This window comes from Colias philodice, chromosome 13 (assembly GCF_061535455.1).
Source record: "Colias philodice isolate Cphi_HAF_F1 chromosome 13, ilColPhil1 Martin Lab GWU primary, whole genome shotgun sequence".
Taxonomy (NCBI): domain Eukaryota; kingdom Metazoa; phylum Arthropoda; class Insecta; order Lepidoptera; family Pieridae; genus Colias; species Colias philodice.
Genome location: NC_143098.1, coordinates 4,063,490 through 4,123,192, shown reverse-complemented (window position 1 = coordinate 4,123,192; position 59,703 = coordinate 4,063,490). Strand labels below are relative to the sequence as shown.

Genomic DNA, 59,703 nt, shown 5'->3' with positions numbered 1-59,703 from the left:
ATTTTTTTAAGATAATTATTAATATTTATGTATATGTATAGAGCCTTTGAATTGGCTCAAGTCAAATTATTATTGTAAATCTATACTAATATTATAAAGCTGAAGGGTTTGTTTGTTTGTTTTAACGCGCTAATCTCGGGAACTACTGGTCCGATTTGAAAAATTCTTTCGGTCTTAGATAGCTCATTTATCGAGGAAGGCTATAATATATCACCACGCTACGACCTACAGGAGTGGAGCCAATGGAGTGAAACCGCGCGGAGCTGCTAGTAGGGAAATATAACTGCATCAAACAACACAATCGACAATGTATCACGGTGCATTTACATCAAATGTATATGAGCTAGATAGAGCAACAGCATTATTTCGTGATCGTTTGTGTAAACGAAAACTCGTATTCAGTGTTGTTGAGTATTGGAACATTGCATAGAATCTTTTAGAATGCACTTAGAACAACGAAAGAATGCTCTATGCCTGTTTACGTTAAAATAATTTAACATAGTGGGGTTAGAATGTGCATTCGCTTGTTTGATGTAAATGCACCATCATAAAATGTTTTACACACAGGTTACTACATTATTTCTGAATTTCAACACATGCCAAAAGATCCTTGTAGCACAATATATTTGCCTTTTTTTAATAACTCAAAATACTACTATGACTGTTGTCTGTGGTAAGCTTGGTATACATATTGTAAATTTATAGGGAGAGTTACAAGGTTACAAGAGAAAATGAAAAAAAAATAAGGAGAAATGAAAATGTCAAAGGAAATATGGATAAATTAAAAAACCATTTGTAAAAAAAAGTATTTATTAGATAGAGAGCTTTCCAATAATTATTTATTCAATGACTAGCATTATTAGCTATTATTTGATCTTGGTAATGATTATATTTTTTAATATGTATGTACATAGTTAGGTATATGATAAATTTATGATTTATCAATAAATTTTAATTACTTTTATTGATTTTCTTCATTATACAATATTAATCTAGTTTGCTTTATAAAATAATGAAAATTATTCAAAATAATCAAGTAGATAACATCTACAAAAACAATATAATATTATCAACTTTAGTCTTGCATATTACATAATTTATAGTTCTCATGAAATTATTTTAGAATTGTTACTATTTTTAAACAGTTATTTCAAACACGTGCATATTATACAGAAATGCAGCCGCATTTCTGTTTCTTCAGGTTTTAAGTGATTTTATAGATCAATTGAAGAGATTAATATTCTCGCCATGTCACTTTATTGTTTTTTTTTTGTTTTGTGTTATTCTACAGAGTACATATGACGTGAGTATGTGAGTAAAAAATGACATTACTACATATTTTGTATTATTTTATAATAACAAAATATACAGGTTATGCAACTGATCCATATATTATCTCCACACTAGTATGTCTTATCACCTATGGGAAATCTGTGTAATAAATTAATAAGGTCACAATTTTAACGCATTTTCTACTTGAGCAACATACGAGGGTAGATGCGGGGACAGCTGTCTCGTACGAGAGGATGAGAAAGTATCCAACTTTGGATTAAAAACAAAAATTCAAAATATTAAGGCGATTGCCGTTGGGAGACTTTATGACAGAGACGGTTCTCTACCCATAAATGAGTATGCAATGAGCAATCTCCACACTGCACGGACGAGTAATTTTTTTTCAAGAAGTAAGGTTTACACCCTGCGCGGCTAAGTCGTGTTTACACACTGCGCAGTGCGGTGGGGTTGACACACTGCACGTTGCCGGGCGGGTCGGTGCGCGGGCACAGAATACATAATAGCTAAACGTTACAGAACGGACACTCTCCACCTCCCGCCAAAATTAAACACTTACCTCACCCCGTACGATCAGTCTATTAGATGGCCCGCATTTTTCCGTAAGGACGATACGCAACGAAGATCGACAACATTAATCAAATTGATTTAAAGTAATTTTATTATTTTGGATTTGTGATTATCGTTTTTCGTAGAAAATGGTTAGATATTGTGCTGTTTACGAGATGTATTTCATCAGAAAAACGCGAATTTCTTTACGCCAGTCACAATTAATGTGCGAACCCTAAAGCGTTAACACACACATTTGCAGGCTCTACAGTGTGACTGTCAAAACGATAATTTAGTGTGGAGTGTCCGGGGTGTGGCGTGCGCTCAGCGGCGCGGCCACACGACGCCCTCGATCCAGTCGAGGTAGCTGGCCACGCGCGTGTACACGCCGGGCACGGTGGACGCGCAGCCGCGCCCGAACGACGTCACGCCGACCAGCCGGTACTGCCCGTCCGGGCTCGTCAGCGCTTGCAGCGGCCCGCCCGAGTCACCCTAGTGTCAGGTCAAATAAAAAATTGGTTGTTTGTAAAGTAGGTTTACGATCGAGATGTTTACGTGATAACGTCTTATTGGTGGCAGCGCTCGAGATGAGACGGGAGATCGGTCCGTCTCTCTGTTATACCTGCGATCGCGCTCGTGAGGTTTTGGTGTGACACAAGTTTCTGAACATGTCACCCGACTAAAACGATTTTAAAAACGTTATCACGTTAAAAATGTGTGCGTGTACTAGTGTACACACGTAAGTGAAACTTCTTTATGACCTTATTTTTCAAAAAATAATTTACTAAGTTACTACATATAGGGTCAACCGGGGCAAATGCAACTATGGGGCTATGGCAACTAGTTATCATAACTAATTTATTAGAGTTGTTGTAATAAATCGCCACCTATGATTCAATAACTCAACGACTAATAAATCTTACAAGTAATAGATGGTGTCCCTACGATGAAAACTATTTGATTGATAGGCCATTATGTCAAACCGCTATTTTGAAGTTGGTGTGCGTAAAAACAGGTGTCGAGTTTTGCAGACAAAAAAATTGTTTAGGAGTGATTTTTTGCAGGTGTTTTTGATTGGACACGATTATCACAAGCCGTTAAGCTTATTTCATTTATATTTTTAGTGCGTTAGTTGACTCTATTTTGTGTTATTGATGCAGTTACATTTGCCTCATGAAAATTTCACTGTGGGGTTATTGCAACTGTGAGGTTAGTTACAATAGCCCCTTATATTTTTGTATGAAACTAAAAACACTAGTGATGTGACAGTGTCGATATTTTTATTATGTATCCTTCTTGGTAGTCAAAATATACTTTCTTTATGATTAATTAAAGAAGAACCATCGATTATTTCTTCGATATTATACCCAGAGACGGGTTCATAAGTAAAATTCAAATTAGATAAAAAAGCGTGGTTAAAGAATATAAGTAACTAAAAACGATAGGTAGGATAGTGATTGTTCAAGTAATTTTTAGTAAACGGTTGATTAACTAATAAACGTATTTTGTTTGGTTTACGTTTTTAACAATATTTAACACAAAGAATATTATTTGTTCTGACCAAAAACTAAAATTGACTTAGTAGGTAGTACACTGTAATTTTTTTTTGTTGCGATTTAAAGTGGTAAATCAAAGTAGGTACATGAGTTTTTCCTCTAAATAATGCGGCGCCATCTACGATCGCAACGTTATTGTATAGATAACGTTATTGTATATATACATATATATAGAATAATAAAAATATATCGATGAATAAGTTTTTTGCATTCCCCACACTAATTCTCTAACAAATAGTTGCATTTGCCCCACAATCAGAAAAATAAGATTTTTCCTGAAAACTCGTCCTTGCTACACGGTAATCCAGTTCAAAATCCTATGAATAACATGAAATCTCATAAATATATTCTATATTCGTTGTTTTATATGAAATAGAAGAAGAGCTATGGCAGTTAGTTGCATTTACCCCCGACTAGGGGTTAATGTAACTTTTTCTACCAATTTTAGGAAATATTCTCACTACCAGTTATTTATAAGACTACTGTATTGCTTGATTGGTTGAAAATAATCTTGAATAAATACAAAAATCACTAAATGGGTCAAATAAATGACCAAATATAAAAGGAGATAACTGCAACCGATCAAACTTGAAACTTGTTATTTTTTAGTTGCATTTGCCCCGGTTGACCCTATGCAACTTTACAGAAATACGTCGAATCACCCGTGGTAGGGATATGAAAAAGATGGCGCGTAACGAAAAAATGTTACACTACATTTTTTTCCAACTCCGATAAAGAAGTTTCACTTCAAAAATCTTTTTGTATAAAAAATAAAGCTCGGTTGCGCACATTAACATCTTAATACTATTATAAAGGCGAAAGTTTGTATGGATGTATGGATGTATGGATGTTTGTTACTCTTTCACGTAAAAACTACTGAACCGATTACCCTCTATATGTGTGCTTAATTTCATTGTAATCGGTTCAATAGTATTTGCGTGAAAGAGTAACAAACATACATACACATACATCCATCCTCACAAACTTTCGCATCACTACATAGTACAGGGTGTCTCAAAAGAAAGTTTATATTTTGTGAATGAATAAAAAAAAAGTAAGCGGTGTATTGAAAAAATGTTTATTAATTATTTTAGTGCATAATATGGGAATTTATTTATTAAAAATAATATCGTCCAAATGAAGTCCATTGCGTTCACGGCACTCATTTAATCGAACAGTAAAATTATTTATGACAGCTCGGCAGGACGACACAGTGATGGCTGCCATTTCGTGTCGGATATTTTCTTTTAAATGCACTAGAGAAATTGCGGGTTTTTGGCATACACTTTAGATTTAAGATACCCCCACAAGAAAAAGTCCATGGGAGTAAATCAGGGCTGCGTGGAGGCCAATTTATATCACCTCTCCTAGAGATCAATTTTCCCGGAAAAATTTCATGAATTCGAGGTAAAGACATATTGGATGTGTGTGATGTAGCTCCGTCTTGCTGCAACCATGTTCTCTGGTTATAGCCAGGAAAGTTTTGCAGTGCAGGCACTAAAAACTCGTCTACCATCGCTCTGAATTTACTGTAACTGCACGCCCCCTTTCGTCTTCGAAAAAGTAAGGGCCAATAATCCCTCGCTAATTTCTATTCTCGATAATTTCTTGTGGGGGTATCTTAAATCTAAAGTGTATACCAACAAACCAACTTCTCTAGAGCATTTAAAAGAAAATATCCAGCACGAAATGGCAGCCATCACTGTGTCTACCTGCCGAGCTGTCATAAATAGGCTATTTGACAGTATAAAAAATAAATTACTTTTTTGTGTAATCCATATAAATATAAGGTTTTTGAAGCGATTTAAATTAATAAATGATATAAATAATAACTTATTTATTTATAAATCGTCGAGAAAAAACATCATATTTTTTAAAATTACCACGTGACCGAAAACATCCATGATTGGCTGCATCTGCCATGACGTCACAGCGGCGTAAATAACAAGTGATTCCAACGTTTACTCACGTCGTTGCTGAATTTCGCTTTTGGTTTTGTTTCTTGTAAGTATAACTTATTTCTTGTGATTCAAGGTGTCTGTAATCAGTTTTGTTCTTTATGTGTTATTTTTGTTTGTCATGGAACCTTATTTCGAAAAAGCAGACAGTAGAAATATCTACCTTTAAGTGGACGCTATAATTATTGGCATGTTCTTTAAAAACAACCCAGATTTTTACGCTCCTGAATTGAGAAATGTGAAAACAGCTACGTAAGTTAATATTTCAATCGTCATTCATTAGGTAGGTACCTTTTTAGTTAAATGTACCTACAAACAGGAATCACAATTGCACAATAATTATGAAGTATACATTTTTTAGGTTATGCCCTTTGTTTTTCATTTCAGCCATCCAGTTTATAGGATTGACGTGTTTGTATTGATTATTTTCAATATCAATACAAACACGTCATCATCAATTTATATGTATATCATTATCTTACCTTAAGCAGGTAAGTAATGAGACGATTTATACTATGTATTGCAAATAAAATAAACTGCCTACTAGGTATTCAACACCATACCTTACATCGAAGTGGACTTCACAAAAAAAAACTGTTTTAATTGTATCACAATATCTAATAGGTATCACTTGGATTTCTGCGAGCTAACTGCAACCGCTTTCTACGCATTTTTATATCTTTTGGAGCACATATAAATAGTACGTCAGGGGTTTTAATAGTTGTATTTCTGCATCCAGGAACTTCACACCACCTATAAGAACTCATTTTCTGTTTTTTAAACAGATTAACTTAATTATACTATAATTAAAACAAAAACGAACAATAAGTACTAGGAGCAAGTTGATGTTTACGCCGCTGTGACGTCACCATGGTCGCGAGACGCCATATTCTTCAAAATTGTGTTTTGGCGGCATATTTGAATATCATGTTTTTATTTTCCATTTTCTCAATGAATAACTACAAAAAATTAAGAAACATGTGTTTTGTGTGCTCTTTAACCCATTGACCACCGTAAGCCCCGATCGGGGCGCGACACAATAGATTTTCTATTGTGTCTGTGATTCCGAGGACTGATGGATTAAACGTATCTTAATAATTTGAGACAGTTTTCAAAACCTTGTCAAATAGCCTATTTTACTGTTCGATTAAATGAGTGCCGTGGACTGCATTTGGACGATATTATTTTTAAGAAATAAATTCCCATATTATGCACTTTAATAATTAATAAACCGCTTTTCAATACACCGCTTACTTTTTTTTTATTCATCCACAAAATATAAACTTTCTTTTGAGACACCCTGTATAAAACAAAGTCGCTTTCTCTGTTCCTAAGTATGCTTAAATCTTTAAAATTACGCAACGGATTTTGATGCGGTTTTTATTATACATATATAGAAATCTTGAATCACCAAGAGGAATGTTTTAGTATATAATTTATAAGAGTTTTAGATAATAGTCCGGGATACATCGCCCATTTTTGCAAGTGATTACTATCAAGCTAATTTTTCGTGAGTAGCTTTATTTTGATGAGATGCCCAATAATTTCATGTACAAAACTCTCGATTGTGGTAGCTACCAGAGGAAACAAGGATAAAATATTTTGATTTGATGGTTCTCAAATATTAATTACTAACTGAATGTTTTTTTTTGTTCTATCTCAAGATAATTATCTAAATTATTCGAAAAAATATTTGTCCTACAAAATCTATGGTTTGATCAAAGAGTCCCCCTTTCCAATGTGTATCGATAACGAAGTCATCATAAATGATTACTAACCAGCTGATTTTTTATTTTCACTTATTTAAATACTTATATAATTCAACAGACATATTGTCCTACAAATTGCGTAATAAATATTTGAGAACCGTCAAATCAAAAATTTTTATCCTTGTTACCTCTGTAAGCTACCACAATCGAGAGTTTCGTACATGAAATTATTGGGCATCTCATCAAAATAAAGCTACTCACGAAAAATTAGCTTGATAGTAATCACTTGCAAAAATGGGCGATGTATCCCGGACTATAAAGCGCTTTAATAATGCCCGGTAATCTAGTCTATACAATATACATATAATAAATCTGTAGAAGGGTCAATTCTGTACATTGAAAATATTGAAAAAATAAATAGCAGGGGGTGTTACTGGATCGATACCAAACCCAAATATGTGATTAAAAAAATTTTTGTCTGTCTGTCTGTCTGTCTGTATGTGAAGGCATCACGTAAAAACTAACGGTTCGATTTCGATGAAACTTGGTATAATTATACCTTATTATCCTGGGCATAACATAGGATACATACTTTTTATCCCGGAAAAATACGTAGAAATAAATAAATCTTAATTTTTCCACGCGGACGGAGTCGCGGGCGGAAGCTAGTTGATAATATAACATTAGTAGGACGAGGAGTACCTGGCACGTGTCGAAGCGGCCCTGCTCGTCGCCGGCGCAGATCTGCGTGCGCGCGATGCCGTCGGGCAGCCGGCGCCACGTGCCGTACAGCGCGCTGCACTTGCTCGTCTCCACCACCGTCACGTTCGCCTTCAGCAGCAGCGCGCTGTTCGTGTCGCCTGCATGTATTCAAAAATTATAGAAAAAAAATTTAAGCTATTGCCACAGAATACATAATAGTAGCTAAACGCTACAGAACGGACACTCTCCGCCTCCCGCCAAAATTAAACTTACCTCACCCCGCACGATCAGTCTAAAAATGGTCCACATTTTTCTACAGGGACGATACGCAACGAAGATTGACAACATTAATCAAATTGACTTAAAGTAATTTTATTATTTTGGATTTGTGATTATCGTTTTTCGTAGAAAATGGTTAGATATTGTGCTGTTTACGGATGTATTTCATCAGAAAAACGCGAATTTTTTTATTATAAAAATATATTCAAAATTAGTCTAATACTTAGTAACAAATTAAATCCATACACAAACAAATACCGTTAGCAAACTATTATCCAAGTATGTTAGTACATCAAAAAAGAGAGCGTAAAGTAAGTATCCACCGAACAAAGGGTAAATTCTTCTTCAATAATTTCAATTTTATGCCTTAAAAAAAAGTTACGTTTATGTTTCCGTAATCATTATTATTAACTATTGAAATAGATAATATACAATTATTTTGAAGTAAAATTTGTGTTTGATACCATTTTATTGACATGCATGAAAAAAAAAACTTATTTTTTGCTAAACTGTATTTTCCTCTATTATAAAATATTCTTAAAAATGTATATAATTAATTCAAAATTGATATGTAACATACATTTTAGTAGACTTACCAAAGGTTGGGCGGATAGTTAAATTTAGGTTAATCAGTCTGGTCCAAGAACCTACACCACAATACAAATTTTACACCTTTAAATAATATTAGGAAAAAAGAAAAAAATAAATATTAAGCTTTTTCATGACACCTTTATAATATTAGTAAAAAAGATATAGTAAGTAGAATAAGTAGGTATCTACAAGAAATATGTACAAAAAAAAACATACGCGAAGTGCTTGTTTTTCCCCAGCCGGTGATAGTCAAAGCTACTTTGGGGTTATCCTCCTGTGTATATAAACAGACTGGATTTAAATTGGACGATAGAGATACGCGTCTATCCAACCTGAAAGAAAATAATAATTAATAGGTATTATTGCCTTGATTTAACATTATTTATATTTACAGGGTGAAATTGAGCGGTCATTTATAAGAATAAAAAAAATGTTTGATATAAAATAATTCATTATTGGATGTGGTCCTTTTTGATTTTACTAAAAAAGAAATATATATTCAAACTTGAATCCACACGACACAGCTTGTTAAAAATAACACAAGGCACGGGACATATAATTTATGAAATATCATCGACCCTGGCTCTGGCTTGATTTTAGTTAAAAAAATTGGTTGTCTGTAAAGTCGTTTTACTGACGATAGTTGAACGTGACAACGTCCGATTGTGCTTCTTTGTCGCTCGTTCCGCGCTCTCGCTTGCACTTCAAGCCTTACATGGAACGCCTCAGAGCGAGGTAACGCCGCATGAGTCATGTTTTTTCGTGCGTGCAGCCGGCTCTATCGAATTATAAGACGTTGTCACGTCAAAAATCATAATTATATATATAACATAAATTATTCACAATATTATAGCACCATTTGAAAGAGCTGCTCAAAAGGATCAAATCTTAGAATCAAATAAAAGATTACAAGGCATGTTATCTTTTACGAATAAGAACTCAACTGTAATAAAAGATTCTTCACTTCAGTGCCAATTAAATATAATAAATAAATAAAGATACAGATATTATACAACATCGATGACCTATAATCAATAATCATTATCACTTACCGAAGAAGAGCAATGTCGTTATATTTATTTTTCCTTCCATACTGCGGGTGCACTATTATATTTGATACGTTCACGTCCGTTTCTGGATTGAACGAGTTCTCTCCAATGTCCACTACGCCCAAACGAGCAATGCTGGGCTTTACGCTGCGAATTTTAATTTGATGTTATTAATCGGAGAGGAGGATAAAACTCGACAAACATGCAATTATTTTTTATTTGTAACTAGCTGCGCTCCGCGGTTTCACCCTCGTGGCTCCGCTCCTGTTGATCTTAGCGTGTTGATATATATGTCGTGGCCATATCGTAGATTTGCTCATTTCATGAAATGGCCAATTTAGTTTGGACAGATCGTTAAATCGTCAACGTTTCACGATTTGGTCATCAACATTTGGCCAGATCGACGGCCAAACGTGATGGCCATTTCACGAAATGCGACCATTTTTGTTTCTTTTTTAAAAAGCGATTCACTTCTGGCACTCGCCGGCCGCTGCCGCGGCACGCTCGCTTTGCTCGCTCGGCTCGTGTGTTGTTTATTAAAGTCTAACCTAACCTAACCTAACTGTTTTCTATTGAAAAAACCATTCGCTTCTGGTATTCGCCGGCGCTACCGCGGCACTAACTTAAATGACAATAAACAAGTTCTTAAAATATTCTGAATTTTTTAATGTTTTATGGACTCTCTAAGATATTTTATACGATCTGGCCAAATGTCGATGACCAAATCGTGAAACGTTGACGATTTAACGATCTGATCAAACTATGTTGGCCATTTCATGAAATGAGCAAATCTACGATATGGCCACGACATATATATTATATAGCCTATAAGGCCATTCATATTAAGGTCATTTTTTCTTGTGTTATTTATAAAAAAAAGTGGATTTTAAACGCGACTTATTATATTTTTTAAACCAACGTTTCGAATACTTAACAGCGAGGGTGCTCACGGGGAAGCTGACGAAACGTCGGGATAATAATATAATGGATCAATCAAGTCAAGGCACATATTCCTTTGTAAACAATATTAATTATTGTATATGCAAATGGCAGTTTTGAATAAGGAAACATTATCACAATTCATTTATGACCAATAATATATGAACATAATTTGAAATATTATTATATAAATTTATCACGTCATGCATATTATGCGAACAAAATAGATGACGTAATCAAGATCACATCAAGATGCATTCGTAAAGAACATTGAGATAATATTAATAGGAGACGACACCGCCTACATCACTTATGTTCCACTCAACATACGTCATGTGACGTATGTTGAGCGGTATTTTTTAATGGTTTTAAAGTGAAACGCATCAAACATGCCTTCGTGTGTGTTACGATATTGCACAAATAATACAAATAATACGGAAAAGTGCAAAGGAATAACTTTCATCGTTAAGTACCTAACTAAATAATAATTTTTAAAACTTAGTTAGAGCAAAAAAATGGCGCACAGATTTTGTTCGTGGTGTCTCCTCCATACGTAGTAATATTATCTCAATGGTAAAGAACGAGTTTTAAAAGGCCATCAATACACAAATTCATACATTTTTTCGGTAGCGGTCGTTTATTTTTTACGTATTTTAAGACATTAGACAACTCGAATATACACAGAAATAATTTCCTTAACCGAATTCTGGCTTTGACGTGTAATCTCCATAGAGACTAGCCAACTGTGAAAATTCAATAACTAATTATTATCATGTTGTAGCTCTAAGTAGCAAAAACATTAAAAACCATAGAGATTGTTCAGTTGAAACTTTCGTGGTGTAAACACGAGTTTCTTTTATATATATACAGAAAGATATTATTATATTTACTCGTCCAAGGTTTCGACGCAGTGAGCAGCTGTGAGAATATACTGGTCGGATATAAGGGATCCACCACACTGGAACTTCAAGCCCTCGGCCGTGTCATATCCCAAAGCTGCCTGGAATCAGAAAATTTATAATTATTATTCGCAAAATGTATGAAGAGGATGTTAATGTTAAAATTATATTTAATATAACATATCATATACAGGGTGTCCCACTATTGGTATACTAAGCGCGAAGGGACTTGTAGTTTTGCATATACTGATCACGTAAAAAATAATTTAACATCAAAATTTTAAATTACATCAAAAAATTTTTGCTACATTTTTCCTGAAAATCCATGTTTTCTTCTCTAGCTTTGCGCAGCCGGCATATACCGCTTCGCTAATGTGGGCATTTTGTCTATGAAAACATAATCTTAAACGATAGGTCACGTGCTGGTAACAAAGCTGGGCGGGTTACTTGTTATGGATGTACACATAGAGTTTTAAGATTTCATCTATTTGAAAAAAAACTGCGTCTGGAATTTTATAAGTATTTTTTACGTACTCAGCGTATTATAATTTATAACCTCCTTTGAGCTTAGTAAGTATACCAACAGTGGGACACCCTGACTTACATATTATAAACACACAAAATAAATGTTGCTTATAGATAGAGATATTGTTGAAATGTATGTTAATTGCTAGATATAAACTTATATAATACGTATTATAAGGCTCTTCTATCAATGAGGAAAAATATAAATACATATTCATATATAATTATAATACATAAATCAACTTAACTTAACCTATCAAGATCCTTCCATTGTAATAAAAACCTAGTAAAAATATATGTACATCATACAGACACGGTCACAGCCCTAAAATTTTAAGGAGGTGAGGAGGACTAGTGGAAATATAATTTACTTTCCAATAATATACTAAGTATACCTAGTACCTACTACTAAAAGTACGCATCGATTGATATGCAACAAAAATATGATGATATGAGTTGCATACAAATAGATTAATTAATCAAGTGTTTATTGTTATTGCTTATACATTTGCGACGTATACGATAAAAATATACCTATATAAAAGCAAGGAAAATCCCATTGTTTAAAAAAATCAAAAAGGGCATAAATTCGAAGACCCAATAGTTTTATATGGCAAGTAATTTTTACAATAAACATTCTTTCAAAAAAATTCTAATAAATAACAAATATAGAAACAAATGTGCCCTCACAATTTAAACGCCTTTTAAACGTGTAAAACAAATTTACCTATTGCAATCCCATGAGTATACAAATAGACAATAATACTTATATGAAACAATGTTTTCAAATCCCAATGGCTTGCTAGTAGGTATGTAAATTATTGTAAACATACTCAAATTTACTTGAGCAATAAGACTCTTGACCAATTTTTTTTTAAAACCATATAAAAAATAAATTACCTACTTAGTTAGTATCAAAATTTTTAGAATTCAAAAATTTCCTTAATACAGTTAATAGATATAAATATCGTAAGTATTTCATTGTTGTTCATTTTGTAAACATTTTAACAAAAAATTGTGTAATGTTTAATGATTTATCGTAACGTAAAGTCGCAAGGGAATTCCTACATGTCGCATGACGTTATCATAAGGGATTTATGATTTTAGTAAATTATGAGGAAAATTTTATTACCATGTGAGGGAATTCCCCATTTGATGCTGTTTCACCACCAATTATATGTAGTCCCAGTGGTGGTAAACTTGAATCAACAATCTTTTGACACTCTGGAAAAACCAAACAATGCAAGTGTATATTGACATGTTAATAAATATGTTGCATGCACGATTTATATTGTAATCATAAATTATTAATTTTTATATTATTCAATACATACCAATGTCTGAAATCCTGACATTGCCACCTAAAAAAATTAAGTTACATTAATTACTTTTGAATAGTTGGTAGCAGTATTTACTATTTAGGGCCGATTTTTCAATGCTTGGATAAAACTTATTCGTCGAATAATGTATAAAACTACCATTTTAAAAACGTATTCTAATTGCCCGTATTTTACAGTTTACTGGACATTTTAATATTATCGTGTAATACTTTATTGGACAGATAAGTTTTATCCAAGCATTGAAAAATCGGCCCTTAGTAGTGCTAGTAGTTTTTTGTTTTAGCTACCAAGTATAATTTTACAAAAAAATTCAGGCTGTTTTAATAAATAATTTGTATGTATATTTTCAAGATATTATTTGCATTTAGATTCTAGGTGAAAAGAAAATGATTCATAACTCATTGATAATGCTGACCTATTTCTGTCATGTGTAATTTATTTTTCATATTGGTAAATAAAAACATTAATAAGATAACAAATTGAACAAAGACCATGGCCTATTTTTGACAAAGCAGATGTAATGAATACTTTTTAGTGCAAACTTCACCAACTTGTATATTTTTAAGGTAGGACAATAAAGAATTCATAATAGAATAAGTAGTACATATTGAAGATAAATTATTTAAGGTTAAATTTCTAAGTACCCCAACTATTTTTGTAAAATTAATTTGTAAAACTGACATGATTAAAAAGAGCAACTATGGAGTTTCTTGCCGATTCTTCTCCGTAGATACTGCTTTCCGAATCGGTGGTAAATGTTAAAAATATGTACCTATGACGTTTCAAAAGTGCTTCTAGAAGAAGTCTAATAAATGTTTGAGTTTGAAATAAATGTTTGAGTTTTGAGTATTGATAAAACATAAAAATAATTATACATTACCAAACTTTTTTTCTGTCAATACGGTTGAAGTCTGTACAGGTTTTGGTGTTGTTTTATGAAGTAATGTGTATCTATCACTCGGACAACATACAATTTCGGTAAGACCGCTAAACCCACATCTTTGAAAATTATGGGATTCACGTTCCTGTATTGCCCTGTTAATTTAATATTCACATTATCATTAAAATGTCAAAATCAATTGTATGAAATAATTAAAAGATGTGTTTAATGCTGCAATAATTTGAATATGCAATATATGCATCACTATATTAAATATTATATAATGCGTAATAAGCTTGTTGATAAATTTTAAGATGATAATAAAATCAATATCTCACTGACCTTATAGCCTCGAAACATTCAGTAACTAGTTTGCAAACACCTACAGTTACTTCGTTATTAGGTCTACACCGGTCACCAACTAAAAAGGAAAAGTGAAAAAGAATAGTCTTTAAATTATTAGAAAGTATAAAATTCAGTAATTTATTCTTTTATCAGATAACAAACTGTCTGCCCCGGCTGTGCCAGATTCGTAATTTTATTTTATCTTAATTTTAAAGATTAAAAGTATGTCACATTCATGTCCTGGTCCTCAAGAAATTCGAAGGGAGGTATCCCTTCGAATTTAGTTCAACCTTTCTTCGTTCGTCTTATAAATTAACAGGACAATGACAATTTTAAAAACTAAAAAAATTGTGGACAAATTGTCAATTTCAAATAAGTAAATAAAAGCTTTAGACTTAACTTAAATTTAGTTACGCATTAGCAATTTATCAAAATAAAACATTTAACTTACCATCCCCAGCAACCACAACTATTAGAAACACAAATAATAAACTCAATAAGTGATGCATCTTTTAACTTTTTACTTCGCTAAACATTTGAATATCAACTTCTTAACGAATCACATAAACTCTTCGGGGTTTTCCTACAATGAAACAAAAATAGATTGGTTATCAACTTATACTACCAAAACCGGTCTCAAATTATTGAAGTCTTTACATCTTTTGTAGGTAAGCTTTTCATATAATTTAATAGGTATTATTTCTTTGACATCTAGGCTAGTAATACTTTAGAGTAGAAAAATTACACTCACTATGATTTTATATGTTACACTGTTTTATTTTAACAAATTAAATATCACAAGAATGACGACAGTCGTGTTTTAAACTTTGGAGCCAAAATCCGAATGCTGAGTGTTGACAAGCGACCACAGCACAGACCACAGGTCACTATTATAATATCTGTCATCGTCATGTCACTGCTTAAGACTGACAATGACATTTCATTTTTAAAATCTCAGACCCTTATTATCTTGCTAATGTCAATCCAGTAATAAATTATCTTCTGAAACACCCAGAAACACCCCAATGCAATGATTAAATAAGCGTACGATAGAATATTAATGTGAAGTACTGTTAAAAGAAGTCCTACCCTACAGTGGTGAACGTGTTAACTAAATTTGACAATTGACAGGTCGGCTAGATATTGTTGAAAAATGTCTGGAGTTGCCACTCTACGTGCAGGTCCACACTGCGAGCCTAGCGCGGTTGCGACGGCGGGCGCGAAATATCAAACGTATGAAACGCGCCTTTGCGTCCACATTGAAATGACTATGGCGGAAGCCTAGTGCGACGGTTATGAGCGAGCCAGCGCGCGTAGTTTTCAAACTCTCCTATCCGCGCGTTCTGGCCACACTACGGGCCTAGTCAGCAAGCGACCCAATGCGCGGACGGCGGGGGTATCAAACCAGTTCGGTCTTGTCGCTCGACTTCTTATATTATATCCTTTATTGTTTTTCGTAAAATAGCGGTAAATACTTAATTGTTGAAGTGAAACTTCTTTATTTATAAGTGCGATTCAATCTAAAACACTTATATACACCACAGTAATTTTGTAGGGTATAATCTCAATTCTTCATATAAGATTCACCCGTTATTCCTCTGTTTTATTTATTTCGTGTACAACTTCTATAATGATCTCATCTCAAAATCGGACTGTCCAGTAAAAATAGCAAATCGTCCAAAGTTTGCAACACCCGAAAAACGTCGAACCGCTACTTGAGCTCGCGTGTCGGTGTGGCCACCGCGAGCGCCCGCTCGTCGCGCCCGCCTAGGCCGCCGCCACCGCGCATTCAGTGTGGACGCACACTTAGTGTGCGTCCACACTGAACAATGTTACTTGAACTGATGAAACGAAGCATTGAAATGCTTTAATAAATTAATATTCCTTTATGTTAGCTACAGGTAAACCGGAATCTGATGGCAATTTGGGAAATCAAAATTTTGAGTGTGCAATCCTAGGGAAAATGGACTGATAGATCTTGATACTGCTTATTTTTTTATTTTGTCCTCAATATCATTAGTCACATTACATAATGAGATATCCACTTAATATTATGTAGGTACATATTTACATGTATAATATACAGTCATATTAGTTTTATTTATGTAATACATATTATTATTTACACATACCTATATTTGTATATATCATTATCATTATGCCATGTCAAAATATGGATGTAATGATAATGCAGATCAAAACTAGATTGCTTATAATTTTTTATAAAATAAAATAAAACTATGTTTATTTTCGTAAATATTAACAGATACACACATTATAAAGTTGACTTGGACAGCTTGGACTTGACGAATAGCCGTATTGGCAACTCCTGTAATAAGTTTTCATAAAATTATTGTAATCAACAAACAATACTATAGGTTCCTACTTATAATATTTTTAATTTAAAGTATCAAAACGGGTAAGTCAAATTTACCAATAAAATCTTCAAAATTGAAAATTGTAATGTTTTTGACCCTTCTTCATCGAATATTTTTCTATACACATTGTAAACAACACCTCTTGCTTGTGATCGCAGCGGCTTTTTCGACATGTTCGAAGATTTTTTAGACAAATTTCTAAAAATTATTCATCAATTGCGAAGAAGACAAATAATTTGACAACCAATTTGATAGTTGTCAAATAAAGTTGCCACATGAAAATCTTATTTTTTATATATAAATATGCCATCAGATTCTGGTAGACCTATATCAGTTATATATTTAGTAGCATAGTAATGTATTAATTATTTTCTATAATTTCGATATTCTTGTATATATTATGATAAATAAGTAAACATCCAGATACTCAACACCATATATATCTATATATGAGATTTTATCATCATAATAGATATATATCAATGCTAAACGCAATCAAGTGGTATATTCTACAACCCTTTTCATTTTATTTACCCAAGCTTTATGCCCCAGCCACACGACTCGACGAGTGGTATGGGAAGTGACGAGGGAAGTAGGCAGGGACGTAGTGTGGTCACGTTACTCGTCATGCCACTCGTCGTGCTCATCGTCCTGCTCACTGCTCCCTACTTTGTCGGCTTTTGCGCGCGAGTCAAAGGACCGGCAATACGAGTGCGAATTAGGGATGGGCGTCATGGAATCAACGGACTAGTTAAATTAACCGTCTATATGTACACTCAACGATTCGACTAGTCCATCGCTCACCAATGCACTAGTTGAATTCAACGGCTAAACAGTCTTATTGATAAGAATAAATTCTTTTCTTTGAAGTTTTTAAAAAAAAATATTTTTGGTTTACAAGACCAATGTTTTGAATTTAAACTATAAAAACAAACGATAATAAGTTTTTTAGTAATACTTTTTTAGGGAGTATAATTTTTGTAAGAAAGCATAAACATTTATTAATTGTTTTATTGAGATTAGAATTTATTTAATAATAGTTATTTATTTTACACATGGACTAGTCGAAGATTTTAACTAGTTAAACGACTAGTTGATGAACGACATTTAACGATCTAGTCTCGTTGATGAAAAATACGTCGACGACCCATCCCTAGTGAAGAGCGTCGCGATTAATCGCGCGAGTAGAGCAGTGTGTGGCCAGACGGCAATATCGAGGCGAGCGGCAGCGCGATGAGCAGGACGAGGAGCAGGACGAGTAGCAGGACGAGTAGCATAATGTGGCTGGGGTATTAGGATATTTAAATTAAACAATACTGGTAACATTATCTTTGGAGCTATCAGCGCCGCATCTACGGGACTTCTTTCGGGGCGACTATTCTAGTACCATCAATAATAAGATTCTGAAATGTTTAAATCTGTTTAATTACGTGTTTTACGTGTTTTACACTGAATATGTATATTTTGGATTTAAAAAAAAATACAATAAAAAACGCAATTATTTTTCTATGCCTGTTATAATTATTTCATTTTATCAAAACAATTATTTTATAAGGTTTTGATTTTAAATGCTACAAAAAATTGTAACATTTCTTTAAATATTATGAAAAATGCATAATTAATATTTTTTTAATGTGATTTTTTTATCTAGGTTAAATTCTATTATTTACGTAGACAGAGAATCCAATAGACACCGGCAATGCGTGTCGCAGAAAGAGATAAAAAAGAATACGTCACAATATTTAGGGTTACCATGTGAGGGAAAATTTACCCCGCAATTTGAAAGATACATATCTCTCTATCATTATTCACATAACATATGTGGATAATAATGAGATATTCACATTACTTACATGTATAAACTAATTTATACTAATATTATAAAGAGGAAATGTTTGTAATTATGTATGTATGTATGTATGGTTTTCACGCATAAACTACTGGACCGATTTCAAAAATTCTTTCACCATTAGAAAGCTGCATCTTCACTGAGCAACATAGGCTATATTGCATTTTCAAAAAAATTAGAGATCCTTTCCAAAAATGCAATAATATATCCTTAATAAAAATTCTGTCATCGCGTGCGCTGCGGAATCTATTGAAAATAGAACAAATAAATGTTCTACGGTATTATAGAATGGACCAATATCTACAAAAAAGTCCGCGATATTCCATTCAAAAGATATAATGAATTTTTAAAAGTGTCAATTTACAGAAAATAGTAGACCAATACTGTTTAATACAATGAGGAGGCGTAGTGCGGGACAGGGTGACGGTGAGGAGGGAAGGGATATTCGCAAGAACTACTTTGATTCCGATTTGAAAAATTCTTTCAGTGTTAGATAGCCCATTGATCGAGGAAGGCTATATTGTACCATAACACTTAGACCAACAGAAGTGGAGCCACGCGGGTGAAACCGCGGAGCGCAGCTAGTATATTATAAACATATTACTTTTAGATGGGTAATACATATTATGTATATACAAAATACCTATCACTACATAGTATAAAACAAAGTCGCTTTTTCTTTTCTTTTCTGTCCCTATGTATGCTTAAATCTTTAAAACTACGCAACGAATTTTGATGCGGTTTTTTGTAATAGATAGAGTGATTCAAGAGGAATTGGTTTTATTATACATATAATTATTAATTATTATTATATAATTTATTATGTTTTAGACAAAGCGGGCGAAGCCGCGGGCGGAAAGCTAGTACATATATTATATAATATGAATATATATCATTATCATAATCCCATATGAAAATGTGTATGTAATGATAATGTAGATGAAAACTCGATTGTTTATTTTTTATAAAATACGATATTATGTTTTATTTTTTATAAAATAAAATAAAAAAAATAAAAGAATGTTTATTTTCGTAAGTATTAACAGATGTACACACGTTAATTATATTGACCGACCCGCGAAGGCGCAAAATAAAACGAAATTTACTTAATAATAATTTATTGTAATTAAAAAAATTACATTTAAATTATCTCTAACTTAATTAACTACAACCCTCCGGTTCAATGTTGGAACCAAGAGTGTCCATTGTCTTCGGCGGGGCAGCGTCGCGGTGGTGGTGATTGACGTAATACTTTCTAACCTTCGGTTTTGGTTTCCAATCTGTTCATCCTGTAGCTACAATCCAAATTTGTCGTAAATTATCCGGTTCAGGAAAACTGGAACAAGCCATTGAATATTTCAGTCTTCAGATATTTAATTAAATACACACTGCAGAATATATATTATTATTTCCCATAATAGTGGGTAACAATTTGTAGAAAAGTTGGCAACACAAATTTTTTTAGGTTAAAATTTATAATTGTTATTTTTGTGGTTTTTAAACAATGTATTCAAGTCAACAGCACGTGATACACAACATATTAACACGCTGAAATATCATGAAGGCCTATAAATTGATAAAGAGTTGTATACTTACGAGTGAAAAGACAATCCAGGCATTTTCGTTCCACTATCACTTTTACACCCTTTAACGCTACACCGCACCATGGTATTATTTTATAAAGTATTAACAGTAAGTCTAAATCATTTGAAACCAAACATACCAAGAATTACGTAACTTAAAACATGTAAAAACTATATTTTTATGGAAGACGATGGCTAGCTGTCAAACTTTGTTTATCAAAGTAGGTTGCTATTCTTGAAAAAAGCGGCACGCTGGGTGAAACAAAAAATTTTATCATTCTCTCTCATTTCTTTACACAACACCGGCATAAGTTGCTCTTTTTCTTGTGTGAATGCGACATAAGATATCAATTTGTCTATTGGTTTCTCTGTCTACGATTATTTATTACAATGATTCTTGCTTGGTACTTTTGTCATATCTATGGTCATCGCAATTTCTGATTGCGATTCAGCGATTGGTCGTGGTGTACACTGTACGGAAGTGTCGCACGCTCGGTTGTTGTGATAATATTTGGAAAAAACGTGCTATCTAGTGAAATATATGAAAATAAACATTACCCATGAATTTATGAAAAACAAGTGAACATTATTAGAATATTTTTTTTAATCTTAGACGAATTCAAGACAAAAATGTAATGTTTATTCTGTTATTTATTTCTGTGTCCTCAGTGTAAGTGTATGAATGACATCTAAACAAGGACGACTTGTTAATAATATTTAATATTGGTTGTGATCACGATGGCGGCTTCAGGAGCTGCGAATACGAGGCTGAATGTCTATCCAGCAGCATCGGCTCCAATGGGCCTTGCTAGTCCAGATTTTGGAATGTCTATGTCTGTACCAAAACATAGTCACACATTAAAATTTGAGGCACGAAGTTCTATCTGTGGCGATTCTTCTTCCGAAGCTCATTCACCAGAATTACCTAGGGCTAAAGCGAGCGATAGAGAATGTCGGATTATAGCAGAGAAACATCGCCGAAGTCAATTCAATTCGGAAATTGGACAAATGATGACCCTTCTCTCTGATATAGTGCACTCTCAACGTAAAGTTGATAAGACAAGTGTTTTGAGACTTGCTGCTAATAAGTTACGAAATGAACATGTCTTTGGTAATTCAATCAAATGTTGTCACTTAGAAACATGGTCAAACGCAATTCTGAAATTTTTTGATATTATTGGCGGTTTTATGATTGCTGTCACTTGTCGCGGTCGCATCTTCAATGTTTCTCCCAATGTTCAGGAAAAATTAGGTTTCTGTCACATTGATTTGCTTGGCCAAGACATTTATAATTATGTTCACATTGAGGATAAAGAAACACTAAGAAAGCATATCTATCCCGTTGAACTGCAGACAGGTTGTGACGCTAAAATGTTTGAACAGCATCATAACTTTAGTATCAGACTAATGCGTGCTGGTACACGAGCTGATCCTCCAAAATATGAGCGTTGCCGCATTGATGGCATGCTTCGTCGATCAGATAAAGCTACATCTAACGGAGTAGAAGATGAGAAAACAATTCGCAGGCAGAGGGTGCGACACCAGAGAACATTTTCTTCCAGTGGCAACGATTTTGTTTTCATTGGTATGGTCCACCTGATCACTAACCCGTTACCACCAAGAATGCTGCCACCAACAGCATACACAGAATACTGGACAAGGCATCTAATTGACGGCAGAATTGTTCAATGTGACCAAAGCATATCGTTAGCAGCTGGCTATATGACTGAAGAAGTGACTGGGACATCTGCTTTTGTTTTTATGCACAAAGAAGATGTGCGTTGGGTAATTTGTGTGTTGCGCCAGATGTACGATCAGAGCAAGGAATTTGGTGAGTCTTATTATAGATTAATGTCCCGGTCTGGTCATTTCATTTATATGCGAACAAGAGGTTATTTAGAAATTGATAAAGATACAAAAAAGGTTCAAAGCTTTGTCTGTGTTAACAGTGTTATAGGCGAGGAATATGGCCATAAAATGATGAAAGAGATGAAACGTAAATATTCAGTTATGGTAGATGATGGCAGAAATCAAACTGACAAAGTAGTTGCTACAGATGATGCTCCTGTAGAACATCCAAAGCACTTGGAAAGAATTGTTATGCATTTGGTAGAACCAGCTGTGAGTGAAAGCTATGATGAATTAAAATTGGTAGCTCCATCAAAGGAAAATATAATTTCAGCAATTAAGAATAGTGAAAAGGTTGTGCAAGAGACTGGAGTTAGATTTGATACTAGAAAAAGGAAAAATTCTGATAGCGATGACAACAGTGAACAATTAAAAAGGCATAGTTGCCTTTCAGACTGTTAATTTTATTTTATGTGTGTTCCTTCAAAAATGGGCATCTCTGTGCAAATATAGTTTCATAAGTTAAATAATTACACATTAAATAGTACATCATCTATGTTTGAATGATGTGTGTTAAAATGAATGTATTTTGTTTTTAAAATACCATTCGGAGCCAAATTGTGTCCAACTTGTCCCTCCATAAAGTTAGTCTTTATGTTTATTAATATTTAAATTTTTTTTAATATGTTGAAGGGTAGGATGTCATAAAACCTTTTTGTTAAGCTTTTTTAAATTGAATACTATTAAACAAGTAATGTAGATTATTTTGTGCCAAACATGATACTAAGGATTTTTCATGAATTTAAAATTAAGTATGATAATATATTGTTGGGAAAAATTGAGGCACTAAATTTGTATAGATGTAATTGTATGACACATGTATAGAGGTAGTTGTTGTGACAAAATAATTCATTTAATAACATCCAAACAGCTGGTGTTAAATTAGTTTTAAATTGTTTCTTTAAACAATTCAATAATTGCCTGTTCAGTTTTATCATTTATGATACATTTGGTGATTGTAAAGGTGAGGAACATTGGCGAATTTATAATGGCAGGGTTTGAAAAGCCATTTCTATTGACAATACTTGTTTCAAAGGGAAACAAGTTGTGACAAGCAGGGTAAATAGTTGGTAAAGGTAGCAATAGTTTGAGCATGGGATTTTTAAATACTTACACATTTTGTAGAACAAAACAAATTGGGTTTTTACCAAAATAGTGACTGAGGCTACATTTCATTCAATATTTGCAACGAATAATAGCTTGATATTATCTTTATTTTTATATTTAAACTTGATTTAACTATTACTGGTGTAATTTGATGTAACATTGTGTTGCTACTAATAACTAAGTAGGTATATTATGATACTATAATCATTTCTATTAAATTGTTCTTAAAGATCGTAATGTGGCATTGTTTAAGTACCTAGACTTATCTATCCAATGGATTTCCTATAATGGAACGAGTTTCTTTACTACATAAGTCAAATATAATAATAATTGTTGATTGTCATAGTCTTAACATAGGCTAAAAGACAATATTTAAAATAACATGATAATTTTATTGGAGAACAACAACTATTTTTATCTATTTTCACATGAAATATATTCAATGATATCTTGGATAATATCAGGTAATGTTACATGAAATTAATTTTATATTATTACTTGTGTAGATTTTATTCAAATACCCTATTTTGTATATCTGTACCCAATAAAATACCTAATATGCTGATGCTTTGTAATCCATTGGATGGAGGGTCCATAATTAAAATGTAAATAATTGCTCTTGCCAGGGTGCTCAATAAATTTAAATCATTTGTATATCATTACAATCATCTATATGAATTCTATATGAATTTTAGAGAAAACGAATATGTGTACTCTTATAACTAATTTTAAGTTTACACATTTTGGTAATAATAAAAGTATCCATTTATGGATTGGTATTTAATGTTGTAAATATACAATTGTAGTATACAAATATTTGACTGAATGTTTATTCAATTATTAAATGATATCAAAAGTTTAGGATAAGACTTTTTGGTGTAATGCTTGGATATGTTTACATGTTATCTATATGTGTCCCGTGGCACCTGGTGTTCAATGTCTGTATATAGCATGTAATCATGATTGTTTAGTGGATGTTTTAAGAGAATATGTACTGTGACTGTTTTTATCATATTTAAGGGCTTAAGTTAGGAGGTTTTATGGTTGAAGTTCAGAAGAACTTGTACAGTATGATAATTAAATACATTTCTACCACTGTGCAATATGCTATCAAAAATTCAATTAGTAAGTAAATATAGTAACATAAATTTATACTTACACAAAATTGCTAGTGGATTTGAAAATTTCTTCTGTGTGATGTTGATTTTTTTTTAATGATAAAAGCTGTTCCCAGTTGCCCTTTGCCTGCATTGTCATATTTAACATCGTAATATCTATCACGTAAACTAGGTAGTTATTAGGGATTAGGCGATAATATTATATTTCATCGTCCACTTGTGGCCATTCAATTTTCAATAATGTTTATCTTGTTGCGTACATAATTGTAAGTTCCCATTATATAATATTTAACCAATATAATATGTTTATATATATTCTTGGGGCTGCCAGATTTATTATTTAATCACGAGCACGAATATACACAACGCACGTGAATACACCCTTGTTTAGGGTCATCTCTACAAATAGTTGCATATGATTTGAGTCATCAAGCAGAATGAGTTTAGGTTTTTATGCTGGCCTATATATTTTTGGTGATTTACTTAAATAATTATCTCTAGTCGTAGTTTAAAATTTATTTACCTTTTGTTAATTGTTTTAATGTGCCATGTTATGAATCAAGTTGCAAATTTGGGTACAATTTAATACTGCTTTTGGCAGCCCTATTTTAGTTAGTGTAAGGGTGTGATAAATGTTTATTTGTTGACCTTGATGATTTGTCAGAAAATATACTATTAATTATTATTGATTAATAGCTAGATATAAAGCATCTTTTCGTATTTTTACATAATTTAAACTAGTTTGTGATATGTGTGGAATAAAATTGTCTTGGAAATTAGAATCTTTTGGCCAACTAGCAACACCAAAATAATGAGGCAAGGCAACATAGAAAGCATTTTTTATATTACTTAGGTACCTACATCGTTTTCAATCTTATAGCTAAATCTTATCCATTGAAATGTTTTGTTTTACTTATTGAAGGAAATCCGCTAGCGATTTTCCGTTTTACAAAATGGACTAAAGAACAAGGGTGTTTTAGTCTACGAGAGTAAATAGATGTAATTAGTTTTTTTGCATTCCGCCAATAATCATAAACACGAAAGTGCAATCGTGTGAGATCTGTATTCTCTATTCTGTACGTAGGTAACGGTTTTCTTGTAATGATATTTTTGTATGTTAAACTCTAATTGGGCTATTAAATAGGTAATTAATTAATGTATCATATACAATATCTGTATTTGAATGCCTACAACCCACGAGAATTAATGTTTACGTCATAAGTATAAATTAGTCATTAATTTGCGACCAAAATTATATTTTACATGGATATTATTCGATGTACCTATGTAATAAAATGTTCGAAAATATTCAATTCTTTAATTTGACAGTCCCATTAACTTGTGTAGGTATTTTATTTATCATCACACCTTGAAAGTCTAGCAAGTAGGTAAAATAATACTTTGTAGGTACCTATAGGCCTTTAATTGGAAGACATCGTGTGATGATGTTGCGACCCGTCCAACAGGTTTTTTGTATCGTTATTATTGTCTAATATTTTTAATATTGATGTTTAGAAGCAACAACATTTTTTTTTTCACTTTACGAGTAATTGTTAACTTCCAGTTTTATAAAAGTGAGTAAATTGACTAGTATAAAAACTTAACCTTGATGTTGTAGAAGTAGGTAAACAAGTGACGTATGCAGGAAGTTAACTAGGCCTTTTTTTATACAAAACTAGCTTACCGCCCGCGGCCTCGCCCGCTTTGTCTAAAACCTAATAAATTATATACAAAAACCTTCCTCTTGAATCACTTTATCTATTAAGAAAAACCGCATCAAAATCCGTTGCGTAGTTTTAAAAGCATACAAAGGGACATAGGGACAGAGAAAGCGACTTTGTTTTATACTATTATATGTAGTGATTATTGGAGTGTTTGTTAAATATTTATTGAAAATGTGATTGAAAAATAAATAAAATAAAATACCGACTAAGAGCGAGTCTTACTTGCACACCTAGGGTTCCGAACAAACCTATTTTTTATTGTTATACCCACATAGGTTTAAATTTATGCTTTTAGCAATTTTTCCTTTATATATACTAATATTATAAAGTTGAAGAGTTTGTTTGTTTGTTTGAACGCGCTAATCCTGGTCCGATTTCGATAATGGGCTATCCATCACCGAAAATTCTTTCGGTGATGGAATCATGGATAGCCCATTTCTCGAGGAAGTGGGGCAACGCGGGTGAAACCGCGGAGCGCAGCTAGTCTATGATAAAGACGATGCTTTGTACCAAATTGCAATATTCTGTGTTCAAGGGACCTTGAAGAATCCTCTTGCGAATGTCGAAAATTTAAAATAACATAAAAACGGGACAATAGGCTTGAGTATTTGATATAAATTTTAGATTGCTAGCCTCAACCTAGCACCTCCACGCGTTCATGAGAAAAATTGTCCTCACAGACAGACAGACGGACGGATAACAAAGTGATCCTGATATGGTTCCGTATTTTCCTTTTGTGTTTCGGAACCCTAAAGACATGGTTTGATCACGATCCGAGGTATACATAATATATATTAGTATGATTCAAAAAGGAATGCTTACATAAAGACATAAAATTACTTAGGTACCTACTGACGAATGGTGTTTTTTTATATTTCGTATCTAATTTGCTACTTTTTTCATCAAACCGCGTTCATAACCAGTTTCAATTTGACATTGAACTCGGTTAAATTTTTAATGAAACAGCTTGTCGCTAGATGTGCGTCCGTATGTATCTTAATAAATAATAATACCACAGTATTACAATAATTGTAATACTGTGATAATACATACCTTGATACCTATAATAAGTAGAAAAATAAAACAACTATTATTTTATGAAGTTAAGTTTGAATGAGTTTATTGAGTTTGTTTTAGCCTTTTAGGGCAACGGCTTTCTTTACAGTTTTCAGTATTTATGTATGTATATGTATAGTGAATAGTGCTTTAAAATTGATAAAGGAATTAATTATTATGAATATAACTTTATTTTCCTTTAGACTTCTACAGTCTACTAGAATCGTTTGATTAGAAGTTTGAGATATGAAAGAAGAATAATTGCCGGTTTAAATTTTGTCCAGTTCTGAACATTTGAAGGCGGTTTAGTTTTTGTAAAAAAATATTTATTACATATGTAGAAAAAACCAATGATGGTATTGGTGACCTACCTGTCAGCAACAATAATTTGATATAAATTAAAAAGTTATTTTGATTCAAATTTTTATAAATGGAGAGACAGGGAAATTGTATAATGTTGGACGGGTTGCATTGATGAGACAAACAGGTACGGGGTACCTAATTGTAATTGATCAACTAAATATTCGTAAAATAACAATTTGAAAATAAAATTAAGGACACACCTAGTGTTCGCTAGTCCTAGCTGAATACCAACAAAATATACGTTAAGAGCCACCTATAAATTGTCAATTAAAAATATAAATATTATGTAGATTAAACCTGCAGCAATATAATCTATTGCGCTGTCATTGCGCGCCTACCTCAATAGGAAGCTTGATGCTGACGGCCCACGGTAATAGGAAAGAAGAATCGTAATTCGTAACATCACGATTCATGACAATGAAGCGGTGTGTCGGTGAACGACGCGTTGTGTCAGGGCCGGTGTGTCCCTGACCTCGGTCAATGGCTACGTTTGAAGGTGCCCTCTGTATATAATGCGCGCCAAATCATTGTTTGCCGATTACTTGGCATCCGATGAACCCGACTTGAAATTTTGGTAGTTCAAATTACAATATCAATGTTGTTTAAACCACCAGGAAAATATCGCCATATACCTATTGTACGTATCTTATTTATATACAAGGATTAAATGAAACACAATGTTGCATTGCAAAGTTATTATTATACCTACCTACTCGTACATTATAATTGCAATTTGCACATGGGTACGTTATAATGGGAAAGGATTGAATTACTTTTTGTAATGTATGCACCTAGGTAGGTATATTGCTCATATATATACAAACTTCTGTCTTCTTGGTAAGTATGACAGTATGCATTGATACGTCTGTGATTGATACATAGTACAATTATTGTAGTTATATGTAAGGTTATAAATGATTTATTTTTATCGAGCCAATTTTAATATTTTGTGTTTTTAATCAAACAGAATCCTTATAGTACAGTCCCCAATTGAAATAAAATGCATTTCCGTGGGACTCACCTCCGTCATACGGACTACTGATATCCACTTAATCGGCATTGTGATCGGCATGTTTTTCTGAACACAAAAAGTGCGGTACTGCGGTGCGGTAGTCACTTCCTAGGGGTATGGAGGGGGGAGCTATGACGTAGCAAAGGTGGCCGTCGGGCCGTTCTATTGTGCGGTATATCTAAGTAGATAACTACTGGACCGATTTACTTAAAAAAGGTGTCAATTGAAAGATAATTAAATAAACATTATTTGATTCCTAAGATTCATTAATGTAAAACTAGTACCAACTGAAAGTTGCTATGTGCTAAGAGCCACCTTCCAGGCATTTTAGTGGCAGAATGCAAACGTAGAAAGACCCACGCTTTCTGAACCCATATAGACTCTAGCTGAAAGGTTGAGGACAAAAAACTGTTGCCGATTACTTCATCAGTAAAGTCAGTTTATCGAAGTGATATTATCATGACAATGTAAAGCTAGTTGCAGTTCATCCCGTTGTGTATGTAGTGACATGAAACAAAAATGCTTGGAAGGGATATGCCACGTCCGATACAAATGTTTTAACCAGTCTTATTATGTAGAAGATATTGATCAAAATAATGACGATGATAATTAGATAAAAACATTTTTTATTTTTAGCCTTGTATTGAGTTTACTAAAAACCATTATAATTAATCTTAACTTAATCCAAGTAAAGTGCGCTGTCCTATGCTATTTAATTTATTATGCTGATCACATTAAAAAAAAACACTGAAAATACTATCTATGTAATACGTTTCTGCTCACATATCAGGAAATTAAAATAAATAAAATTGACGTAACTACTTTTTATTCAGAATTATATTATTTTACACAGCTTTCCGCCAGCGGCTTCGCCCGCATAGTCAAAGAAACACACGCATAGTTCCCGTTTCCATGGAATTTCCGGGATAAAACGAACCCTTTAACCTTCTTCATGTCTCAAGCTATCTCTGTTCCAAATTTGAATTATATTCATACAGTACTTTTTGAGTTTAGCCCGGACAGACATAAAGACAAACAGACAAAAATTCTAAAAACTATAATTTTGGCTTCGGTATATATTGTAGATCACACCCCAAGTATTCTTTTTAAACAAATATTCAATGTACAGTTTTAACTTTCCTACGATTTTATTAAATTTAAAGATAATTTCAAGATGATTCATACCAAAAAAGGGCTAATTTGGCGCTACCGACGCTCAATTAATAGGCTGTAGTTTCGTTGTTTACTGCTCGATTGTCATTATTGAAGGTTCATTAGAAAGGTGATAAAAGTAGCTATATGTTTTATAATAAGCTAAATTCTCATAATTCTAACGGTTACCGAGATTTTTACATTTAAAAAAATATATATTTCATAAAATGTGGATTTTTGAAAATATTTCAGTTGGTACTAGTTTTACATTAATGAATCTTAGGAATCAAATAATGTTTATTTAATTATCTTTCAATTGACACCTTTTTTAAGTAAATCGGTCCAGTAGTTATCTAGATATACCGCACAATAGAACGGCCCGACGGCCACCTTTGCTACGTCATAGCTCCCCCCTCCATACCCCTAGGAAGTGACTACCGCACTTTTTGTGTTCAGAAAAACATGCCGATTAAGTGGATATCAGCAGTCCGTATGACGGAGGTGAGTCCCACGAAAATCGTTATTTGAAGACTTTTTTACAAATGGGTCTCACACTATTATTGAAGATTGGTAATTTTGCTTTATACCTACGCACCCTGAAGTGTATTCATATTATCCCTCATTCGAAATTCTCCAATGAACTAGCACTTTAAGTACATATAATTATAGATTTGTATATATTATATAACAGATTACAGACTACAGGGCATTCTATTTCCAAATGGAACTTCTGTCAATGACCTTACACTGCTGCACTGGTGTCCTTAATTCTTGGATCAAAGCATAAACATATAGGTATTCATTACTTAACTTGTACATCACTATCACTACATAGTATAAAACAAAGTCGCTTTCTCTGTCCTTATGTCCCTTTGTATGCTTAAATCTTTAAAACTACGCAACGGATTTTTATGCGGTTTTTTTAATAGATAGAGTGATTCAAGAGGAAAGTTTTAGTATATAATTTATTAGGTTTTAGAAAAAGCGGGCGAAGCCGCGGGCGGTAAGCTAGTTTAATATAAGATAGCTAATTGGGAATTTTAGTTGTATTACCTTTACCTAATAAAGAAAAAAAATATTTTTTAATTTCTCAAGTAACTAAGTACCTAGGTATTCTTCTTGTTTAGATGTTTCTTCGATTTTCCTAGATAAGTAATTATTATTTCTAGCAAAAGGGCATGAAAACTTTTCAATATTTTTGATTTTGAATTATAGATTTGTTTGTCACTTTGATTGCAAATTTTCATTAAAACCTAAAGAAAATAGTGCGATAGAAACGATAATTGTAAATTAATTAAGTAAGTACCTACTAACTAGATATACGTATTACTTAGATACCTATTAAACCTTTATTATAATTATATTATAACCACAAAATTTTACTTGATTTCAATATTAAAAAACTTAATGTCAACTTATACTTAGAATTAAAACTGCATACTTTTAACGAAAAGAAAAAATACAAAATTGTAATCATGCCGTAGAGGAACAATGATTCCATTCTAAAAGATGGCGAGAGAACGCAAGCAGCATGCCCAATTAGCGTAAACCTGTTCTTAACATTGTTCTCAAATTGACTCAGGTAAAGGAATAGGTCACCTTAGAATTCGAAACCATTTCATAATGTTACACCGAAGGTCAATTGGACTGTACCTAATAACGTTATTGGACCACCCAAAAAAGCATCGTGTACAAAATTGTTTTAGATAGGTATAATCTGGCAGACATAAAATTAATGTAGCTCAGTGGAGGATATGAAAAATAATTTAATTCATTTTACGTAACGATATAATTTCCAATAACTTTAAATCTATAGACTTTACTTAGTGGTAATCTTACCCAGAATTCCATTCCAGAATCTTAATAAAAATCGAGAAGAAGTTTAGAAGCAATGGTTTGTAGTTGGACTCAAAATATGGCTAGGTATACCTACAAGAAAATGAAAACTTTTTGTTCAGTAATATTATTTTCTCTATATACTTAGCATATAAAATTCTCGTCATCACAATGTTAGTTACCACTTACCACGCTCCTCCGAAGTCCAACACGGCAACTCCTCATGAAATTTTGTGTGCATATTATAGGTAGGTATATCGGCACATCTGCATCGGGTACGTCTGAGAATCTGGCATCTGATAGAAGTAAGGCAAAACACCATTCGCCATGATAGCTAGTGATTTATAATATGTATATATAAAAATGCATAAAAATATAAATTTTCAGTTTCACACTACAACATCTGCCATCCAGCTGGTTTGGATGTAGGTGTGTTTATATTATCCGCATGTAAACCTCTATTGTTCATGTACTGTTAAAGTTTGAGTTTTATCAAGGCCATGATACCTATAAGTTCACGATCATTGCTTCCTATATTGCAAATGTTTGGCTCCCGACCATTCGATTTGGCTTCTAGCCAATATAAGTTCACCCAAGAACTACTATGTATAATTTGCATGCTATTATTAAAACGTCATATACTCGCATCCATTTGTTACACTATTATATACGAAGTATATATACGACACTATTATATACGAATACTTCGTATTTTAATATTTAACTATTAAAATACGAAGTACGTACTAACGTTCAGTTGATTCTAGATAATACTTAAAAATATAGAGATCTACAGTAAATTATAATGTAGACCTACGTTACGTACCTACGGTACGCGAAATTACGTATTTAGAAAATCTTCAAGCAGAAATGCGAACGATCGTGGCTTCCACAACTATAAATGTAGATTTTATTCAAAAAATTACAATAGCTATTGCATTTTAAGTACAATACAAATTTTGTACGCATTTAATAATATAAAGAGCTATCTATGGATCGGAATGCCAACCATATCCAGATCCTACTTCCTACTAATATTATAAATGCGAAAGTTTGTGAGGCTGGATGGATGGATGTCTCTCACGCAAATACACTACTGAACCAATTACAATGAAATTTGGTATGTAGATAGCTGAAGATCCAGAATAAGATATAGGCTTTTTATCCCGGAAATCCCACAGGAACGGGAACTATGCGGGTTTCGGGCGGAAATCTAGTAATATACTATTTACCACTATCAAATTCTATGTAACTCTACCTACCTGCAGGTCTTCAAATTTTGTTTTCTAAAAGTATTTACTGTGATTTTTCTGTACATAATTGATGACAAACACATGCATATTTTCATCATAACTATTGTGATATTGGTTACATAGATAGTTTTAAATATAATAATACTAAGTATGTTAGTATGTATAAATTAATATTATATAGCTAAGTGCTTTTACATTTTTACTGGTGTTATGAACCTACTAATGTGCTAATGCGCATTAGACGTTTTGTTTTCTTCATATACCTACCTAGTATTATGAATTAAGAGCCTACCTAGCTGTTATAATCGATGTTCTTTTATAAGTATAAATACTAATAATTAATGTATTCTAGGAAATTTTCTTCTCATAAATAATGCAATTGCCATAACAATTATCTATCTAGGTACCTACCTCGCGGTACGGTCGCGGAAGAATTCCAACCAATACCCGCGGCCCAAGCGGCTCGACGGAACACAGTGGGGTTTTAGTCGGTAAGAATCCGACATAACCCATGGCTCCTTCCCCGGGGGCAGTGGGTATATCTTTGGAAGATCCCCACTATAAAAAAAGGTACCTACCTATTAGATTCAGAGGGACGACATAAGATTATACCTATTGTGAAAGGTTAAGTATCAACTTCAATAATGATTAGGAAGTCTATAACATACCGACTGCAATTAAAAGAGCAAGTCATGTATCATAGCATTATTTATAAATATATATTTTTTGTGTCGTAAAAAAGAAGTTGGCTCAGTTTATGTATCTTTAAATAGATAAATAGGGCGGTATCAATAACAACATTATATTAATGTCATCAAATACGATTAAATTGTTAGTAGAGATTACAGGAACTGACTTATGTTATTGATCGAGGTAATATTCCGTACAAGTATAACCGGTGCGCATGCATGGCGGACAAAGATGGCGGCCGGTTGTGGCGCTCGATGCGATAGATGCTTGGATAGATGCATTAACAGGGTTGCCAGACTAAATATGTACTCCTGAAATTTCCCAAAAAAAAAAATGGTACGGAATATAAGTCCTAATCTTGACTTAAAAATGATAAAGTTACCTACTTGAAGTCAAGGAGAGAATGAATGATATACATATCATGCAAGTCACATGTTTTATTTCAAGTGACATAATATTATTTTGCTTCTCATAATGAATGTGCTTCAACATCTACAACGACATAATATTCGTATAACGATAAAACGCTAAAGAAATCTACCCGTACCCAAACATGAAAGATTTACCATAACTTTGGAGGTACCGTTCAGGATGGCATCCCAATGCATTAGAGGGGGACGGGGTGCGCAGAGACGGCCCATTAAATGACACCAAGGCCGTGGCAGAGGTCGACGACCGCACAATGTCACCTCTACATTGCAGCGACAACTGTTCCGCGCCCCGCCCACTTACCTCTCCCCCGCGCACACCTGCTTATCTTTCTGTTCCGTAAACTATCTAGACATTATAGTTATAAGCTGCATTTTGTTTATGTAGCATGCAATACAACATAATGATAATAAAATCTGAGCGAAGCAAAGTTCATTTCAAATGTCTTCCTATATAGTAATTAATATTTAATTAATAATTAATTAATATTTTAATCAAGACGAACCAAAATGATTAATTATTTGTTTTTCTGAGGTTTAAGTCGAAATTACAAAATGTGAAGAGAGCTCTGATAAGACCTATTAAATATCAGACTTAAATTAGATATCAGTGTCATTATACATTTTATTTTAAATACTAGATTTCCGCCCGCGGCTTCGCCCGCGTTTTCAAAGGAAAACCCGCATAGTTCCCGTTCCCGTGGGATTTCCGGGATAAAACCTATCCTATGTGTTAATCCAAGTTACCCTCTATATGTGTGCTAAATTTCATTGTAATCGGTTCAGTAGTTTTTACGTGAAAGAGTAACAAACATGCATACATCCATACATCCATACATCCATAAATCCTTACAAACTTTCGCCTTTATAATAGTATTAAGATTAAGATGAAAGTGAACGTTTTATCAAAATCGGTTCATCCATTTATTTGATATAGGGGTAAAAGTAGGAATAAATAAATGAATTTTATCTGAGGAAAATTCGTATAAGTCAGGAAAATTTTTCCAAGTCCGGAAAATTTCCATACGCCAGGAAAAATTCTATACGTCGGGAAAATTTATACAGATGAGGAAAATTCGTTTAAGTCAGGAAAATTTTTCTAAGTCCGGAAAATTTCCATACGCCAGGAAAATTTCTATACGCCAGGAAAATTTCTTTAAGTCAGGAAAATTTAAACAGATGAGGAAAATTCGTATAAGTCAGGAAAATTTTTCTAAGTCCTGAAAATTTCCATACGCCACGAAAATTTCTTTAAGTCGGGAAAATTTAAACAGATGAGGAAAATTCGTATAAGTCAGGAAAATTTTTCTAAGTCCTGAAAATTTCCATACGCCAGGAAAATTTCTATACGTCAGGAAAATTTCTATACGTCAGGAAAATTTATATAAGCCAGGAAAATTTCTATACGTCAGGAAAAATTTCTATAAGGTGGAAAAGGATAGGTTAGGTTAGGTTAGGTTAGGTTAGGTTAGGAAAATTTTTCGAAGTCCGGAAAATTTCCATACGCCAGGAATATTTCTATACGTCAGGAAAATTTATATAAGCCAGGAAAATTTCTATACGTCAGGAAAATTTTCTATAAGGTGGAAAAGGATAGGTTAGGTTAGGTGAGGAAAATTTTTCGAAGTCCGGAAAATTTCCATACGCCAGGAAAATTTCTATACGTCCGGAAAATTTATATAAGCCAGGAAAATTTCTATACGTCAGGAAAAATTTATATAAGGTGGAAAAGGATAGGTTAGGTTAGGTTAGGTTAGGTTAGGAAAATTTTTGTAAGTCCGGAAAATTCTCATACGCCAGGAAAATTTCTATACGTCCGGAAAATTTATATAAGCCAGGAAAATTTCTATACGTCAGGAAAAATTTCTATAAGGTGGAAAAGGATAGATTAGGTTAGGTTAGGAAAATTTTTCTTAGTCTGGAAAATTTTTATACGCCAGGAAAATTTCTATACGTCAGGAAAAATTTCTATAAGGTGGAAAAGGATAGGTTAGGTTAGGTTAGGTTAGGAAAATTTTTCGAAGTCCGGAAAATTTCCATACGCCAGGAAAATTTCTATACGTCAGGAAAAATTTCTATAAGGTGGAAAAGGATAGGTTAGGTTAGGTTAGGTTAGGAAAATTTTTCGAAGTCCGGAAAATTTCCATACGCCAGGAAAATTTCTATACGTCCGGAAAATTTATACATATAAGGCAGGAAAATTTCTATACGTCAGGAAAAATTTCTATAAGGTGGAAAAGGATAGGTTAGGTTAGGTTAGGTTAGGTTAGGTTAGGTTAGGAAAATTTTTCTAAGTCCGGAAAATTTACTATTTTTCGATAATATATTACCCATGTTTTATACCTTACCTAACAAAGTAAATTTTCCGGACTTAGAAAAATTTTCCTAACCTAACCTAACCTAACCTAACCTAACCTAACCTAACCTAACCTAACCTAACCTAACCTAACCTAACCTAACCTAACCTAACCTTTTCCACCTTATAGAAATTTTTCCTGACGTATAGAAATTTTCCTGGCTTATATAAATTTTCCTGACGTATAGAAATTTTCCTGGTGTATGGAAATTTTCCGGACTTAGAAAAATTTTCCTAACCTAACCTAACCTTACCTAACCTAACCTATCCTTTTCCACCTTATAGAAATTTTTCCTGACGTATAGAAATTTTCCTGGCTTTTCTAAATATTTCCGGACGTATAGAAATTTTCCTGGCGTATGGGATTTTTCCGGACTTACAAAAATTTTCCTATCCTAACCTAACCTAACCTAACCTAACCTAACCTAACCTAACCTAACCTAACCTATCCTTTTCCACCTTATAGAAATTTTTCCTGACGTATAAAAATTTTCCTGGCTTATATAAATTTTCCGGACGTATAGAAATTTTCCTGGCGTATGGAAATTTTCCGGACTTAGAAAAATTTTCCTAACCTAACCTAACCTAACCTATCCTTTTCCACCTTATAGAAAATTTTCCTGACGTATAGAAATTTTCCTGGCTTATATAAATTTTCCTGACGTATAGAAATATTCCTGGCGTATGGAAATTTTCCGGACTTCGAAAAATTTTCCTAACTTAACCTAACCTAACCTAGCCTAACCTAACCTATCCTTTTAAACCTTATAGAAAATTTTCCTGCCGTATAGAAATTTTCCTGGCTTATATAAATTTTCCTGACGTATAGAAATTTTCCTGGCGTATAGAAATTTTCCGGACTTAGAAAAATTTTCCTAACCTAACCTAACCTAACCTAACCTAACCTAACCTATCCTTTTCCACCTTATAGAAATTTTTCCTGACGTATAGAAATTTTCCTGGCTTATATAAATTTTCCTGACGTATAGAAATTTTCCTGACGTATAGAAATTTTCCTGGCGTATGGAAATTTTCCGGACTTAGAAAAATTTTCCTGACGTTTACGAATTTTCCTCATCTGTATAAATTTTCCTGACGTATAGAATTTTTCCTGGCGTATGGAAATTTTCCGGACTTGGAAAAATTTTCCTGACTTATACGAATTTTCCTCAGATAAAATTCATTTATTTATTCCTACTTTTACCCCTATATCAAATAAATGGATGAACCGATTTTGATAAAACGTTCACTTTCATCTTAATCTTAATCTTAATACTATTATAAAGGCGAAAGTTTGTAAGGATTTATGGATGTATGGATGTATGGATGTATGGATGTATGGATGTTTGTTACTCTTTCACGTAAAAACTACTGAACCGATTACAATGAAATTTAGCACACATATAGAGGGTAACTTGGATTAACACATAGGATAGGTTTTATCCCGGAAATCCCACGGGAACGGGAACTATGCGGGTTTTCCTTTGAAAACGCGGGCGAAGCCGCGGGCGGAAATCTGGTTTAATATATATGACTTAGATTCGACAACTTTAATTTTTTTCATTCCCACTTTTACCCCTATAGGTAGGTATAATAAATGGATGAACCGATTTTGATACACTTTATCTAAGAACCAGCGTCGGAAAATATGCTGCCTAACAAAAAACCGCATCTAATTCGGATTACCTGTTAGCGAGCTACGGTGGAACAAACAGATACACACACACAGACACACATAGCGGTCAAACACTTATCACTCATCTTTTTGCGTCGGGGCTTAAAAATATATGTAATACGACATAATTTAAAGGACATTTTATGTATAAAATTTACCTAAAAATAAGCATAATTTTAATTTGCCCCTCCCCCCATACTACCTCAGCTTACCCTCTCACCCCCACCCCCACCACCAGAAATAACTGTAGCGTATAACAGATAACTTACGTTTTATCGTACACTGTATAATAGTGTAACATAGAATGCCTTAGCAAATGTTCGCCGTGAATACTTAAATGGTCATAACTTTTTTATTTATAAACCGATTGACATGAAATAAACACTAAATGTTAAATGAAGATTACCAAAATATATTAGTGAAAACCGCATTTAAATCGGATAAGCCGTTTCTGAGATTAGCGTGTTCAAACATACAGACAAACAGACAAACGGACAAACAGACAAACAGACAAAAAAAATTTTTACGACAGTTTTGGGTTTGGGATCGATTTAGTAATAACCCCTGCTAAATTTTATTTACATATTTTCATTGTACAGACACCACTTTTCTAGAATTTTATTATATGTATTGATTGATGATGATTATACGAGTTGGGAAAACCAATTGGTTTTAATTTTCCGGTTTAGTGTAAAAAGCTCTTTGGCAAATATTATTTGGTATTTTTATCAACGATGATAACATACGGGATAGTGAAAACAGATTTATACAAGCTTCTTGTCCCAGCTTTGCCTGTGTTGACCCAATACAAAGAAAATGAGTAGCTGTACATCCTTTTTAACTCGGTTGATCGTAAAGGATTTTTTAATCGATTAAAGTTTTTGAGTAGGTACTAGGTATTGCTACATAATATGTATAGTGTATACAAAAATACAAATCTACCTATATTTATTACGTTATGACTCATGTAATAGTTAATTAGTGTAATTAGTAAATATTGTATCTATAGCATGAGCTATAGATGCACCATGAGGTGCTGATTTAGTAAATGAAGAACTGTATCGGTTGTAGAGATTAGAAGTTAGAACTACACAAATGTACCTAACCATTTAAAGTTTCATTTTTTATATATTTTGTCGTTTTTGTTGTGTGTTTTACATATTTTATGTATAGATATTATTAACATTAAACGATAATAAATGGAGTATTTTATTATTGATAGACAGCATTTTCATTTTTTCTTGATTGGCTTCTTCTCTAGAGAGATGACTTTTAGACTAATCACCAGACATTATTGATTATTCGAATGCAAAAAAACAATAAAAATAACGCAAGAGTTCGATTCTCTATTATAGATTCACATTAATTATAAGGAGGGATAAAGGAAACTGGAGCTCATTAGATATTTTGATTCATCATTTTCACACACTTTTTTATTAGTAAAATATACTTACACTAGTTGTGGCCGTGCCCCGCGGTTTTATCTGCATTCTGCAATGCTTGGCAGGGCATAGGCATCCTATTGGTTTTGGCGTGATATGTTTCATCTATAGCTACTAAAATCTATGCTCAATAGAATTTCATACAGCCTTCAACTAAACAAACTCTTAAATTTATTACATTCAATGATATTATCTATACATACAATTGATTACATTAGTGAATTATTAATGTATAGTTCCTTTACAATTGATTTTTTATACACTTCAAACTGAAGAAATCTTTTTAATTTATGATAAAATAACTCTATATATTATACCCAAGGGGTCTTGCTTTAGGTAACCTGTAACTGTATTATATAAATATTAATTAATATGTGGAGGTACAATTGTTACAACAAATGTTTGTTTTATAAGTAATGACTAATAGGTTGAATGTTGATAGCATAATGTTTTTATAATAGTGTTAGGTACATTGTATTATATTTTGTTTGTATTGTAATATCAGGTGGTGATCTAGTGAGCCTTTATAGGTATTTAGACAAATACGGACGTGTAATGATTGTTGCTCAACAGTAAAGGAAATTTACGCTATGCGAAGGTAAAATTTTCCAACGGGAGTTTTTATATAGTATACCTACCTAGTTAGTTTCTGTGATCTGTGTATAGGTAGTACCTAGTAGTACAGTAAAGAAAACTTTTATCACCTTGGTTTATATAATGAATAGTACCTACATCTATATGTAGGTAAGTACTATTAATAATTAAAATATAATTAATAAATATAGATTTAACACAAATTAATATTTTTTTACAAAAAACAAAATCTCAAAATTGATTAGTGTGCAGTGGTAACTCGTATCCGTTTTAATCTTGGGTTAAAATTAAAAATAATCTAGGCAACCAATATTAACTATATAATTAGATTGTCACAATCGATCTTTTTATATACAACGGTTAGCTCCTGTTCTGTGCTGAATATATAGACTATCTTGACCGGTTGTAGAGATTAGCTTTTTCTTTTTCACCACTATTTTATGTCTTTTAAGTTAGGTATAATTTGAGAATTCTTTTCTAAGAAATACCTTCTACAAGCACAGTTACCCAAGTCCCTCTAAAGTTAGTTCCATGAGCTTACTTAATACCACTTAACCTACTTATATAAAACCCCTGTAAAATAGATGCTATAAATTATTACCTAGGGGCTAGGTTATACTTCTTCTCTGAAGGCAAAGGCACAGAAAAATAACTAGTAGCTAGCGCAATAGGTAGGAAGTTACTGCTAAAAAAAACTATCAAATAATTAAGGTATCTTAGAAGTAATAAATAACATTCATTAGAACGTATATTCAAACATATTTTTTTATAATTTTGTCATGTTTGATGTGCCAATTTTAGTGACATTTTTGACTAATAATATTTCAGGAAGATTTCAGGTACGTAAGTAGGGACTATCAGAGGTTGACCAAATTATATTATTGAACTGGGCGGAACAATGAATGAAATTCCATTAATCTCATACATATTTTACTAAGAAAAATATTTCGAAACTTGAGTTTTTGTGGTAGGTATATCAACTATACAGGACGTCGTTTTATATTATTTTCATTCTGTCTTGAGATACGCGTGTGCAAGAACGTAGTTTCTGTTGTAAAGTGGTATTTAAAATTTAATTTTAAAAATATTTTTTTGAGTGGATTTGAACCTGGACTTTGTGGCTTCTCAGTCCGCGGTACCGCGCGCGACGCCAAACAAGCTAAGAATCACTACGTGAATTGAGTCATCCGCTCCTTGTTTCGTCCTATCTACGTATCGCCAGTATTCGCAACCTTCGGCATGAACTCGTGTAAGCGTTGTAACGAGACTGTTTCTGACGGTACCGCTTGCTCCAGCTGTCGGTGTACTTACCACTTTCAATGTGCGGGATATTCAGAAATCGGTTGGCGGAGGCTTGGGAATGAGCGTCAAACCTCTTGGCTTTGTCAGGATTGTAAAAATTCCTTGTCATCTGGATGTACCACAAAAAACTTGGAAGACTTAAGTTCTTATCAATTATCATTAAGGAGAATTGAAGATATGTTGTCGCCGCTTTCTTCACTTCCAGAACAAGTTGAAAAGCTTCGTTATGATTTAAATGAACTAACTTCTACTTTCAACACCAGTGTTATTGAAGATATTTATAAAAGACTAGAGGACATCGATTCGAAGTTAAAAATAACTGACAAAGTCAAAGAGAATATGCAAAAAATTCAATCACAAGTGCTTACTTTGGAGAACAAATTTAAGGCTTATGAAATCGAAGCTTCTAACAGAAAAGAGGATTACGCACGCCTTCAGAAGGCTATTGCTGCATTGGAACTCGAGCAACGACGTACTCAACAAAAGAACCGATTCTTAAACGTCGAAATAGTTGGCTTACCGGAAAAACCCAATGAAAACCTCGTCGAAGAATTTTTACGCTTAGCAGCTGCCTTAGACTGTAATCTGAAAAAAGAGGACTTAGATTTTATTACCAGAATCCAACCTTTACAGGGTAAACACGGAGCTTCTAAAAAGATCGTGGCGAAATTAAATAATAAAATGAGCAAGGATGTTTTAATAGCCAATTTTAAAAAATGCAACAAGAACAAAGGAATAACGTCGCACGACCTTGGTTTTGGTGGTAACTCTGTAAAGATTTTCATTAATGAACATCTTACTATCGCGAACAAAATCTTGTTAAATACCTGTAAACAACGTGCAAAAGAGCGTAATATAAAATTCGTGTGGGTTAAAAATTGCGTAATTTACTTACGCGCCAGTGAAAAGTCCCCAGCAAAATCTATAACATCGGAAGATGACCTAAATCTTTTTTTAGAGACTTTAAAATAATTCTTTTGCTTATTGCTCGGATCGAGTCATTATTAAATAGCCTTCTATATTATGAGCCACATCACATTAGTTTATTTTCATATACATTCTACACATACATTACAAATTCTTCACATACACTATACACCCTTTATTTACAGATGAATGCACTTTTTAAATCATTTTATATTATCTTACAAATATCAATGAACGTTCTTGTAATAATAGGTTTATCACCCCTGACTTCTTTAAAAAGTGAACGCACAGTAACGATATCGAACAAAATTTTTTTACATACCCTCAGTTACAATATTTTTTTGTGTCCAATGTTCTTTGTGTATAATGAATTTACTTGTTTGTCATGCATTAATAGAATATTATATTATTTGATACGTAACCGCAATTATAATATGAGTAATTATGTTATAGAAATATTTTCTCGATAATTTTATCTCAGACGAAATTATATCCTGTATTTTTAAATAATACCTATAGTTAAATATATATATACATTTCTTTCTTTTTAAATAATGACAACATACAATACTTTAAATATTTACTACCAAAATGCACGCGGGTTACGCACAAAATTACCAATCTTCTATAAAAATGTTGAAAAAAATAATTACGACATAATTATTATTACTGAAAGTTGGTTATGTAAGGGAATATTGGATACGGAACTTTGTGATAGGCGTTACGATGTATTTAGATGCGACAGAATAACCAAAAAGAAAGGCGGGGGTGTTATGATATGTATAAAAAAAACATTTTTGAGTCATAACTTGCATAACGTTCCTGATGACCTTGAAAGTGTTTGGTTAACGATACCAGGGAATGTTTTTAAATTTAGGACACATGATGCAATGAATTTACATGTTATTGCACTTTATCTACCCCCTAACTCAGACGCACATAATACCTTAAAAATATTTAATCAAGCTTTACGTAATATTTACGATCGGCATCCGAATGACCTATTTCTTATTATGGGCGATTTTAACTTACCTTTTATTTTATGGTCGACTAACAACACGTATAAAATTAACAAATACTGTAATTCAAATTTACTAGAATCTGCATTAGATCTGCTCGATATTATAAATTTATTAGGGGCCCAGCAGTTTAACGTCACACAGAACCACTGTGGCAATACTCTTGATCTTGTCTTCTCGAATGTTTCTGTCGACTGCACGGCATGTTCCGATGCACTCGTTAATATCGATAAATTTCATAGCCCATTGATTATTTGTGTAAAAGATATATGTTTTAAAGAATTGCGACCTGTGTTTCCTAAGATGAGGAAATTTTATAGAGCAGACTATGATGCCATAAATTCTGAATTGAATAAAATAAATTGGTATGAACTTTTATCAATAGGTTCTTTGGACGAATGCGTAGACATATTTTACAGCAAGATAAATACCCTAATCGATACTTTTGTCCCATGCATAAAGATATCTTCTCGACGCCATTACCCTAAGTGGTACACGCCGGCTCTCATTAATGCAATTAAAGAGAAATCTAAATTTCACAGTCGATGGAAAATTTTCAAAAACCCTAATGACTACGCATCCTTTTCTTTACTGAGAAAAAGAGTTAAAAACTTATAGACTACAAGCCCGCATAGGACAAAAATATGGGTCAAATGAACCACCAGGGGACATATCTATAACGATAGCAGAGCAAAAAATAATAAGATTCATCACTATGCCGTCACTTGTAAGCTGTCCAACTGAGTGCAGATGAGAATTGAAAAGTACAGGTAGACTCGGTAAATTTTGGTCATATATTTTTGTACGGCATTCTTAACCATCGATAGATCCATTAAAAATAATAAGAAACCGCTCAGTGCCGTACAAAAATGGTGGTCCACCAAGTCGGAATTTTTATTTAATTTCCGAGAGTTACCGGGGGTAAATTTGGTCATTTGACCATGTACGGCATCTGTGTCATACTATTGCTATACTGCTTTTAATCCATTATTCCGCAACGCCGTACAAAAATCATGGGGACAAGGGGAAAAATCGAGAGATGCAATCCCCTCTCTTTCCCCACTCCAGGGGGTCATTTGACTAAGTACGGCTTCGGTTCCAAAACATTATCTAGCACTCAAAAGTACTATTAAAAGCAATGCCGTCAAAAAATAATTGTTCTTTTAAATGTATACCAATAATCATCTTAATTTCATCGAATTCTTGATATAAAGAGCTGTAAGGTCATTTGACCCTGTACGGGAACTTTTTTTTTAACATGATATTGTAAAATTCAATTGTTGTATAGTATTGCCGTTCAAAAGAAACCGTTCTAAAAAAAGTTATAGAGAAATGCAAAACCAGAAATTTTGTTAAAGTTTAAACATCGTAGATTAATGAAATATAATAGTTTTCTACACTTTATCCGTTGTTTTAAATAGTATTAACATAGATAAATTAGGAAAAAACGATGCCGTACATTTTTGTGCAGACCACATCTTTTAGGCTGATGAAAGCGACGAAAGCTACAATTTTAAGAGTGCTTTATGGCCATTTGATACAGTACGGCATTAACATATTTTTACCCAACTACGGCAAAGCAAAAGGAGGGTTATGGTTGTTTACAGGTCATGTATGAATGTTCATCTATTCCCTCGTAACTTCTACACTACTTATCAGAATTCGACAAATGACATATCATTAGAGGCGTCTGAATTGTTCACTGGATAACCAACGACCAGCTAGCTAAAGGCTATATGGGGTTTCACAAAATCTAATGTGGCGCCCTCTAGCGGACAAAACATACAGAGTAAAAAAATAAAGTTAAGATAAATATGCAGTGTTTGGTATCATTTGAAAGCGCTTTACTTGTACATTTTGAATATGTATATATTACTAGCATTTGCTTGTGACTTTACCTGTATTCATGGACTGATTGCATATAATTTACATCTTTTCGTTCATAGCTTTTTTATTAGTTCATCAATTTAACGGAGTCCATTCCACCTGACTCCGACTTTCCAAGGTGATAATTAACCACCTCGAGCTTCTTAATATTAATGTATATTTATATTTTATTATAAAAATATAAAGCAAACATTTCGTTATATGGATTTTTTTCTTTTTCAGATTTTTCCCCTTTGAACCAACGAAAATGTACGGCACATGAAAAAATATTATCTATGCATAAAATACTTTAAAAATAAATTTATTTCGTGTTGTGTCAAATGACCCCCTGGAGTGGGGAAAGAGAGGGGATTACAACTCTCGATTTATTCCCCTTGTCCCCATGATTTTTGTACGGCGTTGCGGAATAATGGATTAAAAGCAGTATAGCAATAGTATGACACAGATGCCGTACATGGTCAAATGACCAAATTTACCCCCGGTAACTCTCGGAAATTAAATAAAAATTCCGACTTGGTGGACCACCATTTTTGTACGGCACTGAGCGGTTTCTTATTATTTTTAATGGATCTATCGATGGTTAAGAATGCCGTACAAAAATATATGACCAAAATTTACCGAGTCTACCTGTACTTTTCAATTCTCATCTGCACTCAGTTGGACAGCTTACAAGTGACGGCATAGTGATGAATCTTATTATTTTTTGCTCTGCTATCGTTCTAGATATGTCCCCTGGTGGTTCATTTGACCCATATTTTTGTCCTATGCGGGCTTGTAGTCTATTACAGGACGAATGTCATTCTAACTATTTATCACGTTGTCAAGACAGCATTATTAAAGATCCTAAGGAATTTTGGACGTACATTAACAGCAAACGTAAGAACTCTAATTTACCATCCAACATGAATTATAATGGACGCGTTCTCACAAACGGTAGTGATATTTGTAATGCATTCAACGAATATTTTCATAGCGTGTTTCAAAGGACCATCTCCTCTAGCGTAACGCCTAATGCCTATGATTCTGATGTAACTGACTACTTACACACTATACCTTGTAATGATGGAGAAATAAAAAAACTACTGAAGGATTTAGATGTTAAAAAAGGCGCTGGTTCAGATGGTATACCAGCTATATTCGTAAAGAAATGTCAGTCCGGTCTTCTTTTACCTTTAAAAATATTATTTAAACGTTCAGTCACCGAAGGAGTTTTCCCGAAACGTTGGAAAGAAGCCTTAATTGTACCGATTCATAAAAAGAATTCTAGATTAGAAATAACAAACTATAGGGGTATTTCATTGCTTAACATATTCTCAAAATTGCTTGAAAAACTAGTCTACAAAAGTATTTACACACATGCTCTGAATTACATTCCATATAATCAACACGGTTTTATAAAATCACGTAATGTCTTAACAAATTTATTGGATCTCACCCACTATCTTAACACTAATATGAATGACAACGTACAAGTTGACGTAATTTATACAGACTTTGAGAAGGCATTCGACAGAGTAAATTACGATGTTCTAATAGGCAAGCTTTCAGATGTAAATATCAAAGGAAACCTACTGAGATGGCTAGATTCTTATATAAGAAATCGTTGTCAAGCTGTTGTAGTTGGTGGTTATAGGTCTAACTTTGTAGATATCCCGTCAGGAGTGCCGCAGGGTTCGCACATGGGACCTTTGCTGTACAATATCTATCTTTATGATATAGATAAATGCTTTCATAGTTCTAAATTCCTTTTATATGCGGACGATAAAAAGATATTTACTAAAATAGCTAGTTTAGATGATTGTCTTTCACTTCAAAACGACCTTAATAGATTAACAAATTACTATAACATAAATAAGATATCAGTTAATATTAATAAATGTCAAAAAATAACTTTCTCTAGAAATAAAAAAAATATTATAAATTTTGAATATTCAATCTGCAATGAAAAAATTCCATCCACTAATACAGTAAGAGATTTAGGCGTGATACTGGATGAGAAACTCACGTACAACGACCACATTGACTACGTCACAAAAAAGGCTTTTGCTAATTTAGGTTTTGTTTTGCGCACAGCTGAACCTTTTGACGATATACGATGTTTAAAGGTCTTATACTTTGCATATGTTCGGAGTATCCTTGAGTTTGCATGTGTAATATGGCGACCATTCTACAAATGTTATATCGATAGGCTAGAAAAGATACAAAAAATATTTTTTAAGAAATTAAATTTTAAATCCAAACATTTCCCTGTAAGCTATGAGCAGGCTTGTCTACATTATAATATTAACGCATTATCGGATAGAAGAGATCTAATCGACGTAATGTTTTTGTTTGATATTCTAAATAATAAATTTGACTGTATCTCTATTTTGAATCCTTTAAACTTTCGGGTTCCAAGTCAAGGCACTCGACTAAAAAATTTGTTCTTAGTGCCGTCAACGTCAACAAATTATCTGAAAAACTCTCCATATTTCAGACTCCCTGAAGTATATATGTAATAATAAATTTTGCTCAGCGGATATATTTAGTTTATCACGCCCTAGATTTAAAAGTGCAATTCTTCAAATTATAAATAACTTAAATAAGTAACACACACACACACACATACACACATACACACACACACACACACACGCAGACCCTAACACACACACTCATTTACACACCCACTCTTTCTCTCACATAGTCACCTTAACAGGCTCAATTCATTTCTGTTTTTCTCAACTTTAATGCTATATTGTTGATATTGCTTGTTAACGAGAAGTCACATTTAATTTAATTCATTTATGTTTGTGTTTCATCAAGAATAATTGTATTTTTTGTTAAAGTAAAAGGAAACAATTATTGCCTTTGTAGTTTGCCGTTTTTTGTCACACAATTTTACTATTATCGGTGTGCCTTGTAATTGGCGTTTTTATATGTAATTAGTATAATTTATCTTATCAACAGCTGTAAGGTACCTTTTATGAATAAAATAAATAAAAAATAAAATAAAATAGCTTTGTCCAATGGTCTATTGTGAAAAGGGGAAGGTTGAGAAATGCCGTCTACATAGAATCACAGACTAATAATAATATACTATGTATAAGCAGTAAGAAACGTATTGTTGGTCTCTGTTAAAATCAGAAGTGAAATTAAAAGTTATGAGTGTTATGACTGAATCAATTTATATACAGGGTTACTTGTAAAACACCGGCAACCTCGCAGGACAAGATAGCTAACATCATAAGTAACAACATTTGTTCTACGACTTTTGATAATTTGTTAGATTTTATTTTCATACAAAAATAAATATTCATTTAATTTTCCGTCTGAATATTATAAACTCTACGCCTCCCAAAAATTACGTAAACAAAAAGCGAACGAGAGGGGGAAGGGGGCGTCGCGTCGTCCATCCGATAATGAATAGAACATAGACTTACAAATGTAAGGAGAGTACAATAAAAGTTTAAAAAATCATTTAAAAATAATTTATTGCGTTATGCCAAAAGTCGTAGAACAAATGTTGTTACTTATGATGTTAGCTATCTTGTCCTGCGAGGTTGCTGGTGTTTTACAAGTAACCCTGTATAGGTAGGTACCTATGTATAGGTTGGTGACTAAAGTCTATAGGTACTCAATAGTATTGTATTTTAATGTAATATGTATTAACATAACTATTTGCAGCCATTTCGTAGGTAATTGCCATAATTTATTGGTTTTTAGAAGTCATTAGAGTCATTAGAATCCAAAATCTATATTTAACGAATGATATTAGTTAGAATTGATTTTCATGGTAAAACTATGAAGACATTACTTAATATTTTGATAAATTATTATTCGAGAGATATTTCGCACGTGCAGGTTTTCGCAGAAATATTCGCAAAGGGCTCTCAGTGTCCAATATAATTACGTAATGCGACGCTGCCCACACATTGCATGTCGGATGTGTTTAAAAAAGCTCCGATCTAGTGTTTTAAACTTCTCATCTTATGAAAAATTTACTTAATTTCATACCGGTGCTGAAATTAGAGTTAGATTTCCCTTTCTAATATTAAATTGACATAAAGTTTTTAAATGTACGAAATTCACTTCTATCAAATGCTATGTTGATTTTGAAACGAAACCTGTTTGTCTAAATTTTTTATTGCATACCTAAAAATTACTTCTAGAATTAATTTGAATGAGAATATTTTTTAATATTATAGTTAGAGAAGGTACCTTTACTTTAGAGTAAAACTTGGATGAATTATATAGTTACTTAATTAGACTGAGAGATATTTCTAGTAATTTTATGGTAAGTAACGTTTTGCTGTTTTCTGTTACTAATAAACAATATTATAGGCTAATCGATAAAAAAAGAACAAATTGTCTCCCAATTTAAATAAGTGCTCCATGACATTTCGGGAATGAACTATCATATTTCCTATTAAATCAATTGCTGGTTTTGCTAGCTAAGATTAACATCTATATAGGTAGGTATCTATACTATCTCCAAGTTGAGGTTGGCTACATATAATGAATAAATTCCACTTAATCTTTCAGTGATTTAAAAAAAACAATATTTTTTTTCGGAAAGCATATTTTTCTTATGAATAAAATTATACTATTGAATCAATGCTTCTATGTAATATTATGTTCTTGTGCCTTTTTATCCAAAACAATAATTGATATATTTAAAAAATAGTTTGTAATGTAAGTATAGCACAGCACTTACATACTCTCAGTAGGTACAGTGTTTCTGGTGTTACATAATATGTAATTTATTTTTCAGAAAAATAGTTATAGTTATAGTGAGTATTGAAATAGACCGACCTTCATAACATAATTGCAATTCATACTCAATAATAAACATGAATATTGAGCCTGTTTTATTCTTCAAACGCTTTTCAAATATTGTGAATTTCTCATTTCTCATTATATATATGGGACTCTCTTTTCAAATAGTGTCTTATAGCCACTTGAGTTCTGAATCGGCAACGTCGGACGCGACATACTAAAGTTGTCGTATCTAGATACCTACCTACATAGATAATCTAGGTGTCTACTTCGCCCGTCACGAACTCACGACAAGGGAGTCGAGTGGTATATAGGGAAAACTACTCTCACATGTCGAATACTCCAGTCGTCTTTTGTCAAACTGCATTCATTAAAATATTATAAATATAACTCCAATTCAATATAATTCAAATTAATGTAACTCCAATATAATTCAAATTCAAAGACACCTACTTTAGACATTCATGGATCTTGTCATTAAAAATATACGCCTCACGAATCGGGAATCAGCATGAATTGGAATCTGCAATCTTGTACATCTTATATTTTATATTAATTAAAAATAATTGATTTAAAAGTGGGTTTCAAGTGATGAGTATTTAGAACAGGTATTGATCTGGCGTCCTTTTTGTTAATTGGGGCGCTTTCAAAATTTCATAAGCGTAATTATAATAAAGTATAGTCAAAAGCTTTGAATTTAGTAACGGACAATATTTTTTTCATTGAATGTAAAGCTTAAATTTTCTTCTTATACATTCTTATACATATATTCGACTTTCAGCTACATGTTAAAACGCCCGGATAGAATATTGGAACCTCGTTTAAAACTTTATAATTCTATTGATTTCTACGAAGCCCTTAAAGAAATTCCACCCAGTTCTCTAATCGCTCAAACCTGGTTTGAGTTTAAAGGAATATCTTTCTTCAAACTCATCGTAGATTGTCATAAGATTCATAAAATAATTACTTACCCACTTATTTCAGGTATTTCGTGTAGGCAATATTTGAATATTATACTCTCATGAAACCACATTAACAGACAGCATCGTTTCTCTTTTAGCAGTTAGCTCATTAGGTTTCAAGTTCTTTTGGTAAAAAATATCGTTATAACTAGAATAGGTATCTAGAAAATAAAACAACTATCTCGTGCATTTAAAAATTGTTAGCAACGTTATAAAGGCGTTCCAATTAAAAAGTTCTCGTGCCAACGTTTTATATATTCTACAATCATTTAATATTTTAAAAGGTAAGAGGTTACAAACAACATTGTTGTAATGATTCAATGCCAGGGGCTGTACAGCCCAGGCTATGGAGGGTGAGGCAGGTGGTTCCCCCTTCTCCCTAACCCCCTACAACCCTTTACGCCCTACAGTTACCTATTGAATGCACTTTGTGCACTAGTTATAAGTAGGTATGTAAAAGGAAATCGACGCAGCTGTAAGTTGATTACATCTATTAGTGCTCGTTTTGCCGTTTTTAATTGATTTTATGAATATGTAATGCTATTGTCTAAGTTTTTAAATAATATTGACATCATTTCTCGTAATAGGTAGCGATGGTTGGAATGGTTTTTTTCTATATATTTTAATAGCGACATGTTATGATGGAAAATTCCACAGTCTTACCTACTTTTTAGATACAAAAAATACGAAGGAAGGATAATATAATGGATCTACGATTTATATTAATTAAATTTTTTATGACCCTTATGATTTAAGCCTGTTCTTTTACAAAATACCTATATCATTATATACTTACCATATTAGCTAGCTAATAGTTATTATTCTGTGCCATACAGCATACCACAGCATACTATAAAGACAGTAGGTACTTACCTACATAGATTAATGTAGACCGCATTTAAATGGAAAAAAATGTAGCAAAATATTGAAATATAGATTAATGGAATTTTAATTTTAATAAGCTAAATATTGTTGTCTTAGTGTTTCAAATAATAATGATAAATTCTAAAAATAATATAGCATTACAGTTTCAAAAAAATGTACACTGTTTTTCTTAATTCTTAATATTTTTAGACTTACATAAGTATTACATAAGACTTACACATCACATCTTGAAAGGAAGAAAGGCCCGGATTTTTACCTCATGTTTATTTTTAGTTTGCTTGGATATTTCGCCGCCTGACGAAGGCTGATAAACATAAACGCTATTATTTAATTTAATATAATTAGAAGTTATGTTAATTGATCTAAAAGTTATCTTTTATATACTTACCTAATAATAATCAATCATACTTATATGTAAGTATATTAATTATTATTCAAATATGTAGAACATAATTTCCAGGATTACAAATATTTTGTACTTTTGGAAATATATGTTAATCGCAGGTTTCTTGGGGGGTAATAAAAACGAGGTTATAAATTATATTTCAGAATTGAAGATATAATAATTCAATTTAGTAAACACTGTACTACGAAATTTACACAAATATCTTTTTACGTTAGTTAGTGCAAATTCTCTTAAATCATTATCTAGTATCAACATGTTTTAATAGTCCTGTTCATAATCTAGATAGACTGAAAGCATTGCAGCGGGGGAAATGTTCTGAGTTCAGACCCGCCCTATCGAGACCGGGAGGCTGTGTGCTTTTGCCGTTGCTAGGCAACCGGAGCGAGGCATCTCTTCCTATTACCACTACTATTCGACCCGAATATTTGTATTTGCGATTTTGAACATTATTCGCTTTAAATAATTTAAAAATTATGTGTTCCTAATAATAAATACTTAATCTTAGCTTAGCTTTTCATATAGGAAGTATCGTCGTTAAAGTATCGAGGATTTAAATGTTTCGAGTGGACTTCATAAATACTATTAGCATATATCTTTGGAAAATTTTTATTTCGACCTCCAAATTACACACACACATAATAATAATAAATAGGAGTTATAATTTTACATAGACGAATAATTTGTATAAGTTTTGTTCAAATAAACTTTCTATTGTTTTTCCATTATTTGTTTCAAAAGAATACACTTTTTGCGGAAGCAATAAATAATAATTAATAATATAGATTAAATAGGTCGACATTGAGACTAAATTCATACAGGCTACACAACACTCCGCATAATAACAAAAAACAGTAAAACGTCAACCTTTTTGTTCCAATTAGGTTTATGTCCATGTTTATCATATTATGTAAACTTATTATAACATCGTCCAGGCTGGACTAAGTGTATGTAGTTAAAATGAATTTGGTGTTTAAAATCTTCTCACAGTGTTAGTAAATCTGCGAAGCTTATATTTTCTAGCATGGACGTATAAAAAAAGACGGACGCCGTATTACGAACAAACAACGTGAAGCCACCATAGTAAGCTAGCGATCGTGTAAAGACAATAAACACGCACACACTCTCACCATAGTAAGCTAGTCGGCCGCCATTACGTCGTGAACTACCGACTGATTAACTACGCCACTGTTTCACAAAAAATATTTAAAATGCCGTCTTGCGTGGTTAAATGGTGTCGCAACAGTACAATAATTTTAAATAACAAAACACAAGGGATTACATTCCACAGGGAAGCAAGTTATTTCTTTTATGTTTTAATGACAAAATTATTACGGCAAAATTTATAGAAAAAAATACAGCCGCCATTGTCATCAACACAGCTGTTGCCATGGCAACATGGCACACACACATGGATGTTTCGCCGCCATTACTAGGCTTCACTCAATGTTTAGGCGATATACCGTCCGTCTTTTTTTATACGTCCATGTTTTCTAGATTAAAAATATAATCTTTTTACACTTGAAAAGAGTGAGTTTTTGTGGTAATAAACGTGTTCCAATGTCGTCCTTGGCACGCGTAGTGGGTTGTCATGGCAACTGAATTTTTTTCTACATTTGAGATTCTGTACACTTTATTATGGATAATATTTTAATGACCGTATTTATTTCTACGATATTCAACAACAAGAACATTAATTTTGTGTATAGATTTTTGCCTATAACTAAAACATACACGAACAAGCAAGCATTCATAAATCACAATAATTACAATTATTTTAGAACAATCAAATTGTTGTTGTTTTCTAAGAGCGAGCGCGCACGAGCAACTTAGTTGCCCGGCAACTATTTTGTCTCTGTCGCTGTCTCCTCGCAAAGTTTTGAACGATGCGCACACGAAAGCGACAGCAACGCAACTTTTTCTTTAAAATTTTCTGCATTTATCAACATGGATTACGAAGAGACGGTTGTGGTCTGTGCTCTTGTCCCACATAGTTCCCATTCTCGTGGGATTTCCGGGATAAAACCTATCCTATGTGTTAATCCAAGTTACCCTCTATATGTGTGCTAAATTTCATTGTAATCGGTTCAGTAGTTTATGCGTGAAAACTAAAAACCATACATACATACAAACCTTTCCTCTTTATGATATTAGTATAGATATGTAATCGTAATTGTAAAAAGTAAAGTAGTCTTTATTTAATACTTTTTAGTGTATTTTTCAACACGAATCAAACGAGCCCAAACTCGATAAAGTTGAGTCAATATATTACTAAGTTTCTATGGCCACCTTCCGATTCCATCATCAAATCAGCTCTATGTCATAATAATGTTTCATCGCTATCCAATTTACATGCGTATACAAAATTTCAGCTCAATCGGTTACCTGGAAATGAATTTAAGTTACTTGCTACATTTCAATTAAGTCATCGAGACCAGAAAAAAATGCTCATAAAATAAAAACTATTGGGCTTATCCGAATAAAATTTATGGGACCAATTCCACACCATTCCGCATCAAAAAAAAAAAGAATCACGTAAACCGGTTCAGAAACCTCGGAGTAGGTAATCGGTGTACCTACATACATAAAAAAATATACCGGCCGAATTGATAATCTCCTCCTTTTTTTTGAAGTCGGTTAAAACTACTGTGTACGAGAATAAATACGTTGACATAAATACGTATTATCGGTACGCCGGTTACGCGGCAACTGGCCGGCGGCCGTCGCCTGGCAACATTTTTGTCGCCGTGCGCGCACTTGCATTGAAACCAATAGATAGCTCTTAGAGCGAGCGCGCACGAGCAACTTTGTCTCCGCAACTATTTTGTCTCCGCAACTATTTTGTCTCTCCACCCATGGGCTAGTATGAAAGTGCGCGCACGTAGCGACGCAACTCCCGGGAGACTTTTTTGTCCGCGGGTTCGGAGACAAGCCCGCGACGCAACTGTCGCCCTATCTATTGGTTTCAATGCAAGTGCGCGCACGGCGACAAAAACGTTGCCGGTTGGAGGCCGCCGGCCAGTTGCCGCATAACCGGCGTAGAGATAGTACGTATTTATGTCAACGTATTTATTCTCGTACACAGTAGTTTTAACCGACTTCAAAAAAAGGAGGAGGTTATCAATTCGGCCGGTATATTTTTTTATGTATGTACACCGATTACTCCGAGGTTTCTGAACCTATTTACGTGATTCTTTTTTTGTTTGATGCGGAATGGTGTGGAATTGGTCCCATAAATTTTATTCGGATAAGCCCAGTAGTTTTTATTTTATGAGCATTTTTGTCTGGTCTCGATGACTTAATTGAAATGTAGAAAGTAACTTTGATTCATTTCCAGGTAACCGATTGAGCTGAAATTTTGTATACTTACGCATGCAAATTGGACAGCGATGAAACATTATTATGACATAGAGTGATAGAGCTGATTTGATGATGGAATCGGAAGGTGGCCATAGGAACTTAGTAATATATTGACTCAACTTTATCGAGTTTGGGCTCGTTTGATTCGTGTTGAAAAATACTCTAAAAAGTATTAAATAAAAACTACTTTACTTTTTACAATTACGATTACATATCTATACTAATATTATAAAGAGGAAAGGTTTGTATATATGTATGGTTTTCAGTTTTCACGCATAAGCTACTGAACCGATTACAATGAAATTTAGCACACATATAGAGGGTAACTTGGATTAACACAGAGGATAGGTTTTATCCCGGAAATCCCACGGGAATGGGAACTATGCGGGACAAGAGCACAGACCACAACCGCCTCTGCCAAACCATGTTGATAAATGCAGAAAATTTTAAAGAAAAAGTTGCGTTGCTGTCGCTTTCGTGAGCGCATCGTTCAAAACTTTGCGAGGAGACAGCGACAGAGACAAAATAGTTGCCGGGCAACTAAGTTGCTCGTGCGCGCTCGCTCTAAATTATTTTTTTGGTGATATCATGTCACCTACTGATTTAATGAATTAGAAAATGATTTTTTTCAAATACAAAAAATAAGACATTTAAAATAATTCTTCGTAGTAGGTATTTTTTTGAATTAAAAAATAACATTAAAATTAAATTTTCTCTCATTTTTCTTTTGTTTATTTAATAGATGATTTTTTAAATTATTTCCGAGTGTTTATATAGATCTACAAATTATCTTCTTTATTGATGATTACCTTCCTCTAAGAGGCGAGGAAAAAAAACACATGATTTTTTGTCACTTGATCTTTACAGACTAATTTGTGTGTAAAAACAAACTCCCTTTTGATTGTTAAAACAGTCTAAAAATTAAGACCTTGACAAGACATGAACGTTTCATACATGAATTACCCAAAATGGACTTAAAACTTGGTATCATTATTATGCATTCATTCAAAGTTAGGTATACATATAATAATTTAACGCTCGTTTAATGTATCCATTTTCTTTAAGCAAATTTAAGATGAAAACACTGTAATGAAGCTAAGAACATTCTTAAAATACCATACTCTTTAATGATTTAACTACAAGCTTATATGCATCTGCACCGTAGTTATTATTACCGGCTCATTGTAAACATCCCTCCCTCTGTGCACTCGCTGTAGGAATACCATGAATTTTATAAGAAATACGTAATCCCATGCATAATGATTCTTACTTGCTATTTAGATAAAAGGTAATTGCGATTTAAATTTACCAAGATCAACAGTATCATGCATAAACGTAGAGTAGGAGTACTTAATCATTACATAATCTAAGCAGTAATTTTGGTTCTTGAAGCATTTTATTTAAATTATGTTTCAGCTGAATTATTCACAGTATTCAATACTGCTTATTTACTACGATTTGCAACTCAATGTTACAATGTAGGTAGGTTTGCAGTTTGCACACTCTACCATCTCTCTCCTTATCAGGATGTGTAAGTTGTAACGTATATTATAGTTTGTAACTTAGGTACTTACCTTAGCTTCGGTTTTATTGAAATGAAATAAATCATTATACGAAAGGAGTAATAGTAGTAGATATGTACTTGAAGTAAAGAAGCAAATGAAGATCCTCTTAGCATGGAAGTGTGCATGACGTAGCCACTAACCATTAATTTCGTAAAATGTTTAAATATAAACTTACGTAAATAACATTTAGATTTTCGAAGTAAACCGTCAAATCTCTCATTGGATTTTTTTAATAAACTGAAGTACAATTAACTATGTAATTATTTTGGTAGCTACTAGTTACTACACGATATTCCAAAATAATAATACTTTTATTCCTTCTTTGCTAGTTTTATAATGGCTTGAATATATTTAAAACTAGATAAGGAAGACCTCATTTTTTACTACTTCTATCATCTATGTAAATATTTCCTTACAAGTTTTACATTTTTAATTCCTACTCAGTAAACATAATATTGTGTTGAATATGTGCATGTATTTATAATCTTCGTATGCCCTGTTTAGGCCAATGAGTGGATGATATCTAAATGAAGTTCCGACAACACATCTGGCACTGAAAGCAATTATATATAGATAGTGCATTACTCAGTAATAAAAATAACGTATGGTAACCCGTCTCATATGCATATTGCATGATATTAAAAGCTAGTGGTACCAACATCTATATAGTTAATACCTATAAGATTTGTTTATTTTAATTAGTCGATGCATATGATTAGTTTACCAATCAATCTTAAAATGTATGCAGTTAAATTTAAAGTCTATTTTATAAGAAATTGGTTCGATGTATGGAATAACAAAACATCAAATGGCCTTTCAAGGTTTGATAAGGATCGAGTACGAATGAGGCCAGATTTAATTTATGAAAATAATTTTCCTCGCAAAGTGAGAATTTTCATTTGTTTATTTTAATAAAATGATAATCATGGAACTCATTGCAAGATCAGGGTCAATCGATTGTCTCAATAATAATAATAAAACAACAAATGCTTCTTCTTTCTACTTTAATAATACTGCATTAAACTTAATTGTCTTTTTCTGTACATATTTACTGTACTTAATATTGTAAAGCTCATAATTTACATTTATATATATATATATACTTTTTAAATATATCTTTTGGAAATCACTCGATGAAATTATTGCCTTCTAAAAATTTTAAACTTTATATCAGTATTTCTTTATCTACATATTTATTTATAAACATGACAATTGTTACAATGTAATGACATTTTAATTAATATTCAAAGCAACAAAGAACGATATAAAAATGTAAAGTAGATAATATTATATATGGAGTAGTAGTATATTTTGAGCATTTATAATTCTGGTTCTGGTATGGAATTATAAAATGGAAAGGAAAACTAAAAAATAATAATAAATAGGCATAAAGTTTAACATTATTATATTATACGGAAAATATGTACTTAATGCGTTAATTTTATAAAATCATTAACTCTGTTAATTTTTGTTCAGAAAATAATCGATGGGAAATATAATGATATAGAACTGAAAATTTAACGAATATTTTATATTAATAACAATGACTTTTCAGGACTTTTCATATACTTAGGTAACAGGTACATATCATCTATATACCTACATAAAAATAAAGCCCGTTTTCCTTGGTCACGCTCTCGGCATCACGCGTGAACGGGTGGACGGATTTTGAAAATTATTTTTTATAATATTGCTTGAAGTTCTTATATACCTACATGTACCACGGGCGAATTTTCAAAGTCAGTTTATTAGATACAGAGATTACGCCTGACATTCTCACAAATTCACTCAGAGAGATGAGATAAAATAATATACGTATGATATGAGGTACCTAAGTATGTATTTTATTGGAAGCCGGAAGCCGTTTTTTCATTCCAGGAACTGTAGACATATTTTTTATCTGCTCTCAATTTTCTCTCGGATATGTTATTGTTTCTGATGTTAATAACTACATATTATGAAAATAAACGACCACCGACGTTCTATGTTGTCCTTTGATATTATGATATAACGGTCACGTTGCAATCATGTCAACAGTCAATATAACCTATACGTACCTACTGAATTTGATATAAGTATAATCACAGTTTATGCGGCATATTTATCACATTGGATATATTTTATGACTGTATACAATATGGTACCTACATAAAATTGTAAGGTTACATTTGATTTGACAGATATTTTTTTGAACTTGTATCCTGTTCAATAGGTATAAATAAATAAAAATAACAAAAAATAATAATCGTTAGGAATATCGTTTTATATAAAGGTATGAATTAATGAATTGTCATTGTAAAATTACATTTTTTTTAACCCTTAGTCCATGAGGCCCATATAATTAAAATATTCTTTCTGTCTCTGTCTTTGGATGCGCATATAGAGCAATTTATAAAAGCAATCAACTTTTTTATTCTAGATCTATCACATTGACCAAACAGCGCGGTAGAAGAGGGAGACTCAATCTATTAACCCGAAAAAAATATTGACTTTGTTTTAC

At 32.7% G+C, this 59,703-nt stretch overlaps 2 protein-coding genes and 1 pseudogene across 3 annotated transcripts; 2 read left to right on the top strand and 1 right to left on the bottom strand.

The window, feature by feature from the left end:
• Positions 1-797: 797 nt before the first annotated feature.
• On the bottom strand, positions 798-15,579 carry LOC149483309 (serine protease persephone-like). Of its 2 annotated transcripts, XM_089702314.1 has the most exons (12): positions 15,363-15,579; positions 15,063-15,194; positions 14,609-14,687; positions 14,267-14,421; positions 13,381-13,407; positions 13,179-13,270; positions 11,513-11,622; positions 9,687-9,830; positions 8,851-8,966; positions 8,640-8,690; positions 7,765-7,922; positions 798-2,331 (listed from the first exon to the last, which is right to left on the bottom strand). In XM_089702314.1, exons 2-12 carry the CDS (start codon positions 15,118-15,120, stop codon positions 2,164-2,166), a joined length of 1,158 nt encoding a protein of 385 aa, XP_089558440.1. In that variant the 5' UTR covers positions 15,121-15,194; positions 15,363-15,579; the 3' UTR covers positions 798-2,163. The 2 variants fall into 2 exon arrangements, with proteins under 2 accessions (XP_089558440.1, XP_089558441.1); XM_089702315.1 differs by lacking the exon at positions 8,640-8,690 and having other exon boundaries at positions 15,363-15,557.
• Positions 15,580-20,862: 5,283 nt separating this feature from the next.
• LOC149483308 (circadian locomoter output cycles protein kaput-like) lies at positions 20,863-25,862 on the top strand. The gene has a single exon (XM_089702300.1). The coding sequence runs from the start codon at positions 21,160-21,162 to the stop codon at positions 22,729-22,731; it is 1,572 nt and encodes a 523-aa protein (XP_089558426.1). The 5' UTR covers positions 20,863-21,159; the 3' UTR covers positions 22,732-25,862.
• A 21,000-nt stretch (positions 25,863-46,862) lies between these two features.
• Positions 46,863-47,859, top strand: LOC149483307 (uncharacterized; annotated as a pseudogene).
• Positions 47,860-59,703: the final 11,844 nt, after the last annotated feature.

Coding starts and splice junctions, on each gene's coding strand:
- LOC149483309 (XM_089702314.1), bottom strand. CDS start 15,120: ATGCATCACTTATTGAGTTTATTATTTGTGTTTCTAATAGTTGTGGTT. Junction 11,623..13,178: donor ATGGGGAATTCCCTCACATG/GTAATAAAATTT, acceptor TTCTGATTCCAG/GCAGCTTTGGGATATGACAC. Junction 8,691..8,850: donor GGGAAAAACAAGCACTTCGC/GTATGTTTTTTT, acceptor ATTGTGGTGTAG/GTTCTTGGACCAGACTGATT.
- LOC149483308 (XM_089702300.1), top strand. CDS start 21,160: ATGGCGGCTTCAGGAGCTGCGAATACGAGGCTGAATGTCTATCCAGCA.